General features: G+C 46.5%; 1 protein-coding gene and 1 long non-coding RNA gene across 2 annotated transcripts; one reads left to right on the top strand and one right to left on the bottom strand.

Annotated features, from left to right (window-relative positions):
- Positions 1–8,405: 8,405 nt before the first annotated feature.
- On the top strand, positions 8,406–15,114 carry LOC140219283 (uncharacterized). Its single transcript, XM_072289068.1, has 7 exons — positions 8,406–8,601; positions 10,835–10,994; positions 11,383–11,546; positions 11,732–11,940; positions 12,268–12,634; positions 13,229–13,325; positions 14,993–15,114. The coding sequence occupies exons 1-7, from the start codon at positions 8,486–8,488 to the stop codon at positions 14,999–15,001; spliced, it is 1,122 nt and encodes a 373-aa protein (XP_072145169.1). The 5' UTR covers positions 8,406–8,485; the 3' UTR covers positions 15,002–15,114.
- An 11,661-nt stretch (positions 15,115–26,775) lies between these two features.
- Positions 26,776–63,122, bottom strand: LOC140219284 (uncharacterized). Its single transcript, XR_011895439.1, has 3 exons — positions 63,033–63,122; positions 40,626–40,751; positions 26,776–26,963 (listed from the first exon to the last, which is right to left on the bottom strand). It is a non-coding gene; the product is annotated as an uncharacterized lncRNA (long non-coding RNA).
- Between the last annotated feature and the right edge of the window lie 8,967 nt (positions 63,123–72,089).

The raw sequence follows: 72,089 nt of genomic DNA, 5'->3' as shown, positions 1-72,089 counted from the left end.
AATTTCTCTACAAAAGAAGCGGTAAAGGTGCCTCAATGCTGTTTCTCGCTCGAAAGATTACGACGCATTCCTTCGCGGTGTAGCCTTTCTACATTTTCGAACTTCTCAAAAAAGCTAGATAATATGTTCGTAGGTGCCAGAGCATCGCCCGAAAGTCACATACTTGCGCAATATAGCCTTTACCAGGGATAGTTTTAGAAAGGTTCCCTTCGAACCTCGGCGACTTTCTGGAATATAGACAAACATGACATTTGCCAAGACTGTATAGCTGTGTTTACGTCAACAGAATTGCTTGAACGGATGTACGCGCATTGGACTAATGTTTATTTTCTAAACAACTTACTATAATGTTGTGATAGGTACAAAAAAGTGGCAATACAACGCAGGAGAGCTTTCTAAATAAAATCAACACTTGACGTTTGGTGAGAGAATGTCATATGTTACTTTTAATGCAACTTGAGTGAATGAAAAATAATTTTAACTGTGGACTACTTTATAAAGTTGATCCGCATTGAACTACGCATGTGCGCCGTGACCTCAACCGACTGATGGCACTAATCTTCGGTGTCTTGAATTTTTCAACGCATTGTCTGTAACAGTAATTCGACAACAACTACTCAGAATACATTACGATGAAGGCTGCATGCACGATGTCCGGAAATATTTGTGTCGTCTAATGCTATGCGAGTAAAATGGTCGTAAGATCACGAGCGTATGATGAGAACAGTAGATTGCTAAAAATTAGTAATTGCGATTATTAAAGCAAAATTTTAGTTACAGAGAAGGCCCGCACTGATAAACACTTGTACACACTGCAGTAACATTTATAGGTATGCTTTGAACAAACGTATATAAGCCATGCAATGTTATGCTTTGCAGCCCCATCCATGGCGGCCAGGAAACTCGGACGGCCTAGAAAATGCCGCGAGCCTAACGATATCGAAAAGCTTAAAACTGATTGCGGGAGAGCGGAAGACCTATGGTATTTTAGCAGGAACTCAACGAAGTGCAAGCTGGTTAAATATGGTGGCTGCGGCGAAAAAAAAACATACGTTCCCATCGGAAGAAAGCTGCAACAGAACGTGTGGTAAGTTCCTATGGAGTCCTCTTTTTGACGCACAATATAATAGCACCAGCGGGTAAGTATATACCCGTGGTGTAACCCGCGCTAGATTGAGCGGCATTTTTTTGTTTCAGGAGAACAGGTGCTTACTCACTAGAAATTACTGGCGGAGAAGTAGGCCGTTTTAATGTTGTTTTAGTGTGTCGTATCACTAAGAAAGGAAAAACTTAGGAAACCGTAGTCTCTGCGTGAATAGCTCTTTGTGAGACATTGTATTATTGCAGAGGCTAAAGTAACTTCAATATGAGGATAATAATACGAACTTCCTTAAAATAAATTTAAGGCACAAGTTATCATTGTGCGAGAGAGGCCATCAGGAATTTAAAGCAGACATAACAGGGGTTAATGTTGAGAACACCGCTAGTTTTGAGTAAATTGTGATCTGACTCTGCCAAACGTACGACAAAATACATGTACTTTCATTGCAGTCTCACCGGCGGCATATGAGGTATTTTTTCTAGGTAAATTGCAAGCCACACGCGAACATAATTTTCTGTAGATTAGCGGCAATAAATTTCAGGAAGTCAGCATGTCCAATATTACCTTTGTTTCATCGCAGGTTGCATCTAGTCTGCATATATTTTAGCTGATTTGCTAGATAATGTGAAATTTTCTGCTGTTTGGATGGTAATTATAACGTAGGGCTCAGAGATGGACTGCTGCTGTCAAAAGTGATGCCATGACAAAACATTTTTGTTTCCTGCCAGCGACTGATTAAGATATTCACGTGTTTCGCAGCCTGAGGTCCGCCATGATGTCAGCTGTAAAAACATGCGAAGTCCACGGAACACGTAAGCTAGGGCGTGGTAAATAAGGCGATCCTGGGAAATAGTGTTTTACTAATAACCAGGTGACGCCAACAGATACTTAAGCCAGGAATATCATAAGGGAAACAAACTGTTTTTATAAAAATTCGGATGTACAATATATATGAATGAGGGATGGCATTGTGATAAAATTCATGTTCTTGTAAGATGAAAAAGCAAAGGAAAAAAAAGCTTAGTGTCGGTCGACGTCTAGCCAGGAATACCGACACATCGCGCGCTACACTTTATCAATTTTATTTCGGGCAGCGGTGACGCTTCGTTTATTTCACGGGTATCGGTGCACCGAAAAAAAAAAATGCAACTCAGTTATTTACGCTTATGTTTTCTTTGGTTTCATTGTTCGCATGTTGACCCCATTGCTGTAAATGGTGAGACAAGGGTTACAACTAATTCTAAGCCATGCGACTAGGGATCCCCTTAGTGTATTGTTTGTTTGCTTCCAAGCAGCGCGCGTTGTATTGAAGAATTATTACTGTTGTGCTGCACTTCTGATATTTTGTGGCTGACTTGTCTAAATGCAGCAGCGTGTTTCACTATTGCTTTCCTACCGTTGTAACAACGCAAAGAAAACCATATCAAGAAATTGGCATGAATAAAGCCAGGAGTTGTAATGTCAATTTTTGCTAAGCATGGAACTGAAGTTATTCAACGCTAATAGTGTCCCGGGACCACCGAAGTAATTATGAAACTGATAATGCAAAGATTTCTCGCAGTGTGCAATAGCTTTAAGTGGTTTTTAAGTCACTATACTTTAGCGGAAACTGTGAATACGGCTGCCATTTCATAATTACCGGAGAGAATACCCACACAAATTTATCGCACGCAGTTGCTAAATAGTAAGACGAGGCTGTATCAAGTATGTACCTAGATATTGCAAAAGTACCTAACTATAAAGGTGCAAGGTTACTGATGCGTGTGTAATAGCACCAAAAAAAAAAAAAAAGAAGTCGCTGGAGAGGCCACGTTGTCAAGTGCTCAATTTGAAGTAAATTTGTTCCAATTGGATTGCCCGACGTCCGCATGTGCCTTATTTTCATGCCAGTTTTAATTGTACTAACGTCTTCTTCTCTTTCTGATGTTTTTTGAGTGACGGTATAGGAATTTTTCGATGCACTTTTATGACTAATTGTAGTTAGACGGACGTTGTTTGGTGCACTTGTGCCTGGTGGTCGATGCGCTTTTGCGCCCTTAATAGTAACTTTGAATAAAGGGAAAATCAGATATCCACCCGTTCGTAGCAATTGCTACTAAGGAAACCCGGGAATCCCGGACCAGGACGAATTTTTCTTCAACTATGAGGCTTTCTTTCGAGGAACCCGTATGGGTTTCCTTTGTAGCAATTGCTACGAACGGGTGGATGTCTGATTTTCCCTTTATTCATTACTTCTCTCCGCCTTGCGGGTTTCCGCAGAACTACTACGTCAAACTCTTTCCTTTGCTTCGTGTTGTCGACAAATTCGACTTCGCCCTGCCATCTGCTAGCCGCCTGGTTAGCTCAGATGGTAGAGCGGCTGCCCCGGAAAGGCGGTGGTCCCGGGTTCGTGTCCCGGACCAGGACGAATTTTTCTTCAACTATGAGGCTTTCTTTCGAGGAACCCGTATGGGTTTCCTTTGTAGCAATTGCTACGAACGGGTGGATGTCTGATTTTCCCTTTATTCATTACTTCTCTCCGCCTTGCGGGTTTCCGCAGAACTACTACGTCAAACTCTTGCCTTTGCTTCGTGTTGTCGACAAATTCGACTTCGCCCTGCCATCTGCTAGCCGCCTGGTTAGCTCAGATGGTAGAGCGGCTGCCCCGGAAAGGCGGTGGTCCCGGGTTCGTGTCCCGGACCAGGACGAATTTTTCTTCAAATATGAGGCTTTCTTTCGAGGAACCCGTATGGGTTTCCTTTGTAGCAATTGCTACGAACGGGTGGATGTCTGATTTTCCCTTTATTCATTACTTCTGTCCACCTTGCGGGTTTCCGCAGAACTACTATGTCAAACTCTAATAGTAACTTTGTTCCTTTTTTGCAGGCATACGGCTACTTCTGTTGCTAATTTGGCAACGAGACAAGGCGTCTGAATTGTCCTATTGCTTTGTAGTTTTGAAAAAAATTGCAGTTACCAAAAGAAAATTCACTAAGTAAATAGCTTTGGCACGCAAATGTGACACGAAAATGTCATTTTGGGACATCGTTTTCAAGCACTGAAAGACATCAGTGATGCTTCTGAGTACTTATAGGTCTCAAAAACTTATATCAAATAAACAGAGGGTCATTAAGATAACCGAATTACAATATACCCATATAAATAAGCACATATTCAGGAACGTATAAGTATTTCAGAAAAACAAATTACATTGTGCCCTTTATTACAATTTCATTGGTCATTTTGCCTTATTCATAAAAATGAGCCAGTGGTAACAAAAATATTTCAATATTGTTTGATTTTTACTTTACAGTAAATGGTGAGAAAAAGAAACCAAAAGTGAACCCCGTATGTTTCCAGTCACCTCATCGACGACTATGCAAGGCTGCTTTTACTAGGTACTTTTTTGACGGGGTACGCTGCAAGTCAGTCACTGGCTGCTACTATGGTGGTTTTAATAGCAAGCATTAGTGCCGAACGAAATGTGGTAAGTATTAGAAGCTGTTTTGGCATTCTCGTTCCAGATAGCTTCGCGATCAATAATTATTCAATAAGCATGTCAGAAGAAATAGCAAGCAAACGGCCCTCCGGCATCGCCTATGCCATAGACGACTTGCTAGCGTGTACCCCTTCGGCCACAGCAACGAAAACCTGAAACGCCCAGTCCTGCAGCACCTTGAGCCCTCTCAACAGAGTATCTTCCAACAGCTCCTCGCCGAAAAACTCGGCGACCAACGACCGTCACAACTCCTGCACCGGATGCGTCAGTTGTTACTAGGTGAGCACTCCGCAAACGAGAGCCAGCTTCCAATATTGCGCAAACCATTCTTGCAGTGCTTCCGCATTCCCCACGCATGCAACTGGCGAGTTCCAACCAGACGAGTCTCGATCAGCTAGCTGCACTCCCTGACCGCATGTGCGACTGCTCGTCTTCGGAGCAGCTACCTATCACCGCTGCGAGAGTCCCAGAACCAGGAGACCGACCCCCGCGCCTGGAGGGAACCGTCGACCGCTTTAGCAGTTAGTGGAGAAGCTTACGACTGGAGGCAACACTGGTGACCAACTTCGGCGAAGCCATTCGGCTTCACGGTTTCGCAGTGCACCTATACTCCGTTCCATACATCACAGTCAATGTTGGAGAGGTTAGACAGACTTCTTGCAGTGGCTTCGTTGGCACTTGGATATAGTTCGATGTTTTTTGGCAGCAAATCTGCGCGACTGGTTTCTATATAGGCTCAGTATTCAATGAAACAAGTTTTAATCTTCAGAAACAAACACACTGTGGTAGACGACTGCTAATGCGTTATCTTAGGCCATTTTTATTTTTGTTGTTCTATTCGGGTTTTATATTTGCAACCCGTCGCGGGGAGCCTCGCGTGCATGCTAGCGCAAGCGGACGCTGTTGATGCGCAGCGAAGCATAGACGGAATGCGCGGAGTGATAACTTTTCTAGACCGAACTTCTTGCATAGCTTCTACAGCATTGGCTCCTATGTGTTGAACGAAGTATAGAGACTCACCGCGGCAGTTGTCTGGTACCGCCGTTGCTTTCGCTAACAAGCAAGTCGCTGCACCGAGCCCCGTTTGTGGACGGGAAACGCACCGGCTAGACGCTAACGGCGGCATGCGACAGCAGCCGTTGCTCAAGCCGCCTATTCTTCGTAGTCGACCACATCAACGGCACACGCCTCCTCGTCCACAACGGAGGCGAGCTGTCTGTCGCTCCCTCCATGGTCGCAGATCGCCAGCGCCGCAAGTCCACACCCATGCTTCAAGCAGTGAACAGCACTGCCATCGCGTCCCATGGGCTCCGGTCAATAAAGTTAGGCATCGGACACCGGTGCTTCCGCCGTTGGGTATTTGTGATCGCCAACGTCAGCTTTGCCATACTGGGAGTGGACTTCGTCAGCCATTTCAACGTTTACATGAGTGTTTGCGATAGGCGCCTAAAGGATATCATCAAATCCCTCGATGCACATGGCCTGCAGTTCAACCTCACCTCATCTGGCATCCGTGTGTTTCGGCCGGTCTCGACGTACGACCATATACTTGCTAAGTACCCGAAACTCACGAAGCCTCGAAACGATGCGCTGGGCGTGAAACACAAGGTGACGCATCATATCACCAACACCGGCCAACCTGTCGGCGCGCGACCACGGACGCTCGCTGGACAGAGGTTGGAAGTCGCCCGCCGTCAGTTCGAACACATGCTTCAGCTCGGCATTAAAGGCCCTTCCTCCAGCAGATCTGGACGCTAACGGCGGCTCTTCACCTCTCCTTCTTGTTCCGAAGCCGGACAGTGGCGGCGATCGGCTTGGTGATGATTACTGAGCCCTGAACGACCTGCTGCGTCGCGACTCCGACTTACCGACCTGCTGCGTCGCGACTCCAAAAAACCACCTGCCTTCCACTGGTCCTCGGAGAACGAACACTCCTACATAAAGCCAAAACGCAATTGGCGACTGCAATGTTGCTCATTCATTCGTTGCCAGACACGCCAACTCGCCTTATGGTAGACGCGTCGACCACGGCAGTGGGTGCTGTACTGCAGCAGCAAGATGAAACACACTGGAGGGCGATGGACGTTTTTCTGAAAGCGCCTCAAACCTACAGAAGCTCGCTACAGCACCTTCGGGACGTAGATGTTGGCCATCTATTGCGCTGTCAAGCACTTCTGTTTTCTTTCTTGAAGGCTGTAGCTTCGACATTCTGACCGAGCACAAGCCGTTAACCTTCGTTTTCAAGAACAGTTCCTCGTACTTTAACACGTGAGATTCAGAAACTTTCCTTTAACTGCGAATTTTCTACTGACATCCGCCATATCTCTGGGACCGAAAATCAGGCTGCTGACGCACTTTCACGTATAGGTGCTGTGCCTGCTGGCCCTGTGGATTTGCAAGCTCTAGCCTCCACGCAGCCAAACGACCCCGAGCTGCGTCAATTGCGGGAAAAAGGCTCGTCGCTGCAGATTCCGGAAGTGCCGTTTCCGTACACAATCACATTGGTCACATTCGACACATCGCAGTCCACTAATATTCAATTCACTGCTCGGGCTAATCCATCCCGGCATCAGAGCGACACAGATGTTTATCACACACCACTTGGTCTGACGAGGAAATATGTTCTTAGCTGGGCAACAAGCTGCTAAGCCTGCAAAGCCCTGAAAGGGACCCTGCACACGCGTTCAGTGATGCAGCCGTTTCAACCACCAGAGAGCCTTTTCGATCACGTGAATTTAGGCTTGGTGGGGCCTCTTCCGCCCTGCCAAGATTTGAGGTACCTCCTCACGTGTGTCAACCGGTACTCAAGGTGGCCTGAGGGAACGCCTTTAAAGACATCACGGCCGAAACAGTGGCGGAAGCATTTGTTGCTACGTGAGTGTCGCAGTAGGTTGTCCTTTGCGAATAACTACTGACCGAGGCCGACAATTCCAAAGCTCGCTTTTTTCTGCCATGGAGATACTGCTCGACACGCGCCTTCTTAACACGGCGGCTTACCACCCACAAAGCAACGGTATGGTCTAGCGTATACACCGATAACTGAAGGCGTCATTGAGCGCCACGCACAACAGACAGCACTGGGTGGAAAAGTTAACCATAGTACTACATGGGCTGCGAACAACAATCGATACGACTATCTCTGTGGGCGTTGGGTAACTCATGTTGTGATCACAAAAACCACAGCCTAGGCGACTAGGCCTCACGTTGCGCTTCGCTTCGAACAAGCGCCATGTTTGCCGCGAAGACGTCAGAAGTCAGCCCTCTTGGATCAGTTAATGAGAGCTGCCGCCCAAGGCCCATGTATACGAACGTTTTTCGTGACGTCAGCACGGCCACGAATGGCGGGCCGCTCATGACTGTAAAGGCGCGTCCACGCTACCGGCAAACGTGCCGTAACGGCGCGCCGGCTTCCGGCACCGTAGAACGTCGGCCGCGCAAGGGTCGTCCAAACTGCACGGCAGTTTGGCCAGTGCGGCAGTCACGTGACACGAACCAGTCTCACAGATGCTCGCAGCACGAACGTGATCCGACGAGATTGCGCGCCTTTCCTATCATTTCGCGCGCTCGGTGCGCTGTCTGCTCTCTCCAACTTCCAGCGCTGCGCTGCGATGCCCGCTACCGGCGTTGATACAGATGATACTTTAATTACTTTGAATGTCATCATTCTGGCGTGTTCCCTGCTACTCCGGCATCGGCGCACTAAAAACGCAAGGCGGCGAAGGTTCTGGGTGCGACCAAGTTGGAGATACAGAAACGTCGAGGGACAAGCGAGTGCGCTTCTACCACGGCTTCGCGCCAAGGACGAAGCTTATTTTCGAGAGTAAGTTGTGAGGATTCTTAGCGTTTATAGCGAGCCTTCGTTTAAAAATGTAACGATCGATTCGATCCATCGCAGTTTTCTGAGGATGCCACCGAGCATCTTCGACGCATTGCTCACACTGGTCCGACCGCTCATCGAGCGCCAGACAACATCGTTTCAAGACCCAATTTCGGCGCACGATCGGCTTGCTATGACAATCAGGTAAGTTTCATAGTTGTTCAGGCATTGTTGTGCTGCGAAAGCGCTGTTGTGAAAGAATTTTGCTCTGCCACTTATATACTCGCGTTGTTACAATTCTCGTTCCTAGGTGTGTATGTCGCATTGTAACTTTGTTTTGGCATGCGGAAGCAATACTTGAGCGTTCAAGGAAGCTGCACTTTAACTCACAGTGCTGCATTTGGGCTGGTAATTAGATTATCAAGTTTTTTAAAATTCTTCTTTCTATTTTAGACTGGATTGCGAGCAATTTGCTGCTCTTGGAAGTGTTCCTGCAATGGAGACAGATTACTTAGTTGATTATGCAAGAAAAATAATGTGTTGCATGAACGTTATGCTTACTTGTTTCTTCCCCTGGTACAGTATAAGGATTTGCTAGTAGCCTGAAAAATTATTTCAAGCACTCGTTAACCCTTTGAGGGTCGAATTATTTTGAAAAAAACTTTCCCAGGTGGTCAAATTACTTTATTGCGGATCTTGAATGTACAAGATGTATTAAGTCGGGAATAAATAGTAAAAAATAATTAGGAACAATATTTTGGTGTCGGCATCACTCAGAACTGCAAAATGTTTAATAGTATTTCCGAGCATGGTACTCCTTGAAACACGGGTCTACGCACAGCGCCTTATCGCAGTCTGCACACCTAAAATGCGTGTCTCTTCTCTTGAAGCGAGGAGTTGTGTTGGCGCACACATGCCATCTCTGCGTGCGGCTGCCTTGGGCAGAGGTCTGAGGCACCCTCTCGCGTAAGCGCGTTGCCGCGGAGAGCGAGAATACCTCGCGAACAGCGCTGATAAGCAAGTGGTGATAAACAAGCCAAGAGCAGTGCCAATCAAGATAGAAATCAACTTCCGCCGCCCCTGCGAGAACGTGCCGACAAAGAGGAAGACCACGTTTCGCGCGCCTCCGTTGCGATCACGCGTCGGAACCGAAACCGCGAAAGCGCGTTGCCACTGAGAGCGAGAATATCTTGCGAACGGCGCTGAAGCAAGCTAAGAGTAGCGCCAATCAAGATAGAAATCAACTTCCATCGCCCTGCAAGAGAGTGCCAACAAAGAAAAAAGTGACGTTTCACGCGCCTCCGTTGCGATCACGCGGCGAAACCGAAACCGCCAAAGGGGCGTTGCCGCAGTCTGAGCGACGCGCTGAAGTACAGTCTAGTGCACTGTACGCTGAAGCTAGCAATCAGCTATGTTTATCTCCCCAAGAAGGTAGCACCAATTTCAAACGCATCTTGTAAGTGCTAAGAGGTGGCAGCACCTCCCGATGAGCGTTCATCGTCATTATGGCGCGAAATTTCAAACGGAGGGTCGGAACCGTACCCGTACTTGGCTAAGACCTTGCGGGACAGAAAACCGCCGCCGTACATGTACGGCGAAAACCTTCAAAGGGTTAACAGATCTCGAACTGAGTTTGGTGTTTCAATGACGCTGCATTATGTAGAGATCTGCTTGATGCAGCAACACTTGCAGAACTTCCGTAACGACTGAGAAACAAATACAAAACAACAGGGAATTCAAAAATAATGTTTGAACTCGTAATAATGTGTGATAAAATGTTGTGCTTTATTTATTAACCCTTTCAGGGTCGATCTTTTTCACCACATGCCACCGCTCAGGGTCGATGTTTTTAATTGCAGATTCCAATTCTCCTGAGGGACCTACCTCGATAAAAAAATTGCCTTAATTTTTCTAGGGCGATCGTAAAGTGAGAAAAATTATTTTGCGTTTGTATATATGTACTGTGTATAAGCAAAACGTGTCACAAACTACCCCGAATGTCATCTTATCGCCAAGCAGAGGCAATTAGTTTTCGTGACTCTCAAAAAGAAAGGAAAGGAAACGCATTCATGGCGGCATTCTTCCTATGCGCACCCCTGTGAGCACTAAACGAGTGAGAAACAGGCGGTCGCCCTTTGAGCGATTAGTAACGAGATAGCCATCAGTTTTGAGAGCGCAAGAAGCCGAAACCACCCACGAAACAAAACCGAAGCCGCAGCCCGCGCCAGTGCGCAAACAGGTAGTACATAGACGCCCCAGAGCAAACTAGCTCTAAAACAAACCATGCAATGAAAACTGAGAGATGAAGGTGCGCTAAAAAAATTCCCTGTATTTACATCTAAAGTGTATTGTAATTTATTGTTACATCAATGAAAGCAATGTCGCAGGAATGCTATTTATCAGTTGAGATACAACATTAAATATGCTTGTTTTCCAGATTCCTTGCCAATGGTGACACTTTCAGGAGCTTGTCATATAATTTTTTGATTGGACGGTCAACTGCAGCCATGATTGTGAAAGAAACTACAGGCGCAATATGGGATGTACTGCAGGCTGGTTATGTGAGGTTCCCGCAAACCAGCAATGAATGGAAGAAGGTGAAAGTTCGTGAATCGACATTGATATTTACATGCTTTCTAGCCACAACTAAATAAAATTATTATCAGGCATCTATCAAGCAACATATCTGGTCAAATCAGTCTTCACGGCACTGTGGACAGGTGTTTATGATTACTTATTTCACTTGATTATGCTGATCAAGACAGATAAATCCTGTGGTTGCACAGTATGAAACAGGAAACAAGCTCACCAGGAAAATAATTAAAAGTTTAAATGACATGCAGTGCAATGAAATATATGACAGCTGTCAGTATCACATCTACTTCAATTTTTTCTTTGAGGAAGCAACCTTTGGCAAAGCTCTGCAGTTTCTGATGCACATGTGGTGTGTTGCGTAATATTTTTATGTGCATGTCACTGTTTCAGATTGCTGATGAAATGGAAGAGAAGTGGAATTTTCCAAACTGTATTGGAAGTATTGATGGGAAACATGTCCACATTGAGTGCCCCAACAACTCCGGCTCTAGGAACCTCAACTACAAAAAGACATTCAGCGTGGTTATCATGGCTGCTTGCGATGCAAACTACAGGTTCAAATTATTTTACTTTCTACTAGATGGCAGTAAGTGCAAGTTTAATTGGGGACATGGTTAGATATGTATTCAGCTTTGCCCATGGATAATGCATAGGCACACAGTATACTTATGAACGTTAGCAGTGTGTTTAATGGGGCTGGTTGGTGCATTGCAGGTGCATTATTCCGTGTTTATTTCAGATTCATATATGTCGACCTGGTGCATTATGGAGGCGAAAGTGATGGTGGAATATTTTTGAGGTCACCACTGCCTACTATACTTAACGAGCGCAGATGTGGAATACCACCCCCTGCAAATGTTGGTTCGGCAGGCCTGATCCCCTACCTTATGGTTGGAGATGAGGCATTCCCACTAAAGCCATCTCTCATGAGACCATATTCTAGACGTGGTAAGTTATCTTGTCCACTTTGTAAATATAAAGCTACATTACTTTCATTGCTCAATTTTATTACCCTTGCCATAAATCGGCAATCATTCAGGGTGGCCATGACAGTCTTCCTGCTTTCCATTAATGTAGCCATTGTTGAGTGTAAAGAGAGCTAACAAAGCGTATCAATGCCAACTAGGATGACCACTGCCATTGCAAGGTCATGAAAAGCCAAGCATAACATGTTAGGTATTGTTGTTTGTGGGAAATATTGTCAAAAATAGACACTTTCTTTGAGATTATGGATGAGGTGTCGCCGCTGTTTAAATGATTGCTGCTTTCTCTTAGATCTCCAAAGGCATCGAGCTGATGGGACAACGAACGAGGCTTATGTTATGCGAGCCACATTCAATTACCGCCTGAGTCGAGCAAGGAGGCTCATTGAAAATTCGTTCGGCATCGTGGCTAGCAGATGGCGCATCCTTCGAAGACCATTCAGAGCCTCTGAGGAGAGCACTGAGAATATAGTGAAGTCCTGCATTGCATTGCATAATTATTTAATGAAGGACTCTCCTCTCTCGAGAACAACATATAGCCCACCTGGATATGCAGACACTGAGGATTGGGAGGGAAATATAACAGAAGGAAGATGGAGGAGTGAAGAAACTGGGTTGCCATTGAAAGACATTGATAGCACTGGATTTCATTCCTCAAGGTAAATCGCAAAAGTCCTGTCTGTAATATCGCATTATGATTATGCATCCAGTTGAACCAATACTGCACAATAAGTGCACTATGTGACAACTTGTGTTACAAAACAAACTTCGCATGTGCTCTTTCTTTTGCATTCCACAATGTACAAGCTCGGCCTATTTGGCAAGCTTTTACAACCTTCATAAGTCTGACTCAATTCTGAGCCTCCCACGTCTATGGCATCTCTCACAGCCATGTTGCTATGCAATGTTGCATCAGATAATTTACAATGTATGAAAGTAAAATTTGACAGCAAGCTGGTAAATTTTTTGCATGCAAATTTAAGCAAGAGCTTCAAGTGGTGCTGTTTAGTAAAAAACAGAACATCAGGTTCCTCTGCTTAAGGCCCTCCATGCCAAAGAAAGGGAAACATTTAGTAGCAGTGAACTGGGGACGATTACAATTGCGGAAATGGCCTTCATCCTGCAGTGGACATAGAATAGGCTGATAATTAGTCTTGCCACAAATGTAAATTTGTGCTTGTGTTTACAAGGAGGCTGTTACAGTGCTACGCTTTTGACGTTATTTATGAGCATGTTCTTTTGCCATCTTCTAGAGCTGCAATGGACGTGCGGGACCGGCTTGCGCGGTACTTTATACAAGATGGCACGGTGCCATGGCAAGAAAGAATTGTAGCACGTGCAGGCACTAAGGTAAGTACAAGGTTAAGCAGCCAGAGGGAGAGCGGCTTGGCAAACACCTCGCGTGCGACCTAAGATGGATTCAACAGCTGACCGATGATGTTTTTCTCTCCTGCCGCCTTCCGACTCTTGTCCCATAGTCTTACTGAGCATGCCTAGAGGCATCAAACGGTAGTGCCGATTTCCCTTTCTTTTTCAGCAGTGATAAGCAAAACACAAGTACTTAAGAAAAAATATACATTGCTTAGGCGGCAAGCTGACACATTACTTTGAACGCCCAATGGAACACATGCGCACCAATAGCCATTTTACCTTGACATTCTTCAGCTAAAAACAAACTTCAAGGAAAAAAATACTGCATACTTTCTTAAGTGGGAATTGAAACCTAACTATATTTAATAAGCTATGCTTCAGTAACTTAATTAAAAAAAAAATGTACCAAGTGGACAAAGTGTGCATGCATGGTATTTATTGCACTTGTTCTAGCTTAACATGTCTATTGCATAATTTGAGTGAGTGTGAACTGAGTACACAAGACAAAAAGGAAAATGAAACTGCATATTGAAACATGGTAAACAATACAATTTTATTTTCCTCATTGCAATAGCAGCACATGAAGTATGCTTGAATGAAATGATATTGCTATGTTTATCCTGAAGGACTTACATTTCTACCTCAAATTGAAACATGATAAACATTTATTTTTCTTCATTGCACAGTCCCAGGACATGAGGTATGCGTATGCTTAAATGATATTGCTGGTCAAAAGTAAAAATATGAGTTGATTAAATATGACTGAATGTGAAATAAGTTCAAAATTATGTTTATCCTGAAGGACTTACATTTTTGCCTCAAATTGAAGCATGATAAACATTTATTTTACTTCATTGCACAGTCCCAGGACATGAGGTATGCGTATGCTTAAATGATATTGCTGGTCAAAAGTAAAAATATGACTTGAATAAGTATGACTGAATGTGAAATAAGTTCAAAATTATGTTTATCCTGCAGGACTTGCATTTCTGCCTTAAATTGAAACATGATAAACAATACACATTTATTTTTCTTCATTGCACAGTCCCAGGACATGAGGTATGCGTATGCTTAAATGATATTGCTGGTCAAAAGTAAAAATATGACTTGAATAAGTATGACTGAATGTGAAATAAGTTCGAAATTATGTTTATCCTGCAGGACTTGCATTTCTGCCTTAAATTGAAACATGATAACCAATACACATTTATTTTTCTTCATTGCACAGTCCCAGGACATGAGGTATGCATATGCTTAAATGATATTGCTGGTCAAAAGTAAAAATATGACTTGATTAATTATGACTGAATGTGAGATAAGTTCAAGATTACATTAATCCTGAAGGACTTGCATTTCTGCCTCAAATATTAATGTTTGTAATTTAAATGTAACCTCGCAGCGCATTTTTTGTGGCAGCGTGCGAAGCTTACTTGCCACCCACTGCCCCATCGCTGTGCATTCATCCTCTGCTTCTGGCTGTTGCTGCTTCTCGCGGATGCTTCGCAGTGATGCAGAGCATGCCCCGAGCACATTTGTTATTGTGCTTTCAATCTGCTCTCCATTCTTCTGCCTCTTTGTCCTGAAAAATACAACAAATGACAGAGAGTAGTTAAAAGTACAATGTCTTGTGAACTTTTCTCTTTCAGGAAATCTGAACCTAGTACCGGGGAGGATGAGCAGCAGGCAGCGCCCTCTTTGGAGGCCTGCACGAAAACAAAGAAAGAAGAATTAATGGAAATATCTTGCATTAAACTTCATATTACCTTGACACAGTTGTGGCTTCTGTCATTCGCATTGGTGCTGCAGTATCAGTCGATGTCGAGCTGAATAACAAATTCAGTGCACATTGTAAACGCCAGACCAAGCATATTGCTACGTGTAAGGCTACGAGCATTGATGCGTAGATGCATGTGGGTCAAGAGAGAAAGAGGACGAAGTGAAGCGGAGGAGATGATATGGAGTGAATGTGAAGTTTCTGTGCTAAATATTCTCTTAGCCTGGTGTCGTTTCGCCGTAACAGTATGCAATAAAAACTATTTTGCTCAGTCATTGCTTTCTTACCCGTCAGAAGGAGAAAAAAGGGAGAAAAGGAGAGGCAGGGAAATTAACCAGGCTAACGTCCCTTGGCTAACCTGCACAGAGGAAAGGGGATGAGGAATTGAAAGAAAGCAAAAGAGAAATAGTTCACGTGCAGAGCAGTAGATGTAGGTTGTTCATAAGCACATTCTCTGATTCATAGATCTTGGGAAAACAAATTAGCTTACCTCGCAGGATTTCCACAGATTACTACTGTTGGCGATGCACTCCAGCCTTGCTCAACGAAGGAACTGTGTAACCATGAGACAAAATGCATTATTTCTAAGCTCCATGCACTACTATTGCTATGGTTTGGTTTTGTCAATTATTTTATGCCAGTGGCCAATTGGATAAAGTGGCAGCATGTGTGTTATAGAAGCTAAAAAACGTCCTGCATGATATATACTTGCCATTCAATGTCGCCATCATAGTAGAGCTCAGAGTCTTCTGGCTCCCTGTTGGATATGCACATACAAATGAGAATTTCAATACTTTTACAGTGTTCAAAAGTGCATAAAGGCAACATGTCACAATAGTACCAATGGGACTTTCAAACAACGTAACGACATTGTTTCCAGAGCATGGTCATGCTGCGCCGTAAACTGTCTTGGTAGGTTCAGGCTGAAGGCAGTGGTCATATGTTGGTAAAACCGTTAATGGCCACAATAAGCAGCCAGAGGGAGAGCACAATAAGCACTTGCCTGATGTCTTCATCAGAAGCAGCTGGGTCTGCACCTTCGGGGCACCTTCATTGCAGACAAAAGATGTCAGGTTGGCAATACAGAAGTAGCTCTGAGCACACTTACATTTGCGAAAATAATGTCTGCGCCGTCGACTCATCACTTGGGTCACTGCAGCAGTACAGAGAATAAATTGCTATCCATCCTTGACTCGCGAAATGACTGCAAATAATTTGTACATACTTACCCCTCGTGAAGTGGGGTGCTCACGCTGCAGCGCAGCAGTGACCTGTAAAAAAGCAGCTGTTAAATCAATTTGCGAAAGAAAAACATAAAATGGTCATTCATTGTAATCTTTAACAGATATGCTACATATATCGCCGCTGGTTACCAGGTACCTTTGTTCTGCCTCCGGTATATTATTGGAAGCCCTGAGAGAGAAAAAAGAAGAGGCGTGAAAAAGCGTAAGCAACAGCTGATTGAAAAACAAGCATGCAGCGACTCGTGACATCGCGCACTGCCTTTTCTACGTGCACGCAACAGCGCTGTAAAACATAACTGGGGAACGAGTCAACAGCGCGCCGTCGTGTAGCTCTGCATGACCAGGCAATAACTATAAATGTACGCTGAAAGTTACCTCTCGGAGTAGTGGGCTGTGCCCCTCAGTATGCTATCGACGATGCCATACAGCGCCCACTTGGGAGTCTTCGCAGCGCTGCCTCCAGCGCCGCTTCGCGCTGTGCGATCTTGCTCCGTTCTTATCTTGTTCCAGCGATCTCTCGCATGCCTGAACTTCATCATAGCCTGATGACCTAAAGAAAATAGCAGCATTGTCTCAGCCCGCGCGCACAGTATGTCCTTCCGCAGCGCGGGCGAAGGAGATGCTACATGCATGCTTACCTGTTATTCCAAATTCCTTTCCGATTAGGTGCCACCTGTTCATTTTTGCTTCCGTGTCTTTGTATTCAGACTTTGTTTTATCATATAAAAACGGATATTGCCGCACGACTTCTAAAAATCTCTCGATCGGGAATTCCATTTGTGTTGATCGGTGAGCGTACACAAACAAATATGGACCCTAGCAGACGGTGCCAAGCGCGGGAACTCAAGCGGCGGCGCGGTGACGGTAACCATGGCAACCACTCCTCGGTCGCTGATTGGCCACGTCGCCGTACGGCAGCCGCACAAATGGGTCCTCGTCCCATCCTCCGAACGGCAAGACAATCGCGCCGTTCGAGAGCAAAACCGCCGTCGCACGGCGGACCGCGAACGGCAAACGGCGTCCGGCGAGTTGCCGTGCCGGTAACGTGGACGCGCCTTAAGCGTGCGGTGCGGCTCGAGCGTAAACCAGCCACGACTCCGGCTGGCGGGTGCCGCCGTCGGAGCCGGAGCATGGTCTTTACCTCTCTCTCTTTCTCTCTCTCACCCGAACTGGGCTCGGCTGCTGCGCGCGCCTGCCGGCCTTTCTGGCCGCTACTGCTTCCTATGCCTTTCGTCGCGCAGTACGTCTATGACATGCAACGTCCTTTATTGCTAAGCATCGTCGTCCAAATGATTCCGGTGTACAGACAAAATACTAACGTCGAAATTGTACAAAAATAAAAAAAGTTGCAGTTTCGCCCGAAAGCCTAAGGATCGATTGCGATAGTACGTTAGTAGACAGCCATACGAAGTAAGGACAGTGGTTTTATAGGCCGTATAAACTTGGGAACATTCACTGGCCAAATGAACTAACAAGCCTGGCATCAGCGCAGACAAGCAAACATGAACACATCACACTCGATGAGCGCGGACACTCACTGTCAAAATGCTGGTGTGAACATGGCGCGGCAGCAGCTGCGATCGAAGTGACATTCGTGCGGCGCATTGCTTCAACGCAGGAGTGGCGACAACACAGCGCGCGACCGTACAGAGCGCGCGCTTGTTGGCGTAGTGGAAGTCGCCCCGTCCTCTCTCTCCCGCGCTTTCTACCCGCTTTTCTCCGTATATGGCGCACGAGGTTGACCCACGATAGTCAGTTCCCTTGCGCCCGGTCGAGAAACTCGCAGTTGCTGCCGGAGCACAACGCCGCCCCCCTCCCTGCCTCCTTCCGTCCCCTCCCATTCCCCCCGGCCATCCGCGCGACGGAATATGGCGCGTTTCCTCTCGGCTTTCCTTCTTCACGCGCGCCAGATTGAGCCGCGATCATCGGCTTCCCTCGCATGCTTTCATTCGTGCACAGAGCATACGATGCGCGGCAACGGTGTTATGGCCCTTGGACTTTATGCAGAATATCACGGCGACGGCGACGTCAAAAATGCGCTTGGTGCCCACATACAATTGATATCGCAATATAAAAAGAAAAACTGAACAAATATAATACTAAAAGCTTACAACATACCCCGCAGCAAAACTGGTAAACATTATTCGCAGCGCAAAACTCGAAGGACCACTAAGCGGAGTGCAATGGGACATTATTTCCATCGCATTCCCAACTTATAAGTGCTTAGGTCCTGACAAGACAAGACATGCCACCCTCTCGTTAATGCTATAGAATTCCTGTATGTTACCAGCTATATTCTTATTAATCAGGAATCCGACTCCTAGTTCTCGTCTCTCCGCTAAGCCCCGGTAGCACAGGACGTGCCCGCTCCTTAACACGGTACGGTATATGCTTCTTTTGGCCTCCTAACTTCACTGAGCCCTATTATATCCCATTTACTGCCCTCTAATTCTTCCAATAGCACTGCTAGACTCGCCTCACTAGATAACGTTCTTGCGTTAAACGTTGCCAGGTTCATATTCCAATGGCGGCCTGTCCGGAGCCAGGGATTCTTAGCACCCTCTGCAGCGTCGCAGGTCTGACCGCCGCCGTGGTCAGTTGCTTCGCAGCTGCTGGGGACTGAGGGCCGGGGTTTGATTGTTGTGTTAATATAGGAGGTTGTGGCCAAGTACTGCACCAGGGTGGCCAATCCTGCTCTGGTGAGGGAGTGCGTTACCGGCTCTGGTCACCGGCATCAGGCCACACTCCAGGCCTGTTTATGCAATTTTATCAACACGCGGATTTTTTTTTTAATCCGGTGGAAAATTGCGCGGCACCGGGATTCGAACCACGGACCTCTTGCACACGAGGCGGGTGTTCTACCTCTACGCCACCGCTGTTCTTTTTTTTTCTTTATTACATGGAAGGGAAAACTGAAGGTGTATAACAAAGCGGACACAACTACACACTTAAAACTCAGGCAAACACACACATGCATCCAACAAGTGCATCCAGTCTGGCGGAGGTTCCTGCACAGCGTACACACTTCTTACATACGCAGCACTTTCGCGAAAGAAGGATTTTGTAGTTCGCGGGCTTTCGGCATGGCGATCACAGAGTCTACTTCTCCACAGGCTGTATAAACCAAGTACAATGAACATGTCATAGGGAGGACCACCTGTAACCTTAAACGGTAGAAACCTAATTGAGTATGGAGTCATGTCAATGTCCTTTTTAAGCGTCCGTTGGAGAATGTCCCAAAAAAATACAGCGTCCCTACAGTCTATGAAACAGTGATCTATGGTTTCGGCACGTGGACAGAGCCGACAGTTTGTTGACCACAGCACAAAGCAACCCCTCGAATTCAACCAAGTTTTAACAGGGAGTGTTTCCGAATGTAATTTAAAGAAAAATGTTTTTACTCCAGGAGGCACACACATTTTTCGGACGCGTTTAAGTACATCCTGATAAGGTCGGTTTAAATAAGGTGCACGATACAAAGGATCTGGGAAAATAGAGTGAAACAGTGCCGCAGAAATTGCTTTTCGTCTCGCTGTGAACACGTACTCAAGGCTGAATCTAACTTTCAAGAAAAGAAATGTGTCAACAACCTCCTTGAGAAGGCCCCAAGGAGCCTGTGGGACATCTTTGACATTTGATGACACTACTATGTTAGGAAGATTATGAACTAAACGCAGTTGCAACATTTCACGCAAGAACGGATGGTCACTGTCTCGAAAGAAAAACAGGCGAGAAACAATTTGCCTGACGAAGAGGTGTACTAATCCTAGACCACCACGTTCAAGGGGGAGAAACAGATTGTCGCGCCGCATCCATTCACAGCTCGAACGCCAAATGAATGTTGCAAATACGCGATGCAGTGCCTGAAGGCGAAGTCTTGAGCAGTGCAGTACTTGGAGCACATACATAAGACGGGAAGCTAAGAAAACGTTAGACACTTCAGCACGAAAGAACACTGACAAATTCCACCCTCGCCATGAATTCACTTTACGTTGAATTTTGCCAACTTCCCCCGACCAATGAGTGTTGCTATTTCTATACTGTGAGAGAGGCACACCTAAATAACGCAGATCTTCTTTCCATTGAATTCCTGCGTAATGTGATGGCATTGTGGCCCATAATCCAAACCAAAAACCTGAACTTTTTTCAAAGTTAACGCTTGCGCCAGAAGCAGCACAAAATTCTTCTGTAATTGCAAGAGCAGTCTTTACGCTCTTTTTATCGGTACAGAAAAAGGCCACGTCGTCTGCATACGCAAGAACCCGAACCTCATTAGTCAGTAATTTAAACCCTTGGAAATTTTGTTCTTTAAGGATGCCCATACAAAGTGGCTCTAAATACAAGCAGAACAGAAGCGGTGACAAGGGGCATCCTTGTCGTACTGATGATAAAAGCCTAATCGGATCGGAGAGAGAGCCATTCACTATAAGCCGCGTTGAGCCATTAGCATAACATATCCTGACACCTCTAAGGAGCAGAGATCCGATATTTATATGCTCTAGTAAAGTAAACAGGAATGAGTGATTCACCCTGTCGAACGCCTAAGCCAGATCTAGCTGTACCATTGCCACCTGTCCAATCCCCTCAGCTACACACTCTAGCACCGATCTCGCAACATGAATGTTCGTCTGAATGGACCGCCCCCTGATGCCACATGTTTGATGATCACCGACCACAGATCTTACTACAACTTGCAAACGGTTAGCTAATACCCTAGCAAAGATTTTATAATCCATATTGCATAAGGAGATAGGCCGATATCCGTCAACTTTTTGCAATTTCTCTTCATCATCGCTTTTGGCTATAAGGACTGTGTGTCCTTCGTACATTGTGGCGGTTAGGTACCCTACTTCCAAGGCCTCTCGGTACACCTGAAGTAATAATGGCGATAAGAGGGAACGAAAACACTGATAAAATTCGGCAGTAAGGCCATCCGGGCCGGGCGTTTTGCCCTTCGCTAACGAATCTATGCATGAAGTGACCTCATTGATATCAATGTTTTCGTTTGTATAATCGTACTCACCCTGATTTAACTGGGGCAGCAACGATACAATTTTTTTGGCAGCATCTGTATCCAATGGCATATGGTCTCGGAATAGTTTTTGATAATGTTCAAAAAATGCTTTAGTTATTAGAGTAGGCTCGTTAACAATGATTCCACCATACTCTATCTCTAGTGTTTGTTTAGACAGCGCGTGTCGGCGCTCATCACCAAGGGCCCTACTGCAAGGCTGTTCTTCCAGGAAACGCTGCTCTCGCGCCCGCACTAGTGCACCTCTGTATTTTTCTGCGTTCAAAGTTTGTAACTATGCCTTGACCTTATGAATATCATCAATATATTGACCCGGATGTATGCATTCAAGCTCATGCAATTCACTCAAAAGTCTACACAATGCTTTGTAATTATTCTTTTTTTCAAAGGCTAATATTGATGATTCTTCGATAGCTATCATTTTAGCTTCCTGTTTGAATAATTCCCACAAAGCAAAGAGTGGCAAATCCTTGCGGCAAGACACATGAGCTATAAGCTCAGTAATGCGATTTAAGAAACACTCACGCGAAAGTAACTGGTTATTAAACTTCCACAGCTCCCAGCACATACGCCGACTTTGGTACCGACGGCTGCCAAAAGATGCTGAGACTAGGCAATGGTCATTAAAGAATATAGGATGCACAGTGTAACCATGAATAAGAGGTAGCGCGCTAAGAGAAACGTAAATTCGGTCAAGCCTTGCATGCGAGGTACCCTGGAAGTGCGTATATCGACATCCCGCCTTTTCATTTTCCCCAATGTCCACAAGCTGATAATCACATATTAGGCGTTGCAACGCATCACTACTTGGATCATGTCTCAGCTTCAGTGATGTACGATCTTGCGCGTTACATACACAATTAAAGTCTCCAAAGAGGACCAATGCACGATCAGTACAGAAATGATGCTCTAGAGATAAGAAGAAACACTCGCGTTCACGTAACTTGTTCGGGGCATAAACACACACAAATCTAAAGCTCGTGCCACTGATATCAATATCGCAGCAGATTAGGCGCCCTTCCCTATCTGAACACCGCTGTTCTTCTGTGTTCTTCTTCGCTGTTCGCTGTGCTAGTGTTCTTTTGAATAACTACCACCGTAAATACTGAGTTTCATCTATGAACTCAACCTTGGGTTGAGCTTTGCTTGTAGTCGCGGGAAACCTTTAGTAGCTGCATCTTTGAAAGATTAAAAGAAAATGGACGGCAACGACATCGAAGATGAAACTTCTTTTAAAGAACCATCCCAATAACATTTTCTTCTATCGATAGATGTAAGCGTCTGTTGTTTTTTCCGCTGTCCATGGAAGAAATGCCACACTCAGCGTACTTTTATTGGTTTCATTTCTTTCTGTTGCTATTGTTTTGGGTGTTAAATATCTTCACTTTATAAACTCATCTGCTTTTTGTCTGTGGTACGTGTTAGTACACACACAGTATTCCTGCTCCCTTCTACAACGCATTATTGCCCTCAGAAGTTATTAAATAAATATATGAAATACGTGATGTTCCCCTGCATTTTTCTTCTTTCAGGGTCCCGGTCCAGGCCTTCTATACCTCATAGACCAGGCTCGGGAATCCGCCCTAGGCTTGACGTCTAAAGAGGGAGAGTGCCACATGCATTGACAGTCGACAGTAATAAGTCGTAATAAATAGACACATATCTTGTTGCAGCAACAAAATATTTGTGTTGATTTGGCAAGAACACTGTGATAGCACCACTGGTTCGATAGCATGATAGTCTGTGACTCTCCCCAATTACGTCATTGATCTCGTCCCGATTAGCGCTTTGTTGTTCCCCTCGACGCCACGGGCACTACAAATTCCAGCAAAAGTGAAAATGGAGAAAGCACTTGTCTGATGTTTGATATTATAAAACCTTTTGTTAGTTTTTATTGTATCCTTTTATATTTGCCTGCACATGCTTAGAAAGGTATGCCCCAATCTTCCGAGATCAGCCATGGTTGCTTAAAAAATTTAAGTATATTGGGCACGTTTATATATTTTCTACCGGTTTCCAAGAATTTGCTATTTGTCGCATGATAAGCAACGATTCCACGAAACTGGTGATCTCAATGATGAAGTGAGAGTAGACGGCGGGAAATGGGCGTAGAAAACATACAATATGAGGCGCTCATGAGCACTGGTCTTAAAATATTGAATGCTTTCTGCAACGCTGTATACTATTCACAATTTATGTACGGTTTTAAAAAGTTCACCGTTTTCTTCTTGTTCTAAAATTTTAATACGACGACAACCTAAGTAACGGTAACCCTATGTTTACCATTTAAGTGGTCAATTTAATAACATTTTGATAACAATAAGCTAATAGGTGCAACAGCATAACTAGACAAGAACTAAGAAAAAGAGGCAACATAAATTTTTCCTACTTCTGTGTCTTTGCAGTAAAAAGGCACACCGTGAACGAATCTTTGCCATCCTAACTTCATTGATATTCGTTTAAATTAGGCTTCTTTATCAAAGGGACAGCCTGATATTTCATTTTAGTAGATGATAGTGGCAACTTCGGTGGGCAGGCCATTCCAGTCTCGAGTTGTGCGCAGAAAAAATGTTTGCTGAAAAGTCATGGTATGGGCTTGTGGGGGATATACTGTGTTAGAGTGACTGGTGCGAGCAATGCAATGTGCTCTTTTTATGTACGGGTTGTCAGAAGGCAAAGTATGGAAAAATTATGAAGTTGCACACCTTCGAGATGCTTTGCCTGCGTGGTCGAAGCTCATTGCATTAGCAATACATTTAAGCGCAAGCCCACAGCGCGGCATGCGTCGCCGAGCCGGTGTGTGGGCCACCGACGTACTTGTACGAATGAACATATAAAATGACGCTGTATTCGAACATCGACATTTCAGTGAGTGCCGTAGCTGTAAGTGCGCCAGTGAAATGTCATACTCATCGCTACATGGTACGAGAAAATAGCCGTGCACCATAAATTATTGACACCGTCATTACTACGGTAACAACGACCGGGAGAATGAGTTCTCAACAACACCGGTGCACTTGCGTGGGAAGAAGAAAAACAACACTGAAGCCATGTGGCAGTAACGTCTTGGGCAGCGCGTTGCAACCGGCGCCACTGGCTACTTCGGAGCGTAACGGCCGCAACATGGTCAATTCGCCCGTCCGTCCCACCCTGGTCCGGCCACGTGCGGATGGTTGTCCGGTCGTCTGGGCCACAGGCGGACGAACCGTCGCGAGCTTGTCGTCCAGACATCTGCTCGTCTCTCATTGGCTGTTCCGAGGCGGACGGCGTCGGGCGTCTGCACGCTTGCTCGAACCGGGTGATATGACGCTGTTACCCATCGGGACATGATAGAACTTGTGATATAGAATGAGCCTGGACACAAGATCTCGTTTCTAGTCTAGAAAGATTCGCATTAGATTTTAGCGCTGTGTCACTAGTATATGAAGAATAGAATATTTCTTGGATGCCAGCAGTAATGAATTATACCCTCGCTGTTTAACCTTCAATTCTTTGCTGCATCAATGCACAACCTGTTTTGCACACGGTGAGAACTTCATCCATGACTGAGCACATCATTTAAGGTTATATATTGTTTCGGAAGTTTAGAAGCCGCAAGTATCAAATCGCTAATATGCATGTTTGATGCCTTACTACATCTTTGGTGGCTTTATATATGCACAAAAGGAAAAGGCACTTCGTGCATCCAAGTGCTTTGAACACACTGTTAAAATTGGCAGATTGAATAAAAAAACATGAGCAAGCAAATGCGAGCATATCAGCAAGCTGTACTCGAAGCCTCACACGCGTGCTCAGTAAAAAAGAGGGTTGTCTTGCCGACCTACGCAGCTGTATTTCGCGACAGATGTGCATGCGTTCCGTATTCTTGCAAGCTGTCGCTCGTAGTACAGAAACTGCACCATCTCGCCGAACACGGGGATTACGGGCGAATCATTTTCGGCGATAATATCATTTTCGCGTGATGTAGAACACGGCACGTTAGATGATTCGAGAGGTTTTTCTCAACCTGCTAAGGCAGTGCACACTGAACTTAATCGTCCGAGAATACGTCCATCTTGCGACATGATGCGATTGCAGTGCATATTTAAAAGGTGGACCAGATGACCGTGCAGTGATTCGAACAAGAATGACGGCACCAATGCAACACGTGTGGGTGAAGAAAAGAATTTTTTGCCGTGACGCGGAAACTTGAAATCACATCTACACAAATATGCTAGTGTTGTCTGCTCCAGCACCTTCTCTACGCAAAGGAGGCACTGTCTGGTGTCAAATGTATTTGCCAACCTTGAACACCTTTGCTCCGCCGAATGGTTGCCAGCTGTCAACAGACCGCGTCGTCCAATAGGAGTTCGCGTGCGATCCGCTCAGGTGGATTGAGCGTGCACCAAATTAGTCGACACGATCAGCATTTTGGTCGTCCGCCCTGATCCGCAAGCGGGCCGACGAGGGCGGATTGACTATGTTTCGGCTCAAAGGCTTCGAAAAGGAATTAGAGAGGTTGCAAAAATGTATTCCATGGAACTCATCACACGTGTTCCAAGATGTGCTTGAGGCTCCAAGAATGGTCTTCGAAGGCTCTTTTAAAGCTGCTGATTACCGGTTCCTAGCTCTCTTGCAACTGCTTCATGTTAATGCAAATGTAATTTTTTGTATAACCAAGCCAGTTTCTTTTCCGGGTGTATAACTATCTCGCGAGAAATAAAAGACAACAGCAATATGCAGGCACCATCCACATGTTGGAATCTATGCTAAGGGAAGCATCAGTAAAGCGGTTGTTTAAATGTTTTATATCTAATGGCGATGCGTGACATTTTGTATGCTTTCAACCTATGCAATGCGCAATGTCATCCGACGTTATTGTTTAACAACCCCAAGAAGGGCAAAAACGTAATCTTAGCCAATTGGTTTGTTTACCTGCAACATTGCTCAGAAGTGATCATGAAACCTTGACTCTAAATCAGGAGAACCCGCGCTACGAGTTTTTCTCCAAGATACAACAAATCAGTCCTTGTGCGGTCACCTTCAACGTTATGGTGCCATAGTCGCCATTTGAACAAAGCACAAAACCCAGCCTTCGAAAGCACTAACACAAAAGGAGAGAAATTACACAATCGCACATGCTGGTACTGGCAACAGAGTTTAAGCGCATGGTTCGAAAGGAAACCAAAACCCGCATGCGCCTTGGGGCGTAGTCACCGTCTAAGTCGACTGGCTGTTGTCGCGCACACATTCGTGTAGGGACAGACACAATTGTTTGCCCTATACAAACATGACGATTTGATTCTGTAAGAAATTACAGAGCCCCGAACGAAGTTCGATAGCCAGGTACATTCATTATGCTTCACGTGACATCGATTTATGCAGTGCATGTATTCTGCAGATTTTTTTTATTTAAGGGCATATTTTAAAGAATAGGGTGCATTGAGACAAGGCCTCTGAAGAAAGAAGTATTCGCCTTCTGGAAAGCAAGAGTTGCTTCCAAAGGCGGCGCGGATCAGGTAAATGTAACAGAATGCACCGTTTGACAAAGCGGCCCTTAGCACATCTTCATTGTTCCTTAGAGCCACCTGCAAGGAGAGGAACGAAACCGTGAGCTGCGACATGGTGATAAAGTGTCACAAGCTTATACGATATTTTAGAATACTGAAGCCGTATTGAATTCGACGTTGTTGCTGCTTGTATGTTTGCTTGCGCTAGATGGTTGTGATGAGTGGTGCGCGACATTTTTTTTTTCTCTTTATTGTGTGGTGCGCGACATGGTGCGGTGATCGGGACGGTCAGGAGCAGACGACAAGGAGTGCGCGAGCCGCGGCGAATTCCGTGCTGGAAGGAGGAAAACCACGACGCCGAAGAGCGTCCGGCACGTGAACGCGCGGCGCAAAAAAAGCAACTAAAAGAAGAAAAGCCAACCAATTACGAAGGACCACGGGGCGTCAGGCAGCCAATCGGAGAATGCCTAATCGACCAGAGAGAAGAAAAAAAAAATGGCTGTGGCTTAGCTAAGGTTAAGCCCAGGATGCGAAGCATACTAGCCTTTATTTTAGTTGTTTAACCACTGTTTAGCCTGGTGAACTGGTGTTGCTTGGCTATATTTGGTTCGGCTAGACGAAGAAACAACTCATGCAGGCGAGCGCACGAGCTGAGACCCGGCTATGTAGCTACGCGGCCGCAAGCGAGCGCACGAGTTGAGCCTCCGCTTTTGCAGCTGTTATGACGTCATATGGTAGCTACGCGGCCGCGCGCGGCGCAGCAAGGAAGAGCGTGATTGTGCGGCTAGTATGCTTCGCATAAAAGCGTGGTGCGCTGGCAGAAGGGGGAGACGCAGGGTAGACGCCGGGAGAATTCCAGGAAGCGACGCCAGAGGAGGTCAACGACCGGACCGGGACTTCAAGACGGGCCGTCGGGTTCCGGACCCGAGCCACAAGGACTTCCCGCGACCGGGGTCTCCTGCCAGCCCGTTCCTGTGCGTCGCCCGTCTACCTGAGCATGATGCTAGCTGCTCAAGGCCGGTGAGCTTCTGCGCCCGTGGGCAGGACGAGACCAGTCGGGCTACGGGCCCGAGTTCTACGCTAGCTGCCCGGCCAGATCAGCGGCCCCATCTGTCGTGCCGCCTGCTGCCCGAGGCCGGTGTTCGAGCTTCTGTGCCCGTGGGCAGGACGAGAGCAGTCGGGCTACGGGCCCGAACTCTACACCCAGCTGCCCGGCCAGAATGCCACCGCCGCCTGCTCGTGCCGCCAAGCCGCCTGTTTTACCTCTCCAAGCCAGAGCTGGCGCGATCCCGTCGCCCGGTCAGTCAACTTACACCACGACCTTTGGTGAGACCGGCGCAACTCCTTTCGTTAGCTTGTCGCCGCGTCGCCGCGTCGAGACTGTTATGTGTCCCTGCCGTCGTGGCAGGCCCGGACTCGCGCACTAGTCAGCTTCAGACTAGCCCCAAATGTGTGTCTTACTGCCGTGATGTCTATTTGAGTGTTTATTTTATTCTTTCTATTTCTTTCTATCATTTATTTTACGCTTCTAGTTTGATTAAAAGTCTTTGTGTGTGTGTTTTTCAAACCAACGGCTTTGTCCTGAATTGGTTTCTCGGAGGCTCCGCCTAAGAGAACCGTTAAAACCTTTGAGTGCACGAGCCTTGCATTACAAGGGTTACCGCGCCACCGGCGCCCAGCAGGTAAAGAGGTGGCAGCAAGCTAGAGCAAGAACAGCCGCTACAGCCGCGACATTGCTAATAGGACAGTCTCATGAATTAAGGTAGCGACACACTTACCGCTCCAAGGTAAACTACGGACTACATGCTTGTGGCATCCATCCATCGATCCATCCATCCATCCATCCATCCATCCATCCATCCATCCATCCATCCATCCATCCATCCATCCATCCATCCATCCATCCATCCATCCATCCACGTGCGCGCGCACGCACACACGCACGCACACACGCACGCACACACGCACGCACACACGCACGCACCGTTGCACGCATGCACGTGTGCGAAAGTGCAGCATACAACCTCATTCTTCTAACCTGTCAAACTCAATCACAAACACCTTTTCGAGCTGCCGTTTCTTTTGTGAGGACGCCACGGAAAATCCCGCCTAGCCAGAGGCTGGCAACTTTGATGTAAAACGTCGCATATGTTGATTCAAAACGACAAAATAGTCACAGGAACGCCGGGCCGACAAGAAAATTTCAATGCAGTTTATGAGCACTTTTTTGAAATCCCGAGTTTTTCAAGAAGGATTTGATTTATTAAATATTATTTCCGTTTACACGTTTAAAAAACGATTTATAAACATTTATGTAATGTTGTGTAGCCTCAGGCTGGATTGTTTCTTTGTCAGCCAGACATTCCTGTTTATTGACGTTATAGGAGCCATAGTCCATGAAATTAAATTTTATACCGAAGCTGTATATGGCTAGGGTTCTATATATTTTTCGTGTGCGTGAGTCAACAATGAAAAAGGTGAGCGTGCGCTGATCGCGGAGATAGTGCAATACCAGGCCGAACAGCGGTACTCTTGATCAGGAGGCATTGCCATATACGTAAAGAAAAAAATGTAAATAGAACCATGCACCCTTGACTCGCAAGACAACAATGCCATCCACTGTGGGGATCTCTGTGCCACACAAATGAAAGACGGAATTGTGATATCCACTCAGTTTATATCTCGAGGGACGTCGAAGTGGTGCATCAATAAATTCCTTACTACGCAATTCCCATGGGTTAGCCGAGATGGCACCCTGTGACCAAGGTTGGAGACTTCGATGTGGACATATCAAAAGTAGACAAGAAATGGTTCACTCAGTATGGGCTAGAAGAGTTCGAATTCAAGCAACTCAGCTACTCAAAAACGGTCGTCTTTGATTTAACTTTGGCCAAGAATCTGTTTAAGGCTGTAATCGAACCAATCGGTATATATAACAGTAATCATAAAACTATCGTCATTAGCATTACCAAATGATCAAAACAAATACATGTACCCTTGGTTATCCCTGTGTGATGTGCTAGAGCTTCGCTGGTCTACCACTTTCCCAGAGTTCAATGATTGAGCGTTTTTTTTACAGCTTCCGTTCTTCTCTACATTTGCAAGTATTCTGAATGCGTTGTCCGCTCCGGTTTATAATACGAAAATTTTTATTCGCCTTTGTTCAACGACAGAGTTTACCCTCACGCTCTTAAATATTGACGTTTTGAGAGTGTGCTGTTTTAAGAGACATATTAAATAAACTTCTAGCAGCGTGCTGTTTCCTAGTGGCGCCTATGCAGTGAGAAAAAGTTAACAGTTACTTTAGCATACGCTAAATAAGAAGGCGAAAGCCTGCGTGCTCACAATACATTGATTATATTGCTTCACATTTTCATTCGAATGCGTTATCACTTCCTATTACTTGTTTTCTCCCGCCAAAGTTCGTGGGTTCAAGTACCTTAAATAACTCTACCTGAATTACCTGTGTTTCAATTACCTTGGCTCTAATTAACACCAAATGTCGCAGGTTAAATTCCCACCAAAGGTCGAGTGTTCACCTCTCACCAAAGGTCGTGGGTTCGAGTGTCCTAATTGATTACATATTATTTAAATGTGCCCTATTACCTGTTTTCTAATATCAATGGTAGTGAGTTCAACTCTTGACCTTCACAATGCCATCATCATCAGCCTACTTTATGTCCACTGCAGGACGACGGCTTTTCCCTGCGATCTCCAATTACCCCTGTCCTGTACCAACCGATTCCTACTGTCAAGTGGAATCTGACTTGGAGATATGGTCGGTTCGCCCATGTATCCATTGGACCGTTGGTGTGAGTGCGTCAATTAAGGTTTGAAGGTTTAGGTTTATTTCCGCAACTGGTGTTGCGAGGACAGCCAGGGAAAAAGCTGTATAGACAGCTTGAGAGGTCCTGGCTTCCTCTTACAGTGCAGCATTGACGGCGGCGGAGTACAACAACAGACAAAAGGTGAGGAGAAAAACAAAAAAAGCAAAAAAAAACACGTACGTTCGGTACAGAGAATGAGACATACACATACACGCAGTACATTGTACTTGTACAGTACAAAACTACACGAACATTTGGGGCAATTCTTTCAGAGAAATATTAGATGAATCAATATTCTCGTAGCAGTACAAATGGTTCAGAAGTGTGGGTAAGGTATGCTGCAACATTTGTTTGCCATAGTTTGTGCGGCATTTCTTAACATTCCAAGGTTCTGTTGTGCGGGTATCATACACAGTTCTGCTCTGCTCTAACCCAGCAAGTCTAAGCAAGGAGTCATCATTTTTCATCATGGCGAGTTTATATTTATAGCACAGTCTGTAGTTATACATGGACTTCATCTGTATAATGTTGTGTTGATGGAAAAGGCCAGCAGTGTGGAAGAAATACGGCACTTTACATGCAATGCGTATAATACGCTTTTGTAACACAGTGAGTTTGTTAATGTTTCCAGCTGTTGTTTTTGCCCACACCATACATCCGTAGTTGGCTATGGAAGAGAACAAAGAGTGGTAAAGTAACAAGTTAACTGATTTAGGAAAATTAAAGCAATTGCGGCGCATGATACCAACTGCTAACTATGCTATGATACCAATTAACTGTGCCTTAACAGCAAAGGACGTGAGTTTTAGTTCTACCAATCATCGAGGGTTCGCCTTTCGACCTTCACGATGTCATTTGGAATCCAACTTGGAGATATGGCCCGTTCACCTATTTCTCCATGTTGGGTCATGGGTTCAGCTCCCACGAAAGGCCAAGGGTTCACCTCTCACCCAAGGTCGTGGGTTCGAGTACCTTAATTAACTTTGCCTTAATTAACTTTGCCTTAATTCACGTCCCCCTAAATAACACAAAAGGTAGTAGGTTCGACTCGACATTCACGGTGTCAAGTGAAATCCAATTAGGAGATGCCGGTTCGCCCACATCTCCGTGTTGTGTCGTGGGTTCGAGTGCCTTAATTAGCCTGAAAGGGGCCTTGAAGCACTCCTCATGCTTAGGGAATGACATAGTGCGCGGGTAGCATACATCACTGTGAACATTTCAGCCAAGTTTCGTTGTCGTACACGGTGCGTGGAGCACGCAAGGTGAGCGCGAAGCCACCTTTCCCTCAAACGCTTTTTTTTTAAACAGAAGCCTGCTCTCACTCGCTTTGGGACGCTTTATTTCGTAATAAAGCAGATTCGCATTAGCGGCTGTTATTGGTAGCTGCGGTCGGCTACGCAGCGTAGATGCCGTGGCCACCACGGGGTGCCGCCACGAGTTCATTTGCTAAGCCCGCTGCGGACAACCACCTTTGGCTTGCGTTTAGGGCGTCGTAGGCACCAAAATCTAAAGTCGTGGCGTTTGTGTTACAATCCCAAATGAAATGAGAACGGTGCGCCACGATGACATTTAAAAGGTGGAGCGTTGTGGGCACGCCTCATTCGGCTGTAGCCTTCGCAGTGCAAGGCATCGATGAAGCAACGGGAGCACAGCGGAGACCTTGTTTGATGGCCAATAACTTCGCTTATACGCAACGCATTGAAGCACTTTTTCCAGTAAAGTATTTCTGAAATAGTGTATTTTCAACTCATATGCCTCTCTCCACTTCGATAAAAAGTAGTTCAGGGCCCCTTTAATTAGCACCAAATAACGTAGGTTCGATATGGTATGAATTTTGGTGCCATGAATATTGGTGCAATAACGCCGGGTATCGGACTTTTCGACCAATGAGCCACCTAAGGCTCTCACCTTCAGCCTCTTTACCATATGCTAATGAGAATAGAGAATGAAAGCTCACGAGACAGTCATTCAAGTGCGTAACATGTTTTCTATCATGATTTCTGTCGATCCCAGCATAGTGCAATATGTTGAATTGTTAGGTAGGGTAAAGTGCAGTGATGACAGGTTAGTGAGGTCTAGGACTCATTTCAATATGAAGAGAGAAATGGCAAAATTGGTTAAGAAGAGACAGGTCGACCTAAATGCAATAAGGGTAAAAGCAGACTAATTCCGGCTAGTACTTGCAAACAAATATGCAGCCTTAGAGCAGAGGGATGAAGATACCTAGAGGTAATGAAAGAAACTGTAACTAGACTGATTTCAAAAGCAATAATTGAGGTAGGAAGTAAGGCACCAAAGCAACCAGTATGTGCGCTCTCCCAAGTAACGAAAGACCCCATAAAGAAATTAAACAGAATTAAACTGTCCAACTCGAGAGATGAGATAAAATTCGCGGAACTGTCAAAAGTAATCAAAAAGGCAAAAGTAAGGGATAGTCGAAATTATAACATGAGAAAGACTGAGGAAGCAGCAAGAAGTCAACGCAGCATGAAATCAGGGCAAAGAAAACTTGGAATAGGACAAGCAAAGATGTATGCACTGAAATATAAGCATGGTAATATCATCACTAATCTTGAAGATGTAGTGAAAACCGCGGAATAACTCTATACTGGCCTGTACCCACGATACCACCATTTGAAGTAGTAATAAACAGATTGTAGAGGCTCCTTCTATAGCTTGCGATGAAGTTAGACGGGGATTGCAATAGATGAAAGTGGGAAAGTGGCAGGAGAAGAAGGAAGAAGAGTTGATTTAATCAAAGATGGAGGAGACATCATTCTTGAAAAGCTTGCGGACCTTTATGCGCGATGTTTCACGATTTCAAGGGTTCCAGAGGACTAGAAGATTGCCAATGACCAATTCAGAAAAAGGGAAACATTAAATAACTGAAAAGTTATAGGCCCATTAGCTTGCTTCCAGTATTGTATAAAATATTCAACGAGAGAAATTGCAATGAAATAGGGGCAAGATAGCTAAATTCAAAGCGCGAGCTACTGGGATACAAGCTAAGGCACAAGAAAAAACAGGACACGACGCTAGACTTGACTGCACAACGCTTGACTTTAGTGAAACATAAGAGCAGGCTGGCTTCAGGAAGGGATATTCTACAATGGATCACATCTATGTTATCAATTAGGTAATCAAGAAATCTGCAGAATACAATCAATCTCTCTGTATGGCTATTATATTTTACTGAAGGAATTTGATTCAGTAGTGATACCAGCAGTCATAGAGGCATTAAGCAAACAAGGCGTACGTAATGCTTACGTAAATATCTTGGAAAATATCTGCAGAAATTGCACAGCTACTTTAATTCTACACTAGAAAAGTAGGAAGATACCTATAAAGAAAGAGGTCAGACAAGGAGACAGAATGTCTCCAATGCACTTCACTGCATGCTTGGAAGAAGTTTTCAAGCTATTAAACTGGGAAGGCTAGAATTAAGGATCAACGGCGAATATCTCAGCAAACTTCGGTTTGCAGATGACATTGTCCCGTTCAGCAACACTGGGGACAAGTTACAACAAATGATTGAGGGCCTTAATAGAAAGAGTGTAAGAGTGGGGTTGAAGATTAATGTGCAGAAGACAGACTATGATGAATAGCCTGACAAGGAAACAAGAGTTCGGAATCGCCAGTGAGCCTCTAGAGTCTATGAAGGAGTACGTTTACATAGGTCAATTACTCACAGGGGACCCTTATTATGAGAAGGAAATTTACAGAAGAATAAAAATGGTTTAGAGTGGCCTACGGCAGACAGTGTCAGATCCTGACTGGAAGCTTACTACTGTCATTGAAAACAAAAGTGTAAAATCAATACATTGTAATGGTGCTAACATATGGGACAGAAACTTGGTGGTTGACGAAGAAGCTCGAAAACAAGTTAAGGATCGCGCAAAGAGCAATGGAACAAAGAATGATAGGCGTGACGTTAAGAGAAAGAAAGAGAGTGGTGTGCATCAGAGAGGAAATGGGGATAGCCGATATTCCAATTGACATTAAGAGAAAAAAAAAACTGTAGCTGGGAAGGCCATGTAATACGTACGTCAGATAAGCGGTGGAACATTAGGGTTAAAGAATGAGTGCCAACACAAGGGAAGCGCAGTCAAAGATGGCGGAAGACTAGTTGTGGTGATGAAATTAGGAAGCTCGCAAGAGAAAGTTGGAATCTGTTGGCGCAGGACAGGGGTAATTTGGCCATCACAAGGAGAGGCCTTGTCCTACTGGACATAAAATATGCTGATGATGACGATGACTTGTTTTCTTCCAGCAAAGGTCATGGGTTCGATTGCTTTATTCACGGTAATCGATAATTGATAATCTACCTTAACTCAGCCTTAACTAACTCCAAAGGTCATGGGCTCGGCCATCAATGAGGACACCATCAATTTTGATGCCATTGAATTTTAGTCGCTGCAAAGGTCGTGGGTTCGAGTAGCTTAAGTAACTTTGCCTTAACACCAAAGGTCGGCCATGGTACCATAAATTTTGGTGCCATTGAATTTTCATCCCATAACGCCGGACAACGGATTTTTTGACCGATTAGGCACGTAAGGCTTTCGCCTTAAAAAAAAAAAAAAAAAAACATCTTTCTGGGTGGTCGCGCATGTTTCCGACTAATTGCAAGGTTATGCGCCTTGCAAATAAATAACGATTTAGTTCAGGCTGCTGACTTTCTAGCTTACCTAGACTTTGATTAAATACGCACTTTGCAGAGTCGTAAGGTCTCGCTTGAACTGCGTACGTATTACAATATGTTGATGAATGGTGAATAACGTTACTCATGAAAGTTGTGTGCACTTGTGAAATCCTATCGGGAACTTTGAATTTCATTTAGCTTTTGTTCAGCAATATAGTGTCGACACACAATACTGGGTCATGTTGTTTTTGCAGCGCAATATTATAACGAACATTCACATTGAAGCAAATAGCTGTGAGTCTTCAATGTCCCGGGGTTAGTTTTTTCGTCGTGTTTTTACGTTTTAGGAACCACAAAAGTCATACGATCGGATTATTTTCTCTGCACGTACATCTTAACGAACCTAGCTTAGTTCTAGCATCTGGTTCTACCTGGTAATCAGGGTATCAGATGACGGTCATGACAGCAGATATTTAGAGCACTCTATTGCTTCACGATAGTGTAACTCTTCATAGCAGGATGGTAGTGAACCTCAGCAAATTTACATGATTTATTACCGTCACTGCGCCTTTTCTGATATTCGCTGCTCGTTTCTCCTCTAGGATACGGCAAAATGGCTGGCGCATCAGGCATGCGTCGTAAATTGCTTCATACGCGGTGCAAGCCAAAATGGCGGTGAGGCACACACTTGAGCCACCGCATGCCCTCCACAGTTGACTATTCATTTGATGTGGCTATTACATGGCATTTGTATACAGCAGGGGTCTATTTGATAATTCCCATTATTTTTCCAAAATTCGTTTAGTGTCATTCTGCCTGCGTTTCGATGATGGGCATCTAGGAAACTAAATATGCGCGAAAAACAGGAGCGTTTTTTGTGTTGTTGTTCTGCGGGCATTTCAGCAAGGGGCTGCAGCTATTTCGCCTTTTTGTTTCGTTTTGCGAGAAGCAAAAAGGTTATAGCTAAACTGTTCTTGTTTTCAACAGACCATTCAGAACAAGCGTTCTTCGCCGGTATTCTCTTTTTCGCTGTTCCTTTGTATTTGTGTGATCGAGTGCGAGCGCACCTATGTGTGTGCGTGCGTGTTCGTGCATGCGATTGTTTGTTGTCCTATCACTGCGTGGTTGAAGACTGTCGTTCATACATTTTCCTCTGGAAAGGAGGATTAATCTATTTTCAAGCACTGTGAAGTACGTACGTGAAGTGTTTCTAGGTTACTTCAGTTGCCACGCTCAAAATAAATTCCTAAAAAATGTGTTGCTTCGTCGGCCAAGAGCTGTGCACAATACGTTTTTGAGGTTCGTTCATCTGATGAATTGAAGTTCTTGATAATACGACTTAGCTTTGTCCACATTTGAGTTATTCAAACTTTCTGCGCACGTAGAACATGCTCAGCGCCGGTGCTCACCAACAAAACTGACTTTATTAGACTCACGCGGTCTCTTCGCAGTTTGCTACAACATGCATGGTTGTGAGGCATTTGAATGGGCGTCGAAGGAAGCAAGTAACCCTTATGGGAAGAGAGTTCAAAGTAAATAAAAATACGATTTCAGATTGCAGTGAACGCAGAAAAACAATAGTACTGATTACATTCGGCAAGCCTTCTCGGTGAAATCTGAACCGAAGCGACGTGCCTCCTCTTTTTTGTGATCCATGAGAGAAAACAAGCGTCCGCCATGGCACAGCGGGTGTAATATTCCGTTGTTGGGGCACGATGCCTTGGATTAGCTCTTCTGCCCACTCTGACTACACTGTGACTCACAGTAAAGGGTACAGCAGATTTAGGTGCATGGTAAATAAACCCTATAGGGCCGATAATAATGCGAGTCACTCCAGTAGAACGCCTCTCATAAGTCCATGGTTCCCTTCGGATGCAAAGAACCATCAAAGTATGAAATTGCCGAGCCTATTGAATATTATAGTCTACTTTTGACTGCTGTTTTGCATTTGTGACACATTGCATGGACGTCATGTAAAATTTAGGAGAAAGCTGCAGTGGTATTATGCATATCGCTCCCAATTCAATGCACGGAAGATTGGAATGGATAGCCGCCGTATTGATTTTCAATATTGCTGGTGAGAATCACAAAAGGGTGGTTCTGACATGAAATGAGCCAGAAATATTTAGCGCTTTTACATTACCAATCTACATATTATTACAAAGAATTCTGTAGCGCATGTTTAGATAATCGGACCGAATAACACGCCTTGCGAAATTGTGCAGAACGGCTCTGCGATGGGTTGCTACAGCACTATTGAAAGAAAGCGCACGAATATGCTGGATAGAATAATCACTATATTTTTTATTCTCTCTCTGATACTTACATACTTGCGATTTCATGCGCACTGCGATGTGCTCACGTACAATCGAAAGAAATCAAGTTCCCTGTCTGACAGCTCTAAAGGGGGTGAAGTGGGCATGAGCAAGGGTTGGATCGGACATTAGTCTTCCCCGCATAGGAGGCCTATGCTATAATCATTTGGCCACGATCGCGAGCAAGCTTTTCTTGTGCCAAAGTCGTTCTTTGAAACGCCTGGCGCGTGCGTCACGTGCAAGAACCTCGCATTGTTCCCTCGTGACAGTTCGCGCATTTAGACGCTGTGTTAGACTTCGCACATTTCGGGATCGGCCTGCATTTTGTGTTCCTCATTTCCATAACGAGGTGAAGTCCTCCTGTAATACTATTGCACTGAAACAGAACAAATACAAATGGTGCGGCGTTGTGCGGAGCTGCACTCGTTGTTCACAGCATTTTTGTTTTCGGGCTTGCTCACAAAGAGCGGACAAAGCCGTGTACGTTGTTTCTGTAGTCGACGCCTCGAAGAGAAATGTGCGAAGCTACAGCAAAAGATGATTGACTATATAATATTGCATATATAATACAGCGGAAGCGTGGCGCACCAGCGTCATGTCGCGTGACACTACCCATTTATTTTGCTATTCTTTCACAAGTGGCTCCCGCCTCGTTTTCAAACGCTGACCAGACATGTACGTGATTGCTACCGTGTTTTTGATACGACAAACCCGTAGCGAAGAACAGCACATAGAGAGCTTTGGGAATAATGGCCCTGGTTTTTTGAATTTCCGCCACGGTTCTTGAATTCGCTTTCAATTTTCGCTACATAAACGTAAGGGAATGACAAGCTATTGGCGAAAAAAATATAGTGAAGTTGCCATAGCATGGGGGGCTTCCTAAACTGTGTTCAAAGGCAGACTTTAGTTTGTTAAAATGATTGTGACTTCGATACATTTGTCTGCAGGGGTTTTTCTTACGATGTAACGAGCATTTGATCGCGTACAATTATATCGCGTGTTCATAAACGTGAGCTCAGTTCGAAGGTTTGGCTGGTGTAAGGGTTGTCTCTCAAGTGAAACGAAGGTTGTTTTTTCTTTTTGTACAATACAAACGGACTGTGAAAAAGGCTGTCTAAAAATCGCTTGACTGGTTTACATCCCTGCCATGATCTCGAACTGGTAAGAGCACTTAGACAAATATGAAAATCAACATATCCACATACAGCATCCTACAAAATGTTATATACACACTTCAACATAAGAAAGGTAAAGGTTGTACAGTCACAAAATATTTTTGAATAAGAACATTACAAACCTTGTAAAGGAAACTGAACCAAATATTTTTTGAAAATTGACACTAACTATGATACAAAGGCCAACAAGTAGATACAACGTCTAAATCACAACACTGCCTAATAAAAAATTGATACAAAGCAACTAGAATACACGACAGCTAAATGAAGCTACTAAAGCCACTCGGAATACAATACGAAAACAAAAAGCAATTGATTATTTAAGGCTGAGATGTACACTTCACTCCATATAAACTGTGGATATTCGAATATGAACCATTAAACAGGTCAAAGTCATTAAAATCGTAGTAATTTATAAGGGAGGGTAGAGTGTAAAATAGGCATTTATTTACCAGAGTTTACAAGTGCTAAGCCCACGTCCCAATTTTCTCAATGACGTGTAAAATAATTTTAGTGTCTAATATGTTCATTTGCTAAGATGTTAAAATTTGTAACGCTCTTTGAATTTCCAACTTTTATTTCCTCCTTGATGTTTCATTGTATATCTGGGGCACCTTAGATCTTCGGGAGCAAAAGGCACTTTCAAAATATGTTTGATACATTTTTTTTCTGAGCCAAGTAGAGATTATTAGGAATAGTGACCATTGGTGTACCCCGTATAGTTGGCCATAATTTAAGCTGAATACAAAAATCGAGTGATAGAGCCGAAGTTAGATTTCTTTAGGAAGCAAGAAGCCAAGTCGACCAATAACACGTGTTGCTTCAGCCAATTTCTGTAGGACGTCGTGTACATGGTAATCACGGCTCATATTCGCGGAGAAATGTGGGTCCTGACATTTATTATATTGAGCAATTTCAATAGCGTGAATGTTTAGCAGTATGGCTTGATAAGATGTAATTATTTGCGTCATTGGCCTACATATGCCAAATTTCATCTTGTTTTTGTTTTTGTTTGTGGGATCCAAATTCCAAGATATCATTAATCTAGCCCGTATCTTTATCACTGTGACTGGAAATTCTCGACTTTTATCGGGGTCATCATTTCTAAGTTTTGCAAAATTTTTATTAATCGCCTGTGGCAGATGGCATAATGCTTCTACTTGAGCTGGACTACTCGAAGAGTAATCCAGCTCATTACCTTCATAATAAATTAATTTATGGCACATATTGCAATTTACAAATTGTAGCATTTAACTTGCAAGCGGTATCCTTTTGAAATGAAATTCTAAGACGAAACCGCTTTCGAGATCTTATTTCCCAAAGTGTGGGAAAATACATGCGCGTTCTGATTACTGTTGTGCTTCAATATTTCAAAGTGCGCTTGCTGAAAAAAAAAAGAAAGTAAGCGGAACAAGAGTGCATTTTTAGGGCGACTTCGATGACACATTTCTACAAGCTAGTGTCATTATGGAAATTGATTACGAGTTTATGTTAATTAGTTTAATATGTGTTGCGATTTCTTGAGCAAGTATAATGGCCACCTCTCTGAATAGTCGACCTCAAGGTCTAAAATTGCGTTATCTGCCACAGGGTTTTCTTTTCAATTGAGTACTATTTGAAAAAGATTATCCTGTACATACAAGTGAAGCGAAAATTCTGAGGCTACGATCTCAGGCTGAACTAGTTCGGAAAGTACATTGGCTACCGGCCCGCGTGCGGCTATTCATGAAACGCTTCACTGAGTGCCTAGCTTTTATTACCAAAGACACATGTGTTGCACTTACGGCATCGGCACAAGCATGTAAATATTTCTGCAAGATACTCCCATCCACTAGGGCAAGTAGGAAGTGTGTCGCCGTCGCAAAGGTTAAGTTGGCTTTTCAATGGCGGGCACGACGTTCCACGTTGAACTGCAAAAAAAGTAAACAAAGGGAAATAAAGTACGCATGGTTTTCCTCCCTCCTAGAAGACGAAAATTAGTTGAAAACGATAGAGTGGACTTCATTACTGCCTAATGAAATGCTGAGCTTTTAAATCGCCGATCGTCTTCGGTCCCTCATAAAGCTTTCGGCGAAGGACGGCACGAGGTGATGTAAACGAAGTGGACGATGTTCACAGATGAGAAGGCAAAAATAGTAGCGCAAAATAAACGAGGACGAGATGAGAACACAGGGCTGGCCTGCTATCTTCCTAGCTTCTTTTGCACTTACATTTTTTTTCTCCTCAACCGTGAACCAACTCGCCCCCCCCCCCCCCGAAAAAAAAAAAAACAACGTTTTATTGGGTCGTATTCAACGGCTCTAGTAACGGCGATTTGCTTTAGTCATTGGCATACGCAATGATGAGTTCTCGATACATGGGTCCGTTGAGAGAATCGCACATGATGTTGAGGACAACCCCACAGTAGCACTATAGTTTCTAAAAGAGTTCCATTTAGACTGTTGAGTATGGTGCCGCTTCAGGAGGAGGTTAACTGCCTGTCTTTAGTATTTCTTGTGTTTCTGGTTTTAATAATATTAATTAGGAGACTAGTAAATAGAAGCAACAGCAACAATCGCGTGTCCTTATTTGAATAAACAGGGAATATATGACACCCTACACACCAGTTCTCTCTCATGCCGCATTTACTAAACTCCTCATTGCTATATATGCTCATCTGCATTTTGCGCATTCGTTTTGCAGCCGAAATGTTTCACAGATAAATACTGAAACACCAAAAAAATGCCGGAGGAGCTAACAGTGTTGCCGATAAATGACTTCTTTGAGTCGCATGTACCTCTCTAGCACGTTTTTCATCCTACCCGGCCCCCTTTGGTAATATAATGGACATTTGGCATAGGAACCCACATAGGAACCGGGGCCCATTTTGTAAATGGCTCCCAGACCCCGTCAAGCACCTCCAAAGCAGCTTTTTCTCTCGGGCCTTTTTCTCTTGGAGAAATAAATGAATCGTGAACCTTGAACTGTTGGCGTCTGTTTCCAGGGCTAGATCCACCTGTAACAACCACGATAATGCTTCTCTTTGACGTAGGCACGCACTGAACGATTCATACACAATCGATAAAAACGTCACGACTCTCAGCCCTTATGTTGCAGCTAGCAAATCATGAATCAATATAGTAAAGGAGGAAAATCACAAGACTAAATATGCTTCGTTCGATATAGTTCTGTAAGCTGCGAATTCGACCTGACGATGCCTTCCACAAAGGCATTCCGCTTCAAACATATACATAATGGTCAATTAATTATTGCACGCACCGGCGCATGTATACATAATCATCGATCGCCGAGTGGAATGGATTACCGAAAAGTTCTCATTTTATTATGCCTCCTGAGGGACTTGTAATATAATGAAATGGTGTCCCGCTGTTATATTGTTATGTGTAGCTGATGTACAAGTCTATTTACAATATATTTACACGTAGAGCAACGGTGGCAAAGATGGCGGCGCTATATCATGCGGAGCCACGTCGTCTTCTTTCTCCTCAGTGCAGCCACACTGTGGCATCTGTTCCGTAGCATCACCCCTGGCAGTAGAAGCACCGTCCCGGTGCTTAATCTACACATCCGCGGTGAAAGGTGTGTGGTATCGCTTTAGTCTCGCCACGTGAACGATGTCACTTGCAGCCGACGATGACGCTGAGAGGTTGGCGGGGATGATTTCATACGTGGCATCGGTCACTTGTCGCAACACACGGTATGGGCCAGTGTAGCGCGACAGCAGCTTTGCGGAAAGGCCCACACGTCGCATGGGTGACCAGAGAACACACCAGACAACCCGGAGTAAAGTGTACGTCGCGATGGTGGCAATCATAGAGGCGTCTCTGATGCCCCTGCGAGGCCTCAAGACGGGTGCGGGCGAGCTGGCGCACGTGGTCGGCGTGTCCGATCACGTCGCGGGCGTATTCAGTGGTTGAACGTGTGGCCGAGGACAACAAAGTGTCTAAGGGCAGGCAACGCGGGTTCTCGGCCATATGGAAGATAGAATGGTGAATAGCCAGCGGTGTCGTGATGCGATGAATTATACGCGAACGTCAGATATGGTACGTGAAGATTCCAGTCGTGGTGGTCGGTCGCAACGTACTTGGATAGCATGGCGGTGATGGTGCGGTTGAGGCGCTCCGTGAGGCCGTTGGTCTGTGGGTGGTAGGACGTGCTGAACTTGTGCTTAGTCGAGCAGGAGCGGAGGATGTCCTCGACGACTGCCGACAGAAAGGTGCGGCCACGGTCAGTGAGTAATTAGCGCGGAGCCCCGTGCAATAAAATGATGTTATAGAGCAAAAATTCAGCAACGTCAGTAGCACAACTTGTCGGGAGGGCTCTGGTAATTGCGTACCACGTAGCATAATCAGTAGCGACGGCGACCCATTTATTTCCGGAGCCCGCGAGAGGAAATGGTCCAAGAAGGTCTAGACCAACACGGAAAAATGGTTCCGGTGGGATGTCGATTGGCTGGAAACATCAGTTCGAACTTCCGTTGAGGCAGACGGGTCAAAATGGGCCAGAATTGGAGGCGTGGTAAGGAGAGTAATGAGCTGCGAAAAAGATGTGGCATGGTTAGGTCCCCAAGAAAATAGGGCGTCTTTCTTCAAGAGGTCGGTAAGGGGACGTGCGATGGTCGCAAAATCAATCAAAAACGTCGGAAATAAGAGCACAGCCCTACGAAAGTACGAACGTCCTTGGTAGACTTCGGAACCGGAAAGTTCGTAACGGCGCGCATTTTGTCCCGATCAGGTCGCACGCATCTGGCGTCCACGAGGTGTCCAAGGACGGTGATTTGGCGGGGGGAAATGTGACATTTTGACGAGTTCAACTGCAGCCCGGCGCGGCGGAACACGTCAAGAATCGCTGAAAGACGGTCTAGATGCGTGTCAAACGTGGGCGAATAAACGATGACGTCGTCCAGGTAGCACAAACAGGTGGACCACTTAAACCTCTGAAGCAAGGAGCCCATCATTCGTTCGAAGGTGGCAGGCGCGTTACAGAGACCGAAAGGCATCACCTTGAACTGATAAAGGCCGTCAGAGGTAATAAATGCAGTCTTCTCTCGGTCCATGTCGTCGACGGATATCTGCCAGTAGCCGGACCGTAAGTCGATGGAAGAAAAATAGGTGACACCGTACAGGCAGTCTAGAGCGTCATCAATACGTGGCAGAGGGTACACGTCCTTTGTGATTTTGTTCAGGTGGCGATAATCTACACAAAAACGCCACGTGCCATCCTTCTTTTCGACAAGTACGACGGCAGAAGCCCAGGGACTACAAGAAGGCTCGATAATGTCCTTTGCAAGCATCGTTTTGACTTCCTGTTGGATAACAGCACGCTCGGACGCAGAAACACGATATGGATGTCGGTGAGTAGGGTTCGCATCGCCAGTATTTATGTGATGGGTCACGACGGATGTTTGACCTAAGGGTCGATTGTCAAAGTCAAAAATGTCGCGATAGCCTTCAAGAACGCGGCAAAGAGCTTCAGCTTGAACAGGTGTAAGGTCAGAGGAAACCATCTTCTCAATGTCGACGTCAGTACCGTGCGATGACGTCATGGTATGGGCTGAGCTGTGACGATCTTCCAATGTGAATGGCTCGATCTCACCATCCTGCAAAGCGGTAATTACACCCAATGAAATCCCCTGAGGCAGAACTTGCACGGTTAGCGCGAAATTGACAAGGGGAAGGCAGGTGCGGTTACCAGTAATTGTCAGCACAGTATGTGGCACGGTAACACCGTGTGTAAGTACAACTGCCGGAATTGGTGCGACCACGTAATCACCGTCAGGTACAGCTGGTGAGGACAAGAAGTCGACGTGTGTCACAGATTGAGGCGATAGGCGAATAAAATCGGTGCAGCTCAAACGGCTTGGAGGCGGGTCCACATGGTCGGCAAGAGGCAAGTCAAGGCGAAGTGAGCCGGCCGAACAGTCAATGAGGGCAGAATGATTGGCAAGGAAATCCAGATCAAGAATGAGTTCGTGAGGGCAATGCTCGATGACGGTGAAGAGAACGACGGTTTGTCTCTCAGCAATGGTGAGGCGGGCAGAGCACGTGCCAACAATAGTGACACGTGTTCTTATCTTTATCGGACGACCACGTTTCGCCGCTTAACAACTGTAATCGCACAGCGACGGACGCGCCTGCATGTATCCGACGTTTCTGGAAAGTTATCGATGCTTCTACCCGGCTGTCTGTTGTCGCCGAACCTTATGTTATCTGATTTCATCGCCTGACGCGAATGGCGTAGAACATTGTGGAATACGCTCGGGTCCCAGCGATTAGTCTGGAACATTCGACGACTGCTGTATAAAAGCCGACGCGCTTGACCCGCTGAGCAGATTTCCGACGATCGCCGACTGTGTTCGCCGCTTTCGTTGTGCTATAAGTGTAGCCTGTTTTGTGGGCACAAGTTCGCCCAATAAAAGTTAGTTTTCTCGTTCACAGTATTGCTACTGTGTTCTTCTACGTCACCACCACGTGACATCTGGTGGAGGTGCTTTGCGTTCATGTACCGGACGCCCCCACAAAGCCGTGACCCAAGCCCTCACTCGGAAGACACCAACGTCGCCAAGAACCAGCGAGGTAGCCGCAGGCTGCAAGGACTGCCCCCGGAGCACGGACTTTTGCCTGAGACGACTAGGAAGATGGCCACCACGTCCACCCCAATGGCAGCCCCAGCGTCACCCGTCGTGCTGCAGCAGCCCAGGGAGCCTCCGACGTTCCGCGGTTCAACTTTCGAGGACCCGGAAAGCTGGCTCGAGACGTACGAGAGAGTCGCTACCTTTAACAACTGGAACAGCGACGACAAACTGCGATATGTCTTCTTCGCTTTGGAAGACGCGGCCAGGACGTGGTTCGAGAACCGAGAAGCCACCTTAACGACCTGGGAACTTTTCCGAAGCGGCTTCCTCCAGACGTTCGCAAGCGTCGTACGCCGAGAACGAGCCCAAGCGCTATTAGAAACCCGGGAGCAGCTGCCTAATGAGACGACCGCGATCTACACGGAAGAAATGAGCCGCCTCTTCCGCCACGCCGACCCTGAAATGCCCGAGGAGAAGAAAGTCCGCCTGCTGATGCGTGGTGTGAAGGAGGAACTCTTTGCCGGAATGGTACGAAGCCCACCGAAGACCGTGGACGAGTTTCTTCGCGAGGCCACCAGCATCGAGAAGACACTCGAGATCCGAAACCGGCAATTCGACCGCCGCACAAACTCGACGAACTACGCCGGAGTTCAATCACTGGCCACCGACGACCTGCGCGAGGCTATCCGAGCGGTCGTGCGGGAGGAGCTACAAAAGCTGTTCCCACCATCACAGCCTCAAGTGGCTTCGGTTGCCGACGCCGTGCGTGAAGCGCTCCAACAACAACTTGGAGTAGCCCCTGTATCGCCCCAGCCTGAGCCGCAAGCGATGACCTACGCCGCCGTCGCACGCCGTCAAGGTCCCCCTCCGCGACCGCGCCAGGGCCCTGTCACGCCGCAGTTCCGTCGTCCGCCGCCGCCAGCGCCAGCACGACCACCCGTCGCCCAGCGCACCTACGCGAGGAAGACGGACATTTGGCGCGCTCCTGACCACCGCCCGCTCTGCTACCACTGCGGAGAAGCGGGGCACATCTATCGCCGATGCCCATACCGGGAGATGGGACTGCGAGGCTTCGCCGTCAACGCACAGCGCCCGAGGGAAGGTGAACGCCCTCGTGACATCGCCGACTACCTCGCCGCTACTAAGTGGAGCCCTCGACGACCGTCCCGTTCGCCGTCACCAGGCCGCTACCTGTCGCCGCAGCGCCGACCATACACTGGCCCAGCCCGGGGCCGGTCAGCGAGCCCGTATCCGGAAAACTAAAAGCAGCAACCGATGGAGGTGCGGTTGCTGTTCGTCGAACTGACGAAGATCCTCCGCCGCCGACGAAGACGACGAAGAAACCATCTCAACGACCTAATGACGACACGCCGCCGTCCCGACGAAGTCAGGAAGCCAAAACTACACCGACGAAAGACGACTTGACGACGCGACGTTCCAGCTTCAGTTCAACACGACGCAGCCGTGATCCGGCGCCGAGACCTAACTGTAACGCAAGACAAAGAACCACTGACCTCGACGTGCTTCTCGACGGCCACGCAGTCACCGCCTTAGTAGACACAGGAGCCGATTACTCCGTCATGAGTGGACCCATCGCCGCCCAGTTGCGGAAAGTTAAGACTGCATGGGAAGGCCCTCAAATACGCACCGCTGGAGGACACCTGATTACGCCGACTGGGATCTGCACGGCAAGAATTACCGTTCATGACCGGACTTACCCTGCCACCTTCGTTGTCCTCCAACAGTGTTCACGAGACGTCATTCTCGGCATGGACTTCCTGAATCAACATGGCGCAGTCATCGACCTGAAGTCGAAATCGATAACGCTGTCACAAGATCAAGCGATACCGCCGGAGAGCTGTCGTAGTCACCACGCCTTGAGTGTGCTCGAAGATCAAGTGAGCATCCCGCCGCGCGCCAGCATTATTATTTCCGTCGGCACTGAAACACCCGCTGACGTAGAAGGCGTCATCGAGGGCGACCAACATCTACTGCTCGACCGTGAAATTTGCGTCGCAAGAGGGATCGCTCGACTCCACGGAGGGCAAGTGGAAGTTATGCTAACCAACTTCAGCCAAGAGTTCAAGCACATCAACAAGGGCACGACAATCGCATACATCGAGGAAATTGTGGAAACCAGCAATGCCTTTGTCCTCTCGGATTCAGCCGCATCTACACCGATGAGCATTGTCCCCGAACCAGACTTCGACGTGAATCCAAGTCTTCCTGTGAGTAAGCAGCAACAGATCAGAAGTCTTCTCCGACGATACAAAGACTGCTTTTCGACGTCATCGAGGATTCGACAAACACCAGTTGCAAAGCATCGCATAATAACCGAAGAGAGCGCTCGACCACTCCGCCAGAGCCCTTACCGAGTTTCGACGCGAGAACGTGAAGCTATTAGGCAACAAGTCGACGAAATGCTGCGCGACGACATCATCCAGCCGTCGAAAAGCCCGTGGGCCTCTCCTGTAGTCCTGGTAAAGAAAAAGGACGGAACCCTACGCTTCTGCGTCGACTATCGTCGACTGAACAAGATCACGAAGAAGGATGTGTACCCCCTTCCACGGATAGACGACGCATTGGATCGGCTCTGTAACGCTAAATACTTCTCGTCGATGGACCTCAAGTCTGGCTACTGGCAAATAGAAGTCGACGAGAGAGATCGCGAAAAGACTGCCTTCATCACGCCGGACGGCCTCTACCAGTTCAAGGTCATGCCATTCGGACTGTGCTCGGCGCCTGCAACGTTTCAGCGCGTCATGGACACGGTGTTAGCCGGACTGAAGTGGCAGACGTGCCTTGTTTACCTGGATGACGTCGTTGTCTTCGCCGGAAATTTCGACGATCACCTTAGGCGGCTTGCGACAGTGTTAGAAGCCATCAAGTCATCTGGGCTCACTCTGAAGCCGGAAAAGTGCCGCTTCGCTTACGATGAGCTTTTGTTCCTAGGCCACGTGATCAGCAAATCAGGAGTACGCCCCGACCCACAGAAGACAGCTGCCATCGCAAAGTTCCCGCAGCCAACCGACAAGAAGGCAGTGCGCAGATTCCTTGGCATGTGTGCCTACTATAGGCGCTTTGTCAAGGACTTCTCACGCATCGCGGAGCCGCTAACACATCTAACCAAATGTGATGTCGCGTTCAAGTGGGAAACGCCGCAGGCCAAGGCATTTCAAGAACTCAAACAACGCATGCAGTCGCCGCCGGTACTTGCACACTTCGACGAGGACGCCGATACCGAAATCCACACTGACGCCAGTAGCCTAGGCCTCGGTGCCGTCCTAGTCCAGAGGAAAGAAGGACTTGAAAGGGTGATATCGTATGCTAGCCGGTCGCTGTCAAAAGCGGAAAGCAACTATTCTACGACTGAAAAGGAATGCCTCGCCATCATTTGGGCAATAGCTAAATTCCGCCCTTACCTCTATGGCAGGCCATTCAAAGTCGTCAGTGACCATCATGCATTGTGTTGGCTAGCTAACTTAAAGGACCCTTCAGGACGGCTGGCGCGGTGGAGCCTCAGACTACAAGAATATGACGTCACGGTAATATACAAGTCCGGAAGAAAACACTCCGACGCGGACTGCTTATCGCGCGCCCCCATCGATCCCCCGCCGCAAGACGACGAGGACGACGACGCCTTCCTTGGGATAATAGGCGCGGAAGACTTCACTAAACAGCAACGAGCTGACCCGGAGCTAAAAGGCCTCGTCGAGTATTTGGAAGGAAACACCGACGTTGCCCCTAGGGCATTTAAGCGCGGGTTGTCGTCGTTCACGCTACAAAACAACCTGCTCGTGAAGAAGAACTTCTCACCAGTCCGCGCCAGCTACCTTCTTGTTGTACCGTCAGCGCTGCGTCCAGAAATACTGCATGCCCTACACGACGATCCAACCGCTGGGCACCTCGGATTCTCCCGGACGCTGTCGAGAATACAGGAAAGGTATTACTGGCCGCGTCTGACCGCCGACGTCGCCCGTTACGTCAAGACATGCCGAGACTGTCAACGACGCAAGACACCACCGACAAGGCCAGCAGGCTTACTACAGCCGATCGAACCTCCTCGCCGACCATTCCAGCAGATTGGGATGGATTTGTTGGGGCCGTTTCCGATATCAACATCCGGGAATAAGTGGATCGTCGTGGCGACGGACTATCTCACCCGCTTTGCTGAAACTAAAGCTCTACCAAAAGGCAGCGCAGCCGAAGTGGCGAAATTTTTCGTCGAGAACATCCTGCTGCGACATGGTGCCCCAGAAGTCCTCATCACCGACAGAGGAACGGCTTTTACAGCAGAGCTCACCCAAGCCATTCTGCAGTACAGCCAGACAAGCCACAGGAGGACAACTGCCTACCATCCGCAGACGAATGGTCTCACGGAGCGCCTGAACAAGACCCTCGCCGACATGCTAGCAATGTACGTCGACGTCGAACACAAGACGTGGGACGCGATCCTGCCGTACGTAACCTTTGCGTACAACACGGCGGTGCAAGAAACAACACAGATCACGCCGTTTAAGCTGGTTTACGGCAGGAACCCGACAACGACGCTCGACGCCATGCTGCCCCACGTCACTGACGAAGAGAATCTTGACGTCGCTAGGTATCTCCAGCGCGCCGAAGAAGCCCGACAGCTCGCCCGCCTGCGAATCAAGAGCCAGCAGAGGACCGACAGCCGACACTACAACCTCCGACGACGCTTCGTCGAGTACCAGCCTGGCGACCGTGTTTGGGTCTGGACCCCGATACGCCGACGAGGACTTAGTGAGAAACTACTCCGACGCTATTTCGGACCCTACAAGGTCATCCGACGTATTGGCGCTCTGGACTATGAGGTCGTGCCAGACGGCATTTCGCATTCACAGCGGCGCCGCGCACGATCTGAAGTGGTTCACGTCGTGCGCCTTAAACCCTTTTACGGACGCTGACGAACTTTGTTATTTGTTCTTTTCTTTGCTACGAGTGCTTTTGTTTATTAACTTCGTTTGTTTGCAGCATCGGGTCGATGCTTTTTAAGAGGGGGGTACTGACACGTGTTCTTATCTTTATCGGACGACCACGTTTCGCCGCTTAACAACTGTAATCGCACAGCGACGGACGCGCCTGCATGTATCCGACGTTTCTGGAAAGTTATCGATGCTTCTACCCGGCTGTCTGTTGTCGCCGAACCTTATGTTATCTGATTTCATCGCCTGACGCGAATGGCGTAGAACATTGTGGAATACGCTCGGGTCCCAGCGATTAGTCTGGAACATTCGACGACTGCTGTATAAAAGCCGACGCGCTTGACCCGCTGAGCAGATTTCCGACGATCGCCGACTGTGTTCGCCGCTTTCGTTGTGCTATAAGTGTAGCCTGTTTTGTGGGCACAAGTTCGCCCAATAAAAGTTAGTTTTCTCGTTCACAGTATTGCTACTGTGTTCTTCTACGTCACCACCACGTGACAATAGCGACAGTCCCTCCGTCGGCGACTTGTACAACTTGGTCCGGGGCGGGCGTCAGAACTTTCTTGAGCCGACGGCGAAGAGCAGCACTCATAATAGACGCATGCGCCCCGGCGTCAATCAACGCGCACACAGGAACATTGTCGACGAGAACGTCCAAAAGATTATTGTTCGGGGGTAACGTGAAGCGAGGATTTCGTGCCAATTTCGTCAATGCAGTTTCACCCCCAGAAGCTGCACTGTGAAGTTTTCCGGTCGGGGGTGCGGCGAGTAGGTCGGAGGAGCACGGCGTGACGGGGGCAAACGAGACTGACGACGGGAGGGAGAAGGCGAGCGGGAGTAGCGGGGTCGTGTCAAAGGTGTCGCAGGGTCAGATGATGGAGCAGGCATAGAAGGAGCGAAGGAAAAGGACGCGCTGGAGGGGCTAGGGTGGTAATCAGGAGAATACCGCACCGGAGAAGTCCAGCGGCTGCGGCAGTTGCGAGCGACATGTCCTATGCGTCGGCAGTTAAAACAGATCGGCTTGTCATCCACGGTTCGCCATTCGGAGGGGTCACGCTGTCCATAAGAGGAGTAAGAAGGGCGCGGTGGGGACGTGCGTGGAGAAAGAGGTTCCGAGCCTAAGGAACGAATGGATTGCAGGCCGACGTTGGACAACTCTTGACGGACGACGGCCTGGATCAAGGAGATTGTCACCGGAGAATGATCAGGTGACGGGAGTGAAGGGGCCGCCGGTTGTGCCGCTCCGACCTCACGACGAATGATGCGGGTCAAGTTGTCACATCGCGACGGCTGGTGGAAGAGGTCGTCACAGGATGACGTAGCAGCTGTGTTGGGAAGTCGCGTGATGTGCTGGGATACCCGGCGGCTTTTAGCATGCTCAAGACGGCGGCACTCCTTGAGGATCGTATCGATGGTGGTGACGTTCGTAAACACCAGTAAATTGAAGGCGTCGTCAGCAATGCCTTTGAGGACGTGATTAACCTTATCGCCCTCAGACAGGGTCGGGTCAGCCTTGGCACAAAGGGCCAAGACGTCGAGAATGTAGGACACGTAGGACTCGGTCGACGTCTGTACACTTGTGGCAAGGGCTTTCTTGCATTGACTTGACGACCGAAGGGATTGCCAAAAAGGTCGCGGAGTTTCTCTTTGAAGAGATCCCAGCTCGAGATCTCCTCTTCGTGAGTCTGGAACCATGCAAGTGGAGCTCGGTCGAGGTAGAAAATAACGTTCACAAGCATAATAGCCGGATCCCACCTGTGACTGGTGCTGACACGTTCGTATAAGTGGAGCCAGTCGTCAACATCAGGACTGCCGACTCCGTTGAAAACACCAGGATCCAGAGGGGGGGAAACGGCGACGTAGGTCGGGGCTGCAGGCGGAGACGGTTGCGTAGATGAAGTGCCGCCAGCAGGAGCCGAAGTTGCAGTGTCGCCGTTGCGACCGCTGCAAAGCTCCATGACGGGTAAGGGGAACGTCCACCTCCACCAAATTAAGGTTACGTGTAGCTGATGCACAAGTCTATTTACGATATATTTACACGTAGACCACGGTGTTTCATTATTATTTTTAGGCACCTAATTAAACTGCCCGATTCTTGGCCAATCCCCCACTGTGGGTATGTGCCACGGCCACATAGGACAACAACAACAACAACAACAACGGTGGCAAAGATGGCGACGCTATATCAAGTGGGGCCACGTCGTCTTCTTTCTCCTCAGTGCAGCCACACTGTGGCGGCTATTCCGTAGCAATATTATAGCGGAATTTTGTGTTATTCCTCAGTTTATATTTTTGAAATGATTCATGTACTCGTATGCGTCGACTGTTTTGTACTCCCTGCCCTGCTTAGGCTTTATTTGATCCGCAGCATGCACTAAATGAATAAAAAAAAAAACCAGTGATAACAGAGTATTGAAATAAATATGAAACGACGGGAGGATGAATACCGTAAAATTCAATATATGATAGTTTTTGTAACTATTAACCGGGGGCCTTATCTTTACTTGAGTTACAAAGGTTCTTCTGTTTCACTCCATGCAGCCAGTCAAAGTTCAAGTTTTTGAAATGCTGATTGTATGAATCCTACTCCAAAAAAGAGTGCTTATTCCCCAGAAGTTCAACCGTTCCTTCAAGGCGTTCTGATGACGCGTCAACCACAACGCATCTGGAGCACATTCGTGGCAAATCTACAGAAAGGGAATGTTCGTGCACAATGTCAAATATTCGCAATCTGTTTCTACATCCATACAAAGCACTGTGATGCACTTCGATCACGTTCTGATGTTCAAGTCCTGCTGTGAGGATGAGCAAGAGCTCCGACGGCCACTGGCGTAGCGCACAGCGTCGACTATTCACTTATAATGAAAGGCATATGTACAGACGAAAACACAATTGAAAATGAAATATTTTTTTCCTGGTAAGCTGTCATGATTGAACAGTATTTAGAATGAAGTTGAATGTCGCCATCGATTGCGTACCTGATAATTGTGGAAAGGCGTAGGTTACAGGGCTTAATTAACTAACTTATGAGGTTTGTCGTGTCAAAATCGCGATCTGATTATGACGCATGCCTTAGTGGGGGCCTCCGGAATAATTTGGACCACGTCGTGCTTTTTAACGTGCGCCTAAACCCAATTACACGAGTGTTTTCACATTTCGGCCCCAATCAAGCTCTCCTGCCGTCGCCGGGATTTGATAGCGCGACCTCGCGCTTTGGAGCGATCCTTCCCCCACTTTCTTTTCAACCCTGCTTAATGCCAAGCTGACAATATACATGGATGGGGGTGGAAGGGCGCCGCCGCTAGTCGGGACGCAGTGGCGCCTACTTTCGATACCGGTGCACCGCGATAGGCGCGGGAAAGTGGAGGCTCGCAGAGCTGCGTATTCCCGTGCCTTATCTTGTTTATGAACTTGTGTGATGTATGCGGTAACATATTGCCGTCCCCGCAGCCAATTTAAGGTTTGTCATAGCCTTTAGGCCTGCAAAATAAACAGAACTCACTCAAACTTACCCACAATATATATATATATATATATATATATATATATATATATATATATATATATATATATATATATATATATATATATACTGAGCAAAATTTTGATGAATCAGAGCTCGCGGGTGAGCCCGGTTGCTGATTTTGGCGAGTGGGAGCCCGCGCAGGCTCCGACTAACAGCTAACATCTACAGCCTTTTTTTACTTTAGTCAACTAAACGTTCGATTTGACCTACATCTGCGCTACAGACACTTACCGCCAGCGCACCTCAGCACTTTCGATTTTAAACCCACCACGCATATGATCTGAGTGACGTTTCTGTACTTCAACAATACTGCTACGGAGCAACCAAGTGTGGTGCCAGTCAGAAGACGATTTGACGTGTAGAGGTGGAATCGATCTCGACAGCCACTTTGCTTATGAATCGTTGTCTCTCTTGTAAATATTCTAAATACATCTTTATATGTGACTTCTGCATTGTATCAAATTGGTGCGAGGTGCTGAGTACCCACGAAAAACAACAACGGAGCTCCGCAGTGGTCCTCACCTCGGACTGGACTACATGACGGACGAAGCAGAACCCGACATGGCGTGGCCCACATTAACGCCTACAACTCCGATGGTTGTGCTGGCTCAGCCGCGGGATCCAGGAACGTTCTGCGTCATCGGCCCTCTCGTTGTGGAAGAGCGCATCGCCACGTATCAGTGTGTAAGTGCCCGCAACCAATGAGAACCGACGATTGTGTTAGCTAACTTGATCTTCTACTTACAAGGCATAGCGAAGGTGGGGTATGACAACCACGAGGAAGAGCTTAACGGCTGGGACACGTGCAAATAGAAGCTTAGGGACTTGTGCGGCCGTCCCGCTGGATGGAAAAGCACCGCTAAGAACTAGTGGCCCACGCTCAGATGCCCACAGGCCTCTTACATCCAGGACGTGCTGGCTCTACGCCGTTAGGCCGACAGCGATACGGCCGAGTAACGCAAGGTTGGGCATAAACTGACGGGGTCGCTGACAATGCTTTCAACATTACCATGTGCAAAAAATTGTGAAAGCCTCTTCACAGCTTTGTCATGCTCCAGGTCCATCAACTGCTCCGCGGTATCCTGTGCGCTACCGCAATCTGATCGAGTGGCGAATCGCAGACGATCAGCCAATCTGTTTTGCCTGCCGGTTTATCCGTCACGTTGCTCGCTATAAAACCTGTACTGTCGTCTCCGGTCTGCGACCGCCATTCACCCGTTATTATCGCCCCGAACAGAGGAAGCATCGTTACCAGCCTCCATTGGCACCGAAACAGCCAAACAATGACGCTCGTGCTCCTTTGAATAGTCCATCGTTCTTATTCCGCCGTCACCAGACCTGTTCGCCACCAGCTCATCGACCATTGCCCCTATCGCCGCAGGCTCGTTGCCCATGGTCCCCGACGCAGCCCCGACGCCCGTCGTCGGAAAACTAAACGATGCAGCTCCCGGAGGTAACGCTGCATTGACGACGAGGCTATAAAACTCTGATCACCAAGGAGAACTTGATGGACGTTTTAGTCAATGGCGTCAGCGTCCCAGCACTCATTGACACTGGCGCGCACGTATTCGTGATTAGTGTCCAATTGCGCCGACACGTGAACAAAGTTCTGACACCTGCAGCATTACGCATCCTCTGCATCGCCGATGGAGGAATGTCTAGCGTGCTTGGTATGTGCACCACTCGAAGTGGCATTGCGGGGCGCCTAACGGCTATTTTGTTTGCCATTTTGGACAATGCCCCTATGACGTTATACTCGGCTTAGACTTTGTATCGTGCTATTGAGCCCTTCTTGATTGCGCGTCTAGTGTCATTCAGCTTGAACTGCCCCACTGCTGCTATTATCCACTAATCATACAACCACGGTTATGCTCTCCGGAAGACATGTACTTGTCGCCTCAAGCCACTACTTACGTCACTCTGCTGTCTTTCCCATCTGTTGCTGACGGTGTCAGTGTACTGTCCCACCACTGATATACTTGAAAGGAACATGGCCGTTCCCCATACCATGCTCACTGTTACAGGCAATCAAACTTCGCTCCCTCTCCTTAATTTGTACGGCTCGACTCAATTACTCCCCAGAGGCATGAGTTGGGGAGAAATCTCGCTTGAGAACGATTGCGAGATATCGGATCTTGATAGCGACATTCCATCACCATCTACGGGAACCTCCGATTCACCGACTCTCACAGACAAACTTAGCAAGATGATTGCACCTGATCTTCCGGCACAAGCTGCTGACCTCCAACATCACTTGGAAACTTGCCACAAAATTTTGACCTTGATGCCCACCCCTTACCTCAGACATCGGTGGTCACCCATCGTATTTACACCGACTACGCCAATCCGATACGCTCCGACCATACCGCGTTTCACATACTGAACAAATGATGCGACGAGAAGTCAATAGGATGTTGTCTAAAGGCGTTATCGAGCCATCTTGCAGTTTGTGGGCGTCCCCTGTTGTTCTCTTCAAGAAGAAGAACGGCAGTTGGTGCTTTTGTGTAGAGTACAGACACCTGAACAAGATCACACGCAATGATTTTTACCCCTTGCCGCGTATTGAAGACGCTTCGGACTACTTGCAAGGAGCCAACTATTTTTAATCGATAGACCTGCGATCAGGCTATTGGCAAAGCTCGGTAGAAAACATGGACCATGAGAAAAGTGCCGTCGTAATACCTGACGGCCTTTACCAATCCAAGGTTATGCCGTTCGACCTTTGTAATGCCCCGGCGACCTACGAAAGCATGACGGACTCCTCACGTCGTAGCTGTAAAGGATCCACATGTTGGCGTTATCTAGACAATGTAATAGTCTTTTCACCAACTTTCACGAGTCATCTAACACGTCTATCGGTTAATCTTGCTCTTTTCCGACGACCCGGCCTCTACTTGAATCCATCCAAGTGCCACTTTGAACGTCGTCAAATTACCGTTCTTGGCCATCTCGTCAGTGCCGCTGGCGTTCAACCCGACCCTGAAAAGATTCGCGCTGTCCAGAACCTTCCTGTTGTGCCTTCTGCCGCCGACGTAAGAAGCTTTGTTAGGCTGTGCGCGTATTTCGGGTCATTTTATTAAGAATTTCGCCGAAAACGTTTTCCCGCTCACCGACTTAATTCACAAGGGCGTTGCTTTCACATGGGGCCTTGCTCAAAATAAAGGCTACTCCGCCCTCGCGCGCTTGCTCACGGCTTCCCCATTGCTGGGTCATTATGATTCATCTGCCACCACTGTACTCCACACGAATGCCAGTGGCCATGGAAATGAGGCTGTAGTTTTTCAATGGCAGCGTAACGTAGAGCGCGTAATTGCATACGCCAGCCGCCTGCTGTCATCTGCCGAAAGGGATTTTAATATAGTGAAAGAGATAGTCTGGCGTTAGTTTGGGCAGTTGCCAAACTGCGCCCCTACTATTACGGCCGCACATTTTTCGTGGTTACTGATCACCATGCCTTGTACTGGCTTTCGTCACATAAAGACCCCACGGGACGATAAGGTAGGTGGGCGCTACGGCACTAAGAATATTTATTTGCTGTTTCATACAAGTGCGGCCGTTTGCTAAAGGACGCCGACTGCTTCTCCCATCATCCTGCCGACCACCCTAAATATGATGCGCATGACACTGACTCTTACGTCCTGGCCATTTTCGATCTGCACCACAACGGCAGTGAACAATGGCACGATGAGTGCTTACGTGTATTAATCTATTGTTTCAATTATGGACATTCGGAGCCCTCACTGCGCATGTTCGTGCTCCGAGACGACGTTCTCTGTCGTCGCAGCTTGTGCCTTGAAGGACCAGAATTTTCACGCATTGTACCACGCCATCTCCGGAAATCAATTCTTGAGCAGTTACATGACACCTGTTTCGCTTACTTACTACAGCGTACGGCGCCGCCTCTTTTACTGGCCGGACCTGTACCGTTCTGTACTTGCTACGTTGCTACGTTGCAACCTGTGCGCTCTGAGTGCCGCGAAAAACCTGCTGTGCTGCCTGCTGGACGCCTTCACCCCGCCAATGTGCCCCCCGAACCATTCTTTCGCGACGGTCTTGATCTTCTCGACACCTTTTCTGACGTCAAAATCTGACAAGTGAGTCGTTGTTTTGACCGATTACGCGACGCGGCGTGCGATCACGCGAGCTTTGCCCACAAGCTATTTAACTGAGGTGGCAGATTTCCTTCTAGCTGATGCCAACCTCCATCACGGCGCACCTCGACGGCCATTATCTGTTCGCGGCCGCACCTTCTTGTCCCGAGTAGTTGAAGACCTACATCGTTCCTGTTTTGCCGAACACCAGCTTTTCACCGCCTACCACCCGCAGAAAAATGGAGTGATAGAGCCGCTCCATCACACGTTGAAAGAAGTGCGGTCTATGTACGTGTACAGCACATTCGCCTTCGTAACCTTCGCCTATAGTTCGTCCCGTAACGGGACCGCTGGATTTTCACCCTTTTACCTTCTGTTCGGCCTCCACACTGGCCCTTTCACACACTGCTTCCTTCCTCGATGACCTTTCCCACTGAAAATACCCAAGACGTCTTCGCACGGGCTCACACGGCGCACCAGATTGGAGACTCCCGCCTCACTGAGTCTCAGGCCACGCAGAAGATCCGGTACGACAGCCGACACCGGGACGTTCGATTTTCTCTTGGGTCCATTGTGCTCTTACACCGATAGATAGATAGATAGATAGACAGATATCTATCTATCTATCTATCTATCTATCTATCTATCTATCTATCTATCTATCTATCTATCTATCTATCTATCTATCTATCTATCTATCTATCTATCTATCTATCTATCTATCTATCTATCTATCTATCTATCTATCTATCTATCTATCTATCTATCTATCTATCTATCTATCTATCTATCTATCTATCTATCTATCTATCTATCTATCTATCTATCTATCTATCTATCTATCTACGTTACCTTGACCTAGTCGCCCAATCTGCTTACCAGGTTGGGCGCCTAGGTATTTACTCGTGGTCGTGATGCCGGCGTGGTCGCTTCATTTTCATCAGTCTGGTTTCATTATCTGACGCTCATTCTTCCACCATCATCACGTCTTCTACCCCAACTCAGTTACCAAAAATGGCTAATGACTTTTGCCTGAATGTATAGGCTCGTGGTCGTGATGCTGCCGAAGTCGTTAGATCATCGTCATTAAGCTTAGTCATCCTACTCTAGTTTATGACCTCTTCCCCCTGCAGTCAACATGCAGTCCTTGCCATACCATCGTCGTGAGGCCGTAGTGGTCCACCCATCTTTCTTACTCCCGCTTCTTCATTAGACTCCTATCATGTGCCAATTCTCACGCGTTCTGCCACGACCCAGTGGCCCAAGTTTTCTATGGCTTGAGCCACTAGGTGGCTGTAGTCGTTATTCCGTGATAGTCGTTGCACCATCGTCATTGTGTCTTTGTGATTTGATTCTTGTTATGCCGTTCGTTGTCCTGCCATCATCGATAGACACCTGTGGTCATTCCATCGTCGTCAGTGGACTCACCATCAGGTCTTCTAGAAAGACCCAGTAGGTTAAGCTGTAATAGCTTCGGTCACTATTGTTTAATGGTCGTGTTACATTTGTGATCGTTGCATAATCGTCAGTCAAGCTTTCTCATCCAATTCTTTTCATGCTGGTGTCGTCAAGCCATCGTAGTCATAGAGGAGTCATGAATTCACTGATGATGATGATGATGATGATGATGATGATGATGATGATGATGATGATGATATGTGGTGTTTAATGGCGCAAGGGCCAGGTGTGGCCAAAGAGCGCCATGACAAGTGGTGATGTTGGCGATGTATTATGGAGATGTGACTTGGCTGTAAAGTGGCCTAAAAATAGTTGCTGTAAAGTGCATAAAATCTACGTGATATAAAATTATGGCGATGACTAATGACGAATACTATGAACATTAAAATCCATCGTAAAAGAATGACATAGAATTGAAAATATATGAGATGGTAAAAATAGCTGGAGCACTGTTGCCTCGCCGGAGCCCTTGAAACACAAGGGCCTAGAGGCACGTGCAATACGAAAGAACTATCACAGCGCCATCCTCTGAAGAGAGGAGACGCTACGAACATGTGGGGCTAACAACATGCAATACAACATCTTTCAGATAACTTAGGACTGCATTGGTGTCAAATAGCGGTTCTGGGCCGAGTAACATTAATGGGTGAAGGGGAATGTGCTGCCGGTATGCTAAGGGAAAATGTTTCTTTCTTTCAGATTCGGCTTTCCGACACCCCAGGAGGACGTGGAGGACGGTAAGCCTCTCCTCGCATCTACCGCAGGTTGGAGGGTCATTTCCGGTGAGTAGAAAATTATGAGTGCCGAATGTGCGTCCTATTCTGAGACGACAGAATAGGACATCTGTTCGGCGGGATTTTGTTACAGAGGGCCAGAATCCTAACTGTGGCTTTGTCACGTGGAGCTTATTATTTGTTTCCGCGTCCCATAGGCGCTGCCAGTGGTTCCGTAGTTTCCGACGTAAGAAGGGCTTCAGGTCTGTGACAGGAACTGCAGCGGTGGGATTAGCAGAATGCGATGTAACTGACGTGGCCATCTGGTCCGCCAGATCATTACCTTCGATGCCCCTGTGACCTGGCACCCAGCATATGATGACATGCTGGTGGCCTATATACGCTTTACACAGAAAGGAATAGAGTTCATTAATTACCGGATTTTTGTGGTTAGAGAATGACATCAAGGCCTTCACAACACTAAGGGAGTCCGTATATATAACTGATTTCTGGAGTTTTGATTTATTTATATGCTTTGCGACCGTCAGCAGTGCGTAAGCCTCAGCCGTAAAGATACTAGTTTCCGGATGCAGTACGTCGGATACCGAGAAGGATGGACCGACGGCTGCATAGGACACCCCGTCGTGTGACTTTGATGCGTCTGTGTAGAACTCCGTGCAGGAGTATTTGTGCTGGAGTTCCCGGAAATGCATTTGGATTTCAATCTCTGGAGCGTGTTTTGTAACTTGCATGAAGGATATACCACATTGTATCAGCTGCCACTCCCAAGGAGGTAGCAGCTTGGCTGGATGCATTAGGCGGAGCTCAAGTAGTGGGACATGCATTTCATCACTAAGCTCCCTCACACGCATCGAGAAAGACTGTCTTACGGAAGGACGATTACGAAACAGTGTAGCATATGTCATGTCATTAATGGTGTTAAAACAGGGATGTTCAGGATTAGAGTGGACTTTCAAAAAATATGTTTGGCTGATGTATGTTCTCTGGATATGAAGTGACCACTCATTCGATTCTTCATGAATTCACTGTCATATCATCGTCGTGGAGCCATTGTGGTGATTCCGTCATTGTGTGTTCATGTTTCGTCACTCATTCTACGCCAACCTAGTAGCCCTAGTTGTCTAATAGTTTGGGCCACCATATAGACGATTGTGTTTGTGATGCTGTCGTGTTCCTTTCAACGTTGCCATTCCAGTTTTAACATCCAACTCTCGTCGAGATATCGTCTTCATACAGTCGTCATGCATTCATTCTCATAATAATCGTCGTGAGGCCGCTATGATCATTCCGCCGTCGTTAATCTACTTCCGTCGTTTCATTCGAGTCATGCCATTGTGTCACTACATCGTAGTCATACAGCCTTCGTGTCACAGTCGTCACGACATGGTCGCCCTACACTCCTCTCCATCCCTTTGTCCTCATACTGTTTCCATGGCATCGTCTTCATGCATTCGTTGCCATGCCGGTATGGTGTTGCCCCCGTGGTCGTTCCATCATCATCATTCAAACATCGTCAACCAAATATCGTGCTGCCCTCGTTTTCAAACCATCGTCGTAATGCTGTCGTTGCCATACGATTGTCGCCAAGCAATTGTCGCCCTACAGTCATTTTACAAACGTCATCACTGCTGGAACAACCTCCCATTGTTGTCAAGCCGTCGTCTTCATAGGGCCGTCGTCAGTCCAGCACCGTATTGCTTCATCATCCTATTGTAATCTTGCTGTCGTCATTCAATAGTGATTATGCCGCCTTTGCCCTGCTATCGTCGTAAGACGGTCGCTGTCATCGATGTGTTGTCATACCGTCTTCATTACACTGTCGTGGTCGTTAACATCGTCGTCATTCCAACTTAGTTACGTGGTGGTCGTCGTACATGGATCATCAGCCCATTGTCATCATGCGATCGTCATCACGGTGTCGTCGTTATACCGTTGTTATCATTCCAGAATCATATGATTGTCGTTATGCCATCGTTTTCATGCCACCTTTGTCATTAAATTGACAACACTCATCGTCATTCCACCGTCGTCAGTGCGTCATGGTCATGCAGCTGTCGTCATGGCGTCATGCTCATAGACGACCTTGTGAAGCCAAGTGCCATAGCGAAGTGGGCCAATAATGAAAACAGTCTATGCCGAATGTAAGGAAGCAACGGAAGTCTTCGAATGACCACTACTTACTTCAAGCAAACGTGCATTCCGCAATACGATCTGTCGCTACATTGCTTAAATGCTAATCGCGTTACCGTCGACCGCTATAGTGAAAAGAGTTCTTCCATAATTTTTCTCTTCTAGTACTGCAGCCATCCAATGCTCCAAACATTTCACCACCACCACATGCATGCTTCTCCGGTGCCAGAGTCCCTCTATGAATCAATCGCTGTAACATAGTTACTAGCGCGAACGCAGCTAAGAAAATAAAGCTGGGAGTTGGAAAACTATTTCCTGTTAGCTTTGTTCGGCCCTAGTAACTATGGTACAACAAGTGCATCAACCCCAACTATCCCAACTCTCTTCGCTAATTTCTGTATGAATCGCCTCAAGCGTGCATGACGCCCCCCCCCCCCCCTCCCCCCTCCGCCAATTTCTCGCAGTATTTCTCATTTCAAGTAGCGCTTTAAGGCGACCTGTTAGGCTGAAAAGCCTTCGGGATCCGTCTACATGTTTAGTTAGATATCTCAAAAGTGGATGAAGTTCGTCTATTGAAGCTCGTCTGAAGTCCCTCGCATTAAAAGAAGGAGACGGGCTGTCACCGTAAATTAGTTCAGAGGCGGAGCAATCGCAAAATGTGCTGCTTTTCTTCTTGCTTTTAGCACCGACATCATTGTTATGGCATTTTGTACTTGCAGATGTAAAACTTACCACATGTGCAATTACATTTTTGGTTACCACTTCCTTCTAGGCAAATTGCTCTAGGTTTGTTGTCCTCTTGGCAGTCTATACTACATGTGGAAACCACTGAAATGAGCAGCACAAGAAAGAGCAGTACGAATTACCCATGGCGTGTAACTGAAGCAATTTGGGCACATAGGGTATGCAAATTAAAGTCCGCATCATTACATCAATAAACAGGCCTTCGTTCACTTCGAGCGGGATAGTCAACCGCGAGCTAGAAAGTTCACGATCATAGACAAAAAATAGAATTAACATTTGAAAATATTGTCAATTTACTGGTGAAAATATTAACATACCGAGCAATTCTACAATTTATTACGTCTGTCCGGCCGCAGTTCTGCAATTATTGCTTTAGGTCATTTTCCTCATTCTTCAAGAAATGGTTGGCTACAAATTTACTTGCCATGAGTTTTCTGCCCTCAGCCAATGTTTCGTGAGAAGTGTTTATTTATATCATCACAGCACCGAACGCGATGTTAATATGTGTACTTCCTGTATTAAAGAATGAATTAGCTGGGGAATGTTCTAGACTATTTTCTGGACAGGACGCCCTATATCAGCGGGTTGCTATCTAAATGTAAGGGAACGAAAGAATATTTTTTCTCGTCAACAACTGAACAAACGTTCATGAGGTTTGCTGCATTTAAAAACTAACTTATAATCCAGCAAGTCTAGTAAGCTGATTTTTAGTTAGGCCATCGATATTTTGCTTAAGTTTTGTTGGAAATTGCTAATTTGCATAAAACGAAACTATCATGTTTACATCTCTGTCACTGAGCAATGATAACCATATCGCAATTGTGAAAATTTCCCCTAAATGTACATTTAAAGCGGACAAAATTGGTGTGTTATACGTGGCTGTTAAGTACACGACTATTATGTGAGTAAGTCTTTTGCAAAACCTTCGTAAATATTGGCACTAATTCACGTAATATATAATTTAGGATAATAAGTTTGTCCGCTTTAGATGTTCTAACAAATGCACTTAACAGAACGACGATATGTTTTATTGGTGCGGAGGTGCGCATTTGTAATCTTCGTGCTGCTGTTTTCTTCAATCTTACCGATTTTATGCAATTCCTTTAAATATTAGCACCATAAATAAAGAACCTACTACCATTAGTCACTAGAATTAAGCTTTCTGTCTCAAACGTAAAGAAATGGTTTAAAGTCGGCCCAACGGTTATCCCACACATTATTTCGGTGATTTACATGCGCTTGAATAGCGAGACTAGGAGTTGGACCTAGCTAAAGGCTCTTCTTAATAAACAAAACCCTCAAGAAGGTTTCTTTATAAATTTCGCGCAAAAAGCTGCATGCAGAAAGTTTTGCGGAACTTTTGCAAACTCATAGCGCTATAACGTGAAGCATTAGTACTTAAAAATCGTTTATATTAAACTTTTTCTATTCCTGCAAGCCGCGCTATATAATTGGTAAGAAATTATGTGGGCTATCCCCGCTTGACCTGTGTGTCACGCGACGTCACGCAAATCGCGAAAGCTCTCCATCTATTGTCACGTGTGCACACTGACTATGCATAATTAGACCGCACAAAAAAACAAAACAAATAATTATTTCCGATTCCACACTTTTTCGCCATTATACCTCCGCTATTGGTCGAAAGTTTTCGTTCTGCGTCCACGTCACCTTACTGTCACGCTACCTCTCAAAACCGCCAAATATCACCACGTTAATGTGACCCGTGGGCATTAAAACTGCAATATGCCTAACAAAACTGAACTTCTCGCGATAGGTGGAGACTGCCCATTCCAATAGCAATAGAATATTACCTAACGATCACTTTCGTACTGGCTACTCGGAGCTGCCCATGAAAAGGAATTTCTTTGCGTTTAATAAAAACTTTGCAGTGTAAAGTCGTCGAGTTCTTTCGACTCGGATAGGTCATCGCTCTGCCAACTCGCCTTCGCTGAGGATACATTCTAGCGGCATTTTTCCCTTCCGTTGCACGCCTCCGAGTGTTTCAGGAATGTTACCGATGGTCCCATCCGATGTCGCTCACCGAATCCTGCGTAAATCTGATTGCTTGTCTTCGCGACGCGAATAGTTTAGAACTTTATGGAAGACACGAGGGTCCCAGGGATTATTATGGAGCATTCGACGACTGATGTATAAAAGGCGACGCGCTTGACTGGCTGCTCAGGTTGTCGACGATCTCCGGCTGTATTCGCCGATATCGTTGTGCTTTAAGTGTAGCCTGTTTTTGAGGGCCAAGGGTCGCCCAATAAAAGCTAGTTTTGTCTTTCAAAGTATTGCTACTGCATTGTTTAACGTCACTACCACGTGACATCTGGTGGAGGTGTTTTGCTTTCATATAACGGACGTCCGCACAAAGCGGTGACCCAAGCCCGAACGCGGAAGACAGCACCAACGTCACGAAGAACCAGCGAGGTAGCCGCAGGCTGCAAGGACTGCCCCCGGAGCACAGACTTTTGCCTGAGACGGCCAGGAAAATCGTCGCCTAGTCAACCCCAATGGCAGTGCAAAAGGGAGTGAGAGAACACATGAAAGGTCCTATTGTGTAAAACGTCGATACTTGCAGCGGTGAACAATGGGAACCAGCACAGGGAATAAATTAACTGTGACCCTCTTACTCGCAAACCCCGTTTGTCCTTTGTTTTTTGGGACGTGCAGTACTACCTGACTAGCCCACTTTCAGTTCGCGCCCTCTATGCCAAACTCAAATGCGAACGGAGCAAACACTGTGCTCAGTAGTTGCATGTGCGACGCTTCATCATCTTTGACGAACAGCATTGGTACTGTGCAGCTTCGATTTGCGGCAAAGGCTATTCCTATGGGACGCGTTTTCTGGCAAACGCAATGAACTTATGGGATTCTAGTGCAGTGCAACGTTATTTTAGAGGCATATTTCGAAAATTATCGAGCGTACGAGCAATTGCTTATACGTTATTTTGCTCAGACTTCATCTGACGCGTCCATGACCGCGAATGGATGCCTGGCGAAAGTTTGGGCTACAAAGCCGAACGGCTCAAGAGAATGACCTCAGGACGGATATCCAACATCGCTAAAGCCAGCGGGCATGGCTTCGTTGATACGTGGAGGCACCGTGAAGTAGACTGCTCACTCTTGTTCTTGTTCGGTCTAATCACACATATTCAGTGTCTTTGCGCCATATCTGGTGGGCCGTTCGCTGTTCTCCGGATGTCGCGTGATACACAAGCGAAAGCGGGTGTGGCCGGAAAAATTTCTGGCCAACCTGGGAGGGTTCATTGCAGAAACGGAATAGAAACAGTTTGGAGTAGCTTTGTGTTATAGCATCCCAGGACACAGTTCTACAGATAAGCTGACGATGCAGTCGCCCTGTTCGTTTCTTCTTCTCCGGTGCTTTCCCCATACTTAATTTCCCCTCAGCCTAGCTACACAAATGCAGTTTCTGTTGCCGTTTTGCCGGACCCTTTGCGTCACCCTTCTGTCATTGTGTGGCTTACTTAATTTTTGCAGTAACTAGCACAAAGCCTGGTTGAGGAAACTAGAGTTTCTCTACGTAGCTGTGACCGCCTCTTTTCATACTGATGGCTGCTATACTACAGTTGCTACATTCGAATTCGACAAACATTTATGTTTTCTTTAGTCTCCATTTTGGCTGAATTTATGACTGGTTATTGCAATTAGTGTGGCTGCTGTAGTTGGCTATTCACCACTGGAGCGCAAATTGTTAATGAGATCAGCAGAATTGCTACGTAAGCAACCGTCATGATCTCTCAATAAACCTCGTAAAATTATTTACCAGTGACATAAGAAAGGCCTTGCATGTTGCATGCATACGGTGGAACATTGCCAGACCCTCGCGAGCAATATTAGTATACTGAACTACAGCGTTGACATGGGCTATAGTAGGTACATGCCACAGTGTAAACAGCGCGAAGGATCATCATCATCATCATCATCATCATCATCATCAGCCTGGTTACGCCGACTGCAGGGCAAAGGCCTCTCCCATACTCCTCCAACTGCCCCGGTCATGTACTAATTGTGGCCATGTTGACCCTCCAAACTTCCTGATCTCATCTGCCCACCTAACTTTCGGTCGCCCCCTCCTACGCTTCCCTTCCCTCGGAATCCAGTCCGTAACCCTTAATGACCATCGGTTATCTTCCCTCCTCATTACATGTCCTGCCCATGCCCATTTCTTTTTCTTGATTTCAACTAAGATGTCATTAACGCGCGTTTGTTCCCTCACCCAATCTGCTCTTTTCTTATCCCTTAACGTTACACCTATCATTCTTCTTTCCATAGCTCGTTGCGTCGTCCTCAATTTAAGTAGAACCCTTTTCGTAAGCCTCCAGGTTTCTCCACGTGCAGCGGTGGCGTAGAGGTAGAACACCCACCTCGCGTGCAAGAGGTCCGTGGTTCGAATCCCGGTGCCGCGCAATTTTCACCGGATTAAAAAAAAAATCCGCGTGTTGATAAAATTGCATAAACAGGCCTTGAGTTTGGCCTGATCCCGGTGACCAGAACCGGTAACGCACTCCCTCACCAGAGTAGCATTGGCCACCCTGGTGCAGTACTTGGCCACAACCTCCTATATGAACACCACAATCGAAGGACCACACCACTGTTTTTTTCCCGTCTTTGGCTCTGCGTTGTCTGCGTTATACTTAAACGAAGCATTTTTTATTGCATTGAGCGCAAACTTAAATGGGCCCCCAACCTATCATTGAAGACCAGAAATAAATGTGAAATTGAGATAGGGTTTTCAGAGACACTTTGTCACAAAAAAGTACTTCAAATTCGGTCTGCGGAAGCGGAGTTATTGGCAATGAAAAAAAATTGTCACGGTACTTCTGCTCCTTCTTCAATGACTTGCACTGCGAAGACTACGCCAGAGTGGGGTGCTCCCACAACGCCCAGCCTATTGAACGTCGCCATGGCGCACAGTTCAAGTTTAATTTTATATTTTCACGTAGACGCTACAACTTCCGATTTTGGCGCCCACGACACGGTAAACGGGGTTGTCCTCAGCGAACCGCAGTGCGCTAAACCAGCGGAGTCGTCGGGGCACACTGCAGCACCCGCGGTCTTTACGCTACGTAGCAGGCCGCAGCTGCATGCAACTGTAGCACGTATGCTCAGCGTTTCCATTGTGTACTACCGGGCTTGAGTGCGAGTTCGCGCTCATATGCTCCAGTCTGGCCATGCTACGCGGTGCGGACCCGCTTTGTTATGCACCAGCTTGAGCGACGGATAGTAGCCACATCACACGCGCATTTTGAAGTGCTATCAATAGCTTAATGCGAAGCGAAGTCTTCCAAGGGGTCTCCCCAGGAGAGGTCAGCAGTGTGCACGCGCTGACTAGCGTGCGTGTTGTGTGACTTTAAGCTTCGCGTGTGCTAGTTAAGTGTTCAAAAGTTGTCGGAATTAGCGAGACCCGCTGGCGGCGACACTGATAAGCAGGGGGCAAAGCTTGATTCCTACACGGGTGACCGCGCTCGAGCTCGAGAATACGAATGATGGCTTCTTCCTGAAGTACGTAACTGGTATAGAATTTCCTAATCAGATTTTTCGCTTACTTCAGCCTGTTTATTATGCGTCAATAAATACACATAATAAGAGTTGCAAGAAGCACACTAATCCAAACTCCCTTTTCTATTGATGTCTGCTATTGGCCAATTGCAACCGCGTATGAGAATATGCAATATTACAAAACAAAGCCTCCAGTAAAGATTGAGGAGCTGGGTTCGATCGAAAAGAAAGAGTTTGAGAAAAAGGTGACTTCGCGCTCCGCTTGCGAGCTCCACGCGCCGAGCACGACTGCAAAATTTGGCTGATATGTTAACAGCGGCGTTTGCTGTCCGAGAGCTGTGTCTTTTTCACGAAGCCTGAGGGGTCGTTCAGGGCACGTTTAACGTTGAAATGTTTGACCATGTGCTATCTATGCAAATATACGAGACAAACAGTATACTTACTCAAGATTGTGCTGGAAAGGATTATCACCACCAGAAATTCCAATGCATGGTAGAGTTGAGCCCCGCGTGGCTGTAAAGAAAAGAGTAGAGTTGGTTAATTAAGCTTCGACCAGTGGGGGTGAGGAACATAACATAGTTCATTGAGAGGCCTGCAGCGCAGCCTAGTAAGCTATGAATGTGAGCATGCAGGCTGGGCACAAGTGCAGAACAAACCTGGCACCGTTAAAGCGAACCAATATAGCTTAGCGAGTTCCCTTGAGGAATCACGAGATGTTTTCTAGACCAACCCCTCTGAACTCCGCTGACACTGACTGGTGCGCCTGCTTTTGTGCCGAACAGCGCACACAGAGGGCAGCATTCTTATAACCAATCTGCTTATGAATAGGCACACCTGTGGTACCCCCACAGGTGCGTCGGTAACCAAAGTTATTCTGCGAGGGAATAGCATATACTGAGTGAAACAACGCATGGTACCTGAATATCGTCAGTGCAAGTAATATACGCAGTTAAGACTCTAGTTACTTTGTTCTGTCGAAGCATTTAATGCCTTCTTTCCAGGAGATCAGCTACTCTCTGCTCGCTCGGTTTTTATTTCTCCTTTTTTTCTGTAGCGTAGTGCGGATTGCTCCTGGAGGTAAAACACTAATAAACTGTGCTGATCCCAGAGATGCTGCATTGAAAATTAAGACGATCACGGAGTTAGTATAAACGACGGTCGGCTGGATCATCTTGGTGACTTCTCGCTATTTTCTCGAACGGGAACGTTACCGCAGCGCTCAAGACAGGTTGGAGAAGATGAATAGCTTTAAAGTAAAACTTTGCGAACCGTCTCGGTCTTTCGCGGCAGTTACGGCTGGCTGCTGGCTGCTGCTGCTGCTGCTGCTGTTTCACCGAAAATTTAATACATTATACAAAAGATTGAATTATGTTCCCGACTGGGGCATCGATCCTCTGTCTTCTAGCCCTGAAGCCCGACCCTCTGACCGTTATAGCAGTGACCTACATCCCATACTTCTATCGGGCTCATGCCAGCTAGCTATTTCAGATAACTGCCACGCGCGTCGCATGGCGTAGCAAAAGTGCGCGAGAGCAGGTGGGCATGCGGAAGTTTCCTTTCCTCCACAGATGCAGAAAAATTAATGGGCAATCTTTTAGGATTTCTTGGCTAAACCTTCACTTTGTATATGTTTCAGGAAGTGCACTGCAACGGCATAAATTTTTACAGAATTCACTTAACCTCTCCAAAATATTTCGCTTGCTATCTATTCCAAAGTGAGCATTAGACCTGTATAATTTTTTGATAATGTGCGCGTAAACACTCTGGCAAAAAAAGAGCTTGTAAAAATTCAATTTAAATCCTGCATCAGCCATGTCTGGCTGAGCAAGAAGCATGTCCAGCACTTCTTGACTTTCGCGTTGTCTTACAGTTACTGTGTAGTTGCCCCGTTTCCTGTAACCGTGCTGAATATTTTGCGACCTAGCACGGTCTTTGATACCAGCTGACGTCTAGCAGCATTATTCTTTCACTGGGACAACGTGGCCGCTATTGTTTCTTTCTCTCTTTGCTTGCGACAACGTAAGGTGTCGGCGAACAAAGAACGGTTATTTCGTCTCTCGATAAAACGCTAGGTAGCCTACAATATGGAACTGAGTTCAGAGAAGACAACGATGTCGAACACGGTTGAAAAATTCATGTGACGCTACTCGTGTGAGCTCGACAGAGAAGAGGTTATGATATGGTGTTTCGTCTTCGTTTGTGCCGGGACAGAGCAAACTCTCTCCGAACTGGTGTGCGTTTTTCTGCCACATTCTTTCATACTTTGTTTCAAAAGTCGAGCTTTACCGGATAGCGTGATCCTACACTGATCATTCCCTTTAAGCGACAGAAGAGTCAGACAAGATGGGCCAGGTTGGTTACGAAAGACATCACGCAGAGATAATAGAGAACGGCAGCCTGGATTTCCATAGATGAGATCAAATTGCCTAGCCTATCGGAACTTATCCGCACACAGAATACAAGCCAAATTCAGAATCATAGGCTTGTAAACATTGCAAGAGCAGTAAATACTTGTGGAAGCATGAAATGAGCAACTTGTGTTAGAATTGCTTTACAAGGTGGAGGTGCTGCAGGACAAATCGGGCAGTGTCATTTAAACATGTTATGATACAGTAAAGGCAGCAGGAGTCTACAATGCACCATAGTTTGGCGGGAGCATCTACGCACACAAATAAACGTATTTTAAACTTAGAATTAGCGTCACCATATACATAGAAGATGATTTCATAAGAGCCGTTCAATATACAGCTCATTCAAAAAGGTGGGTGTAATACGAAATAACAATCTTCCTGATAAAACGTTGTGCCGACATTGCAATTGCAAAGCGTCCAAATACTTAAAGCAATGTATCATACATGTATAGATTCAGGTATTTTGAAATGTGCGAACATATCATCTTTGCTGAAAGTAGAATGTGTCAAAGAATTCATCAAACATACAGTCACTACCCTTAAGCTAACGAATATATAATTGGTATTACAATAAATATCGCCTAAGGCAATGAAAAACACAATCAGCGCAACGCTAGAGGTCGTTTTCAGTGATACCACCTCTATGCTACGCCAATTAAGATTCTGGCACTAAACTGAAGAATGTTTTACTCTTACGTGTGCCGGAAAAGTGGTTGAAGACATTGTGCGGCAAGCTTCCACGGCGTGTAATTGCTCTTTCGTGCCCGCAAGAAATATGGTATGGTCTGTCTTTATAGAGTTACACTTTTTTGTGACCATTGGCAAACCTACCTGCTTTAGCTCCGAGATACTTCTTGGACAATAAATCATTTATGTGCTAGCGTAAGTCCGACGCTGCACCATTGTCGTTTCTGACGTCAACGAACAACAATGAAGCAGTTGTTTTGACCAAAGCGTGTCAAAACCACGAATGACTCACTGCTTTTTAGTTTTTGACATCAGTTCTCCATCTCGAATATATTAAAATGTACACATGAAAAATGATATTGCAATGCGAGTGTTTAAGGGCCTAATATAGTCTTGCAGGCATCGATGGTCGAAGCAAATGGTT

Source organism: Dermacentor andersoni, chromosome 7 (assembly GCF_023375885.2).
Source record: "Dermacentor andersoni chromosome 7, qqDerAnde1_hic_scaffold, whole genome shotgun sequence".
Classification (NCBI taxonomy): domain Eukaryota; kingdom Metazoa; phylum Arthropoda; class Arachnida; order Ixodida; family Ixodidae; genus Dermacentor; species Dermacentor andersoni.
Note: the sequence above shows the minus strand (reverse complement) of the source record. Positions and strands in the feature narration are given on the sequence as shown.

What these genes read in the sequence shown, in the direction of transcription:
- LOC140219283 (XM_072289068.1), top strand. Translation starts at nt 8,486, where the DNA reads ATGCCACCGAGCATCTTCGACGCATTGCTCACACTGGTCCGACCGCTC. An exon ending in CCAGCAATGAATGGAAGAAG is followed by an intron (nt 10,995 to 11,382) that starts GTGAAAGTTCGT and finishes TCACTGTTTCAG; the next exon opens with ATTGCTGATGAAATGGAAGA. An exon ending in GCTTGCGATGCAAACTACAG is followed by an intron (nt 11,547 to 11,731) that starts GTTCAAATTATT and finishes TGTTTATTTCAG; the next exon opens with ATTCATATATGTCGACCTGG.